This window comes from Xiphophorus maculatus, chromosome 1 (assembly GCF_002775205.1).
Source record: "Xiphophorus maculatus strain JP 163 A chromosome 1, X_maculatus-5.0-male, whole genome shotgun sequence".
Lineage (NCBI taxonomy): Eukaryota > Metazoa > Chordata > Actinopteri > Cyprinodontiformes > Poeciliidae > Xiphophorus > Xiphophorus maculatus.
This window is the reverse complement of record NC_036443.1, coordinates 27795419-27846505: the sequence shown is the minus strand read 5'-3', so window position 1 is coordinate 27846505 and position 51087 is coordinate 27795419. Positions and strand designations below refer to the sequence as shown.

Sequence of the window (51087 nt, the reverse complement as noted above, 5' to 3'; positions counted from 1 at the left end):
TTAAACGTAGTTCTGACACTGGGAGAAAAACAGAGAGGAGGTGCTCGGCTTATTTCACATTCAGGTAGGGCTGATAAAAAAGGGAAGGGGGAGGGACTCTGTATACACGGCCCCTGTGGCAATCGGCTTGGACTGAGGAGGTTTTATCTCCACTGCAGTGGTGGCATATGCTCCTCTTTTCTGTGTCCACCCTGTCCTTTGCAGGGCTGTTACTGAAGGGATGAAGGTGCTGCATTACAATGTGATTACTGTTGTGTATATACCTGTATATATATATACTGTATATACATATATATACAGTACAGACCAAATGTTTGGACACACCTGTCGAATTCAATGGGTTTTCTTTATTTTCATGACCATTTATAAGGCAAGAAATCCCACTTATTAACCTGACAGGGCACACCTATGAAGTGAAAACCATTTCAGGTGACGACCTCTTGAAGCTCATCAAGAAAATGCAGAGTGTGTGCAAAGCAGTAATCACAGCAAAAGGTTGCTACTTTGAAGAAACTAGAATATAAGGGGTATTTTCAGTTGTTTTACACTTTTTTGTTTAGTGCATATTTCCACATGTGTTATTCATAGTTTTGATGCCTTCAGTGTGAATCTACAATGTCAATAGTCATGAAAATAAAGGAAACTCATTGAATTAAAAGGTGTGTCCAAACTTTTGGTCTGTACTGTATATATATATATATATATATATATATAGCATATATATATTTACACATGTAAAAAATAGATTTTCTTTAGATTTGTTTTTAGATTTTCTTATTTTCACATTCTTTAAATCAGTATCTGGTGCTCAGCTCTACAAGGTGATGTTTTATTGTTGTCCTATTTTTTTATTTTTTTATTTAATTTTCTGGTGTTTTTGTTGCATGTTTTTTATGGTTTATAACCTGAGTATAGCAACTTGTGTTACAGCTGACTGTATAAAATGCCTTTTAAATATATGATTGGTTGATTGTTGTTTTGGATAAAGTTGTTCTATTTATAGTTGCTCTTGGTTCTGTGACTCGCTTGAGTAGTTTTTAGATTCAGTACACAGGTGATCTGTTCATCAGACTGGTAAAGTCATCATTCCAATAGTCCTGCATATAATAGCCATTCTGAATCCTGACTGTATTCACTCATAAATAACCTACACAGACCACAGGTATTGAAAACAGAAGACCTCATCTATCAGGCCTATATGTTCGGCGCTCTCCCAGCATGAAAATAATCAAAAAATGCTAAATGGTCCAACAGTCGCTTGTGCTGTGTGTGAGCCTTTTGATTTCCCCCAACCCAAGTCTCCTGATGGCTTCTCTGCAACATGAAACATGACACATCATCCATTATTCTGTACATGCGCCTTGCTATCTCAGCCCCGCTCCATATGGCCTCTGTTGTCTCCAGACACCCAAATCCCTCTCCTTAGGCCACGGGCTGTTTTTGTGGGAACCGTTACATCGCTCCCTCTTCCTCAGAGGGAATGGGGTGACGATGATGAGCGATCGCAGACACAGCAGACTTTTAGCCTCAAAGTCTGACAGGATGTTCAACAATTGACCATATAACTGCTGTGCTGGCCCAATTGCTAATTCAAGCAATTTGACGTTCTGGAGGCAACAATTATGAGTGATAAAAGGATTGAGAAGACTAAAGGGGAAGAAGAAAAACATACAGCCACATATGCATGTAAAAATATTCAATATCAAATGCTTCTATCTACAAGCCTTAATACAAGTCTTAAACATAACCTTCTATAAAATCAAACATAAAAAATCCAGCATAAAACATTTCCAACATAAGGAATCTCTTAAATAAAATGTAAGTATTTGATGCAAATGCCTAGAATTTTAAGAGAAAGTAGTTCAACATGGCCTAATTTTTGTCTTAGTTTATTGCACATAACACTCACCCCTACGGTATTATGGGGCTTCAAGCAAAATTTTATTGGAATGGTTGATGACACAATTTTTCTTTTTTTTTTAACTTTTATAATACTATTTTCATTTAGGAATCATTTAAAACAAGTACAACAAGCTTCCTTTTAACTTGCTTCTTCTGTGTAATTTAATGTCAGCACATTGACCTTCTGTAGCCTCACCTCATCCCCAGAGTGATATGTGGTGGTGGCAGTATCATGCTGTGGGGATGTTGTTCATCCACAGGGTCAGGAGAGGTGCGCAGAGTTGATAGGAAGATTCTAGACAATTCTACAGGAAATCTATTGGAGACTGAAAAACATAAGAGACAGAAGGAAGAGGTTCACCTTTAAGGGAGGGAGCTCACCTTAACACATAGCCACAGATGCAACGGAATAGCTTAGTAGATATATAACCTGACTAGTATGTAATAGCAAAACTTGAAAATTGCTTTTTACTGACACTCTCTGTCCAAACGGAGGTTAAAATGTCAGTCTCTGTTTTTTATTATTGTTAATAAACCTTTATGTAACCAGATAAAAAACCCATTGAGATCCAGATCTGTTTCCCAGGGTGAAAGAAAGGTAGCAGCATATGTCAAAGCGGACAAGACAAATGGACAACAATAGCAAAAACAAACATTAAGAATATATACAATTCAACCAATTTGAGAAATAAAGCACAGACGTCATCACACTTTATGTGCAAAGCTGGTAGAAACATAAGCCAAAAGACCTGGACTCGCAGCATAAGGTGCTTCTACAAAGAATTCACTCTGAATACCACAGGCCACAGCTTTCATAACAAACCTCTGAGGTCTTCATAGAACAGCTGTATTCATACTTATATTTGACACAATTGAACTTTCGTTACTTGATTTACGTGATTTCTAAAGGCAAGATTACAGGAAAGACTGCTGAATACAAATGTACCCAACACTTTTTAGAAATGAAAAATTTTATTTAAAGTTTTCAGTTATAATGTGACAAAACTTTAAAAAAGTTCCAGTTGTATAAATACTGAAAGGCAATGATTCAAGCTTAGTTATATTATTGATAAATTTGCCACATTAGTGTTCAAGAACACTGACTCAAGCTGACACAAGCAGAACAAGTTAAAAAAATTATAAAATATCAACAATACATTCTAAACTTTAAACAGTAAATTATAGCTATTCATGAATAATGTTGATATGATTTTTTAAATCACATATTGATTGTCTTTTTACTAAGTTCATTAGTAAATTATTTCACTTTCACTGACCGGCAAAGAAAATGTTAAAAGTCAGAATCAAGTTTTTGACAAATGTTTTGAAATTTGTATTCTTATTGAGTGTTCTTGGATGCCCTCTTATGGCTGGAGGTTTTGTAACAGAAGCTAAGATTTTATTTGGTTATAATGTCTCTCTTGGCACAGATGTCCCGTTAGGAATTAAAATATAAATCAAGCATGAAGTTTAATATTTATATTGCTAAATAATTTGTCTAAAGTATGATGTTGACCAGTACAAACAATAATTATTTTGCAGTAAAAATAATGATAGAATTGCACTCAGTCCCTGAAAAATTATATTCAGATCAAAATTGTGGCAGGAATATTGCATTTTCTGGAGATTGTATACTACAGTGAAAAAAAAAAGAGCAAACAAAACTATTCTTCCCTATTTTGGTCTTCAAATGAAGGGCACACATGCCAATTACAATACTTATAGTGCTCTTATTTTTGCTATTCATAACCCTTAAAAGCAAATGAAAAAGTAGGCCTGAGCTTCACAAACATTGCAGATTTTTTATGAAAAGTATTGTTTGAGATGTAGGGTGTTCCTGGGTGCCCCCTACTGGTCTGGATGCCTGTAGCAGCAGCTTCATTTGCTTATGCCTTGGACTTTTTCTGCCTGCACAAACAACCAGATTGAAAACAAAGTTTTTACTCAAACATGTGAAACTGATTTCTTTAATCTATATTTTAAATGTGCATCAAAAACTTGATAAAAGTCTGCTTCCTGCAGAATGACAAAACAAAAGCATAAGGGAAGAGAAGGGCCCGCGATGTCTAAAAATGATTGAAGTCAGACCAAGATTCTGGGAGAAACGTTACCTCTCCTCAAGCTTCTCGTGTTACAAAAAAAGATCCAGAACAGGAAGTAAGCAGAGGATGGAAAACAAAGTGTTCCTTATTTTGGCCTATTAACAAAGCTTTACATGAAAACCGTCACACTCTTTTGACGTGGGGATCGGGTGTAACAGGACGGATGTCATAAGCTGTTGTTGACTCGCGTCCTCAAGAACGCCTTTGCTCTAGGTCTGCCACAGTGTGAGGAAACATGAGGGTGATGCTAAGTGAAATGCTCATTTTGCGTTTGTGATTACCGAGGCCCATGGGCGATATGCACTAATGTGAGCTAATGCAATAGATTACACAGTGCAGGCCCAGGGGAACAGACAGCAAACAGATGTGGTCTCCTCAAAAAGGGAGGAGGGGGTTGATGAAGGGGAGAGAGGGAGAATCGAAGTTTAAAATGTTCAGTGCGCAGAAGATTGTCTCTTGCAGTTTGTTGTTTACAGAATACACAGCAGGGATAAGTTTTGTCAGTCGTCTTCTTTTACAGAGAAAAGTCAACAATGGTGTACTGATGTCTCCGTTGATGAAGAGGCTTTTTCCAAACTTATCAGATTATTTTTCTTCCTTTTGCTTTTACAAATAGCAATTCAATAAATAAATATAATATTCTCCTGCTGTGCTGTAACACATATGAGACATCAGCACTTTGGGCCTAGGCATTACCATAATCTGTTAAGTTTTTTCTTTTTTTTGCAATAAGATTTACTTTTCAGAATGAAGGCAGGTATGTAGATATATATACAGTATGATTCACTTTGCCCCATTGCTCTGTAATTCTACTCGAAGCTTAGTCACTCTGTAGGATTTTACAGCATACAACTGCACTGCAACTCTGCTCAAGAAACATATCACCCAAGGCAACAATCTAGACTGAATAAATACTGCCCTCTGGTGGTTAAAGCAAGAAAGTAAAGGTTAAAGTGAATTGGAGACAAAAAACAAAATCAAAAACATCTTGAATTCGACAAGTGAAGGAATGAAGTCAGAACTTTTCTTTAGGCTCTCTTTGGATGAAGTTAAAGACCAAAACAATAGAGTCAATTCTTATTTCACAGTAAATATTTAAATCAAACAGTACTTCTACATGGATTACTTTACATCCAAGATGCAAACATTCACTTTGTTCCTTTTTGTAAATTAGCAAACATTTTGTAAAAATGTTTACAAAAATCAAGATTGCACTGTTGCTTGTGGAAAGGGTTTGTGTTCAAATCAGGAAGTCTTTGTGCATGTACGAGTTCTCTCTGGGTACACCAGTTTCCACATGACTGTTATTTGGTCTCTCCATATTGTCCTTAGATGTGAGCATGTGTGTGCATGGTTTTTTTGTCCTTGTGATGGACTGATGACCTGTCCAAGATGTCCCCTGTCTCTCGCCCAATGACCACTGAGGATAGACACAAGCCCGCCCTCGACCCTGCAAGATGCATTCATCAAATTATTTTCAACTTTGGAAGTCAGGTTCTGTAAAGAAATCAAGACATCTATGTACCAGCTCCTTTCAGGGGAGTCAGAGAAACATCCAGAACAAAAAATATATATTTACAGCTCAAACTCATTGTCACTTTCTACATTGTTAAAAAAAAAGAATGCATAATTGTGGGCCTATGGAAAAGCAAGTTCAGGTACTGGTCAGTAACTATTTTACATGATTTACAGTTAAAGTGATCAAACAGCGGCTTTGCCGAGTTGTTAAGGAAGGCCAGGTTGCTGACGTTCACTTTGTTGGCTCTGGTTTCTCATCTTCTTAATACTACTCCATAGAATTTCTGCTAGTGCAGGCGATTTGGCTGGCCAACAGAGAAACCATGGTGGTTAAACCAGATGCTGGTATTTTTGGCAGCATGAGCAGGAGCCCAATCCAAGTGGAAAATTAAATCAGGATCTTCATAAAGCTAATGAGCAGAGGGAAGTATGAAATACTCTGGGTTTGAAAAAACAAATACACAGATGACAGGGTTCACTGACTGAAAACCTCACACAGGAGCTCAAGCAACATGGGTTCACATGAACCATTTTTAATAGTTAATGTGAGATTTGCTCATCTGGAAATCCTATGGTGGCAAATTACCCTTGTTGCTTAATTTCGCTTTTCTACCACTTTTTCTTTCCACCATATTTTCCATTAATACGCAGTAGTAAGATTTATATAACAGCTAGCTTCTTTAGCAATGACATTTTGGACACTTACATTAAAAGGTAAACCACATTTCCTTATTAAACATCCTTTTTATTGGCCTCGTATAATGTTTTATTTATAGACTGTTTCATAAGATGGAAGATAAGGAAAAGGGATTAGGGTCATTGTAGATAGGAATAGAAAAAGGAGCACATTTACACTAGAAAACTCAAAACTCTCAAAGAAAAATTGTCAATGTTCAACTTATGAAACTCAGAGCTTTCCAAGTTTTTTCTAGTCAATTCATGAGATGAATCTCAAAATTTCTGATAATTTTCTAGCAAACTTTTGGCAGAAATTTACTCCTACAATGGCCTTAACATGCCGTTGTAAGAACTTCTCTTTGTAGGTGGGATTACTGAAATAAATTAATAGTTTGAATATATTCAAATTTCCTGAGATGCACCAGTTTAGGAGAATGCATAAAACTGGTGACTGCCTGAACTTTATCGGATAAACTTGCCTTGCTTTGCTGCAAGTTTATCCTATGAATGAATGTAAAGCTCTTTGCTACTCAAAGTATCTCAAGAGAAAATGAAAGGCCAGACAGAGGAGGAAAACCTTGACAAGTTCTTTGCCTCTCATTTTTATTACTGAAATGTCATACAAATCTCAAAACAATAGTATCAATTTTACATTAAGTTTACATACAAGCCAAATACAAAAACCCACATTTATCTCAGGCATTTCAATGCAACAGAAACACAAAATTACACAAGCGACGCCTGAGCATCAAGTAAAGCAGTTAACCTGAGACTCTTTTCTTCACAGTTCACATTTAATTGAATCATTAATCAAAACAGCTGCTTTTAGGTTGTTGTTTTTCCCAGGCACACACATAAAAGGTCATTTGAAACTACACACTTTCAAGACTGAATCTGCACCAATCAAATGACAAGGTTTGATCATTTCGTTACAAACCGTACCATGGTATGCAGCTGATGGATCTGAGGCACTAGAGGTTAATGATTAAATGTACTCTTTTAAAAGAATCTTGTAACTAAAGTATTTTCTGCTTGAAGCATATGAAGTTAATCCACAACCAAAAATGTAGATGTAGTTGTGCGTCAGTGTGTTACGTGTGGTTTTGACGATTTCTGAAATACTCCATTTATCAAGGTACACAAGCTCAGTTGACGTTATAGCAACAGCAGCCTTAAAAATAATTAAGTGTACAGAGAGCAACATGAGGTAGAGCATCCAGAGGAAACAGTTTCTGTGGCCTGCTTGTAATCTAATGGACCAAGGCCATCAAACTTCTCACTCTGTGATGCTTCGGAAGAGACAAAAACAAAATAGTTTAATCACTGCCTGAAGGCGAATGGAGCCGCTATTTTCACACAAACCCTGTCTCACATACAGGCAGATTTTATCTAATTTTAAGCACTGCTTTTGTTGTTACATAACCTGATATTTAAAGATTAGTGTGGGTAGAATATGACTTTAGATAAATGTTTAAATTGATAGCAATATCCCAGTGTACACCAAGTGGAGAGATATCTGTGCGCTTATCCCGTTTGGATAATAAAATAACTGTATAATGAAATTCTCAGCCCCTGAAATATCCATACAACACAAATTTTCTTCTATTGAATCTACATTAAATTAAAGGCAACAAAGGCACAGTCTGAGCACAGTCTCTTTTTATAAATGCAGAAATTAAATACTTTTTCGATAAAGTTTTCCAAAATAAGGTAGCAGCTCTGTTTACATCTAGAAAAAGGGAAACAAAATTATATTGCGGATAACAAGTTTCAATCCAGTGAAGGACAACAGCAAAAGCAAGAAAAAAAGGTTTGAAGTTCAAAACAAATTCGTTGCACATATTTTCCAGTGGTTTACCTTTTTGCTTTTTACTTTAGGAGTTCTTGTCAGTGCTCCCATAGCGCTGGTGTGGGAAAGGGGTTGAGGGGTCTCTCCTTGGAAGGCTGGGAAGGCTTGGTAAGGGTTGGTACAGTAGAGTTCTGGCCCCTGAGCAAGAATAGTTAATATTAGTTCTTCAAAATATGGATTATGCATATATACACACACACTGATGTTTAATTTCAGTTAAAATGTACAAAGTTTCCCTCTTAGTGTACAAATTAAAGACATACCAACTCTGGGGTTAGCCAGTCCTCCGTGACTGGGGTTTGTTGGTGTGCTGTGGTAGAGGGATGCCAGGTCATTTGGTGTGTAGTGCAGAAAGTTCATCATGTTCCACTCCGACTCCAAACTTCCCCCCAGAGATGCAGACCCAGTTTTTATTGGATACAGGGCCTCGGACGACGAGGATGGGCCTGGCCCCTGCGATGTGTTTCTTCCTGGAAGTAGCAGCCTACTGGGTCCGTCTAGTGGCGGTGGTCTAAAAGACGCTTTCTCGCCAGTCTCAATCGCTCTGTTTGTTGGTACAGAAAGCTTCAATCTCTTGCCAGACGGGTCACCAAAATCCATTTGAGGGATGCTCCCAAATCTGCTCGACAGACACAGGCGAGCAGCATCTGAGTGCCAAAGGGCGCCGCTCCTTGATGGGTAGCTTCTCTCGCTTACTCCCACTCTGTCCAGAGAAGCTGTCCTGTCCGCTACATACTTACTGCCTGTGTTGGTTTTCCTCGTAACCTCTGTGTACCTGGAGGATTCCTGGTTGGCATGGGACTCAGCATTTTGTCTGTAAGGTTGAAACCCTGGCGTGACGTCTCTGCCTGCTGTAGGGACCGGTGAGCACTTTGGGCCATGAGGCTGTTTTACTGGGAGACCTTCTGGAGGTTTGGAGGGTTGTGGAAGCGGGGATTTGGTCCGGCGAGGATGGCGTCTGTCAGTGATCTGGAGAGGAGTAACGTCTTTCCCCTCCAGAGCAGGGGGGCAACCTGTATAACGTCTTAGTTTCACATTGCCTCCATATTCGTTCTTTTTGGCGTTATCTGATTTGTCTTTATGTATCAACCTTTTGTGCATTGTCAGAACCTCAGGATAAAGGGTTTTATATGTGCAAAATGAGCATAAATTTGGCGTCAATGCACATCTGGCTTCGGCAGCTATAGAAACAGACACTTTCAACGACAGATTTAAAGGGGCCTCAGAGTTCTCGTTCTTTTCCTCCTTTTCCTTCTTCAGGTTAACCGCTAGTGGTTGCTCTACTTGTACATCATTGCATTCTGTGTTTTGTTGCACAATATTCTTGTCTGGTTTGATGTCCAAGCTATCAAATCTAACCTCAGGTCTTCCATTTGCTTTTGAATCCCAGAGTTTAGGTCTGCTTGGGGCTGGACTACCATCAGGAGAAGGTAGTAAAGGTACAGATCTGCTGGAGGCTTCCACATATCGTTTGTCTTTGTGGCGACGATCATAGTGGTATTTTAGTGAAGTCTTCTGAGCGGCTGCGTAGTTGCAATAAACACATTTATAGGGTTTCTCACCTGGAAAATATGCAAATTAAATCGCTTTAGCTTGATTGCAGGAACCTCAGATTAATTTTAAAATTATGCCTTTTTGCATGCAACATAAAGGGATGATTTGTCACAAATTTAAATACATTTTATTGGGATTTTAGACAAGAGACCCATACAAATAGATCATAATTTCCAAGCAGTAGAAAAATGTTTAAACTTTGTTTTTTTATAAATAAAATGTTCAAAGGTCAGGCATGCATTTATATTCAGCTCCCTTTAACAGTAAATGGCTTGCATTTGTACAGCACTTATCAAGTTTAAAGGTTTGATAAAGTCTGTGTTTATTTGTTGAAGGCCTCAGGCACTTGTTTGAGAAAAAACAGCTTTGTGAAAAAACAGACCGTATAGGATAAACCATTAGAGAAGTTTAAAGTAGGATTTGGTTATAAACAATATCCCAAACTGTGAATATTTGATAAAGCTCTGTTCAATCCAACTACGAAGGAGAAAGTATTGCCAAGCTGCAAACTTATAAAGATATGGCCATTCATCTAAACTGACCAACTGGGAAAGGAGAGCATTTATCAGACAAGAGATATCAAGAGACCCTGACAACTCTGAAGGTGCTTCAGAGACTCTTAGCTCAAGTGATAGAAGCTGGCAATACGAAGGTTAGTTATGGAATCTCCAAATCTGGCTACTATGAAAAAGCAGCAAGAACAAAATCATTGTTTGCAGGTTTCCACAGGGACTACAGGAGACACAGCAAATGTGTGGAAGTGCTCTTGACAAACAAGACCAATGTAAAAATTCAAAATGCCATGTGGTGGAGATATTGTTCTTCAGCAAAGACAGAAAAGCTGCTCAAAGTTAATGGTAAATTAACAGGTAAATCCTGGCAGAAAGACAGTTACAGGCTGTGAAAGACTTCAGACTGGGGCAAAGGTTCACTTTCTAGCAGGATAAAGGCCATAAACAAACTGGTGTTCATCACGTCTGACTGAGCTATTGTGCAAAGCAGAATGGGCAAAATATTTTTGTATCAAGATGTGCAAAGCTGATAGAGATGTGCACCAAAAAGTGCCAGGTATAGCTGCACCAAAAGTATTGTCTCAGGGATGCTAAAAAAGCATGCCATAGAATCTTCTTTCTTAAAAAAAACAATGTATCATTTTCATCAATCTTTTCTTTTACACTCTCATAAACTCTCATTAAAAACCTTTAAACTTTTACAAGTTTGTGGTTATGACATTACAAAATGTGGAAAATTTTAAGATGTACCAATAATATTTTAAGATTACAAATTAAAGCAAAAGTGATATATAAATACCTGTGTGAGTTCTCATGTGAACTGTGAGGTAATGACTCGAACGGAATGATTTGCCACAGTAGCTGCATTCTTTGGACCTGTATTTTGATCGCTCAAGACCATCCTCACCTGAAAAAACAACAACAAAAACGGTAAAGGAATATATGACCAAAAAAAGTTAGGTGCAATTAACCATCTTGTCAGCAGATGGAGCACTTTGTAGCAGCCTAAACAGAGCTCCGGTTTTACCTGAAATCAAGTTTTCCTCCAAAGTCTCCTCGTGTGTTTCCTCTGCCAGGTCCTGTGAGACTGTTCTTGGCATTTTCACATCAGCAGAAGAAGTTGGACTATCTTCGCCACCTCTCTCACGCTTGTGGACCCTGGAGTGGAGAACCAACTGGTGATAGGTCCTGAATGTTTTGTGACACTCCTCACAAGTGGTTGGCCTCTCTTTGTCCTTATGTTTTTGCATGAGTGACCTCCGCGGTGGGTTGGAGGTTTCAGTAACAGACTGTGGCTGAGACCGCAGTTCTTTCACAGTTTTGTCTCCTTGACCTTCTGACCATATAACACTCATGTCTTCTTTATCAGAGCCACAGTCTTCGTTGTCTGTGCTGAGTTCTTGACCGATATCTTTAGTATTATTAGGACCAACTGCTATCTTGCCCTTTGTCGCAAGCTGCCAGGCCTGATATGTAGTAAAGGGATCCAGCTGGGGAATCCACTTAGACGATCTTGCATTGTTTAAACTTTTATTTTCAGAGGCAGGCTGCAGGTTGAGACCACATAAAAAAGTTTTCTGTTTGTGGGACTCAGTAGCACCATCAATCTTCTCCTTGCCTTCATCTTTACCTAGCTCCGCCTCTCGGTTGTGAACCTTACTATGTTCCGCCAAACTATCATGATCAGGGAAGAAAAACCCACAAACCATGCACATTTTGTAAACAGACAGGACCGGCTCCAAACATGGCTCCTGGGTGATGCCATTAATTGTGAATGGGGCCTCCTGGTCCAGAACAGCCCTGCTCTTTGGTCCCGGTTTCACATGCATCTTCATGTGATTTTTCAAAAACCATGACTCTCTGAACCGCCGTCCACAAATGTTGCAACAGTACGTAAAGTAGTCCTTGTGCTTCCTCATGTGGGTCTCCAGTTCGCTGGCATCGTGTGCCACCTGACCGCAAACGATGCAGCTAGGAGCTGCCGCCTCCTCCTGCACAGGTGTCCTACTGGGTTTGGGCCGGGATCTCTCCTCGGGGACCCTGAACTCAGCATCAACCAGCAGCACCGTGGGTTCGTAGAACGTAGTGGGGTGATGTGTGAGCACGTGCGGGCCGAGGTCATCCTGATGCGTGAAAACCTGGTCGCAAAACATGCAGGATAGCTGGACATTGTCCTCAGACTGTAACACGGCCTTCGCAGTGCAAGCACTCTGCGGTGTCATGCTGCAACCAGGCCCTGGGATTCCTGCATTGTTACTAATCAGGATATCTTGGAGAAGGCCATCTGGGCTGTCCACAAACGGCAGTAAAGAGTGAGTTGGCATTTTCCTCTGAGGCTCAGCACACAGTCCAGAGGAGGAACCTAAAAAAAAATTAAGATTGTATTCATTTCGAAACAAGATTGGCCCATTCATTGCCCTATAATCAACTTTAAATATATAGGAACAACCTTCTAATACTGAAAACAGGAAATGCATCTGTTTTAAGCAATCAACTACACAGACAACTCATTTCCTCTCTGTACAGACCACTGATAAAAACTAAATGTTTCTTTATGTCACAGCAGACATACCCCTAACCAGAAAAACTAATGTTAGTGTCTGAAAACTACATCAAGCACCACACTAAGCTGAAAGACTCAGTGTTAACATAAAATGTAGCCTTAATCTCAGGAAACTGTTTGGTTTACCAATTAGCTTACAGCTGTTAATACTAAAAATATGAATATTTATCACCAGTTTATCTTCTTTCTTTATCATTTCTCATGCTCATGCAATTTGTTTCCTGTTTTAATCACCTATTACATGGATTTCCTTATTTTAAATTCCTAAATGATGAAAACAAGCAACACAAAGAGGCTTTTCCTGACTCATCTGGGATGGTCCGCTAATGTATAACATTAAAATCCTCTGTTTCTTTTACAGCATGTATATGGAGGTCCAGTGTATGAAGAAGTTCCTATTATTGCTCTGAGTGGTTGATATGTGGAGTAACTGGATCAACCATGTAAACCATTTCATACATATTAAACACAGACATGACCAAATTTCTTATGGGCTTTCCAATAATATGACATTTTTTGAATGACTAGAATATTTCAATACCAGTAGGTGCTGGTATTTTCTTCTTTCTCTGTCTTGTCAGTTACAGATTCCTCAGATAACAGTGGTCAACAGAATTCAGAAAAAGCATGTGAATCTTAAACTATTTCAATCTTTCTTCTAAATGCTGCAAATTAGCTAAAATAGTTCTTCTGAAGAGCAGCAAACCAAGAAAACTGAATACTAAATGCAACTACTGCACAAGATAATCTCTCCCTGCTTTGTTTTTTATGCAAAGAAGTAGGAGATGAGAGATAGAGAGAAGACATAAAAAAGAAAAGTCATCCAAGCAATCATAGTGACTAATTATAAATCTGAAATTTAAAGTGAGGATTTCTACTGGAACTGATCAGTGGGGGGAAAAAGACCCAACTATTTTATAAAATATGTGAAATTTAAAACTTTTTTAGCGGAATGTTTCCACTTCCTATTTTTAACAGGTTACGATAAATGCTATTTTAGGAGTTTACCTATTTTTCAGCTTATATCTTTTTTATTCAATATTTTTGAAAAGTTATTTTAATTTAAAAAAATGTTTTAAGATTACATTTAGTGGCAGAGCAATCTTAAAGACACTTTAAAATCTAACTTTTACTATGATAAATGCTTAGTTTAAGTGCTAGATAGCTTAGCATTTTCTTAGCTTATCAATTAATTTTGTTCAGTTTGTATACAATGCACTGAAAAAAGCAAATCCAAATATTTTTTCCCAATTAAAAACATGCTTTGTAAGGCAGAACTTGAATCTAAAATTATGACTAAAATTTAGTAAATTAAAAAGTTTGTTGTTAAAACATAAAAGTTTAGTGGGCTACAACTTGACTACAAATTATTAAATTAGGACTAAAGCTAAATTACATTTTCATCAAAAGACTGACAAACTAAATGTGTCATTATAATAAAACAATTTTAATTTAAGTGCTTTATTGTTCCTGCTAGCAAAACCTAATGTAGGAACTTGCATGAAAATGAATCATTATTTAAGAGGAAATGAGGTTAACAGGAAAATCCCAACTCTGCTTAAGATCAAATCCAAACTAAATCAAATCTAGACAATATTTAATAATTTTTGACATGAAGTTTATAACTTAATGTTATGCCACTTTATCCAGTTGACCTCAGGGTATACTTTCGATAACAAGCAGGACCTTGAGCGTTTTTGTTAGTTTCTTCTGCTTTTTTAAGTACACGCAGGCTTTGTGTTCCTGTTAGTCACCTTGTTATTCAAGAAAGCACAGATGTGGTCTAAGAGAGACCCTCAACGTTTATCGAGTCGCGAGGGGGGGATGCTACAAGTAGCAGTTAACTTTTATACAAGTCAAACAAAAATAAATGTTTTATTTTAACAGTCTGGCTATTACGCTTCTATGTGTGCATTATAAGTCAAACACGAGGAGTTCATTTGGTTTTTTTTAAAAAGCCACACAGTTTTGTGTCACAATTTAACTTCAATAAAAACAACAACAACAAAGAATTCAGTTCAAAAGAGACGACAACGCGTATGCCATGGCAACATTAAACCGTTTGTTCTAAAACTTGAACCACAACAACACGCTAAGGTCACCGACATAATTTATGAACCCGTCGTGTTAAGTAATTTTGAGCATACCAGAAACAGTTAGGAAACATTTATCCCACCCGCCTCCCCACTTTCTTGTCTGCTGTTTACGACTTGCGAGCAAACTGTGGAAACTCACCAAACAATACCTACCAAGTCCGAATTTCCGGATTAGTATTAACTATAGTGATATACTACGAGCGAAAAGGAAGGAGTGAGCCGCCACGCTGCTTTTTTTGCTGCTGCTGTTTGTGTCGGGTAGCTTCTTCATTTCACTCAGAGCTCTCTCTCTCTCTCTCTCTCTCTCCCTCTCGCTCGCCCTCTCTCTCTCTGTATGTGTGTGTGTGCTGGTGGACGGCTCACCTAATCAATTGTTTGAATGTGAATCATATTTGTTCTACTTGGCGAGTCCTCCTCCTCACTGCGTGCAGCTGTTGAGTTCTGAGGCGCGTGCGCTGTGCCACTCAGCTTCTGTCTCGAGGTAGCGGGGTGGGGGGGAGGTAGAGCGCGTGCACGGCGTCACCCCCTTCCCCATAAAAGAAGAAGAAAAAAAAAATCCCACACGACAGTCACGTGGCCATGAATGACAGAAAAATGACACATTGTAAAAAACACACTTAAAAATATGGGAGTAGTTATCTCTTTGTTATAATATTAATCCCTATAAAACATTTTTCTAATAATGGCGCAGGTAAGATTTCATATTTTTTTTTTACACTTATATCGGATTGTTTTCCAAAACTCACTATAACAGTTACACCTCTATACAGTGGCGTCCATGAGCTCTGCATTGTTTACTTTGCATTGTTTGACTTTGCATGCTGCTAAAGCGTCCCGTTTTTAAGAAGAAAAAAGGGGTAAATTGTCACAATAAAGTGAATTAGTGTGCTGACACGAGGCTACGTGACACTTTGAGGTGTAACTCACCTAAACTGTAGTCCTTTCCTCCATTTTCATGTCATGCATCAGCTACCATGTGGAGGTGGGGGAGGGGTTCCTTAAACCTTTCACTGTTACATGAGGTTTCTTTTTCTTTCTTTCTTTTTTTTTTATAATGCAGATGCAGAAGCAGGTTGGCTGAGTTGTGGGAAATTTCATGTTCTTCCTATTTCATCAGCCGAACCCACCCAAAGCAGATCAGTTACAAGTCCACTTTAATGTGATTCTACACAGAGAAATATACTTCCTTACACGATGGGCATGATAAAGGATGATTTTATTATGAAAAAGCATTAACATATGTCACACATATTAAAAACACAGAGAAATCACTATTGCAACACAGATGTTTTGAGATAAAGAAGATCACATGCAGCCTTAAAGCCCGCCCCTCCTCCACCTCTAAAGAAAAACTTTCCAAAGAAGACATTGATGCTAGCTCAACATCTTTCAGTCAATGGAGATATTCAGTAGACTTGTAGTGTAAACTCATCACAGAGACACCCTCTCCCTCCCCCGAAAGGAGAAAAAAAAAAGAGGAAAACTTTTATCTGTAACCACTCCCCAGTGGAACATGGAACAAAGACTCCATTTGGCAAAACTATCTGAGGATTGTTAGCCCTTAAACTGCCTCCTGTTTTGCCAAGATATATTTAAAGATGTTTGGAGTTTCTTTGCTGCTACCTTACAGGTTGGGACAATGCTGTGTCAACTAGGTAGTGAAAACACGGGTAGGTGTACAGGTCTGGGTAAACGGTGTCATCAAAATGTGTAACCGAAAAATAAGCATGTGAAAAGATTAAGAAAAAATAAAATAAATAAAATACAAAACAAAACAAATCCACCCATTTACAGATTTCTTTAGTTTAAGCTGTTTTGTTACACTTAAATGTTTAGGATTGTCAAACAAATCATAATACCAGACAACAATGAGCAAATATACACATATATAAAAACTTTTTAAATTATTTTATCAAATAATTTATCATTAAAAGCGGAAAAAGCTCTTCAACGCAGTAAAAGTACAACTGTGCCTCCTTGTTAAATCATTAATTAACTTTGATTAACCACAGTTTTTGAAAAGCTGAATTCAATTTCACTTGCCCCGCCCAGGTCTGGTTACTGTCTGGCTTGTAGGATCTAGAGCTCCCTTGATTAAAACCTGTCTGACAACATGAAGTTGACTGAAAGCTCTCAAAAAGCCACTTAATCAAAATCAATCAAATCTTATTTGTATAGCACATTTCAGCAGCAAGGCATTTCAAAGTGCTTTATATCATGTCAAACACAGAAACAATGCAACATAGAATCAACAATCAAAACAAGACATTAAGTCAAGTTATCGTATTCTGATCGGAAGAAATTAAAGAAAAGATGAGAAACAAAGCCACTGACATCCATCAGTTTAGGATGGGCAACAAAAGTCATCTCTGAACTTTTGTGGCTCCAGCAAATTACAGTCAGATTTAATGTAAACAAATTGACACAACATTTAGCTAAACCTTTCTAGGAACAGGATTCATCCATCCAAAATTACTCCAGGACCACCATAATGGATGATCCAAGAAGTCAAGAATCCAGCGCCACCAATCGATTTGCCTCAGTTCAGGTCAGGACTTGCATAACTTGAAATATTTGATGAAACTGTGAATTTTGCTGCAGAATGGAGAATGGCCAGTGAGTTTGTGAATTTAAGCCCGAACGCAGTAACAATAAATCCCCTCTGAATGGTTAAATTTGGAAGATTTATTAATAAAGAAAATGTAAGTGAGCAAACATTTTTCACTGTACATTCCAAAGCATCAATGACTTTTCGGAGGTTTGTTTTTTAAGTGTTTTCTCCTCAATCTCGACCTCAAATCAGTCTAAAGCAGAACCTCTAAAATAATAGTTCGGCACACTGACTCACTCTCTGTCTCTGAGTCAAATTAAAATATCTTCCTACCCCCTCCAATGCTGTGATTCAGTTTTTAGTATTTTTTTTCTACCTCACCCCAAGATCCTGTTACACAAACAAGTCTAGTATGTTAATCAAAGGCACCGCATGTGACACGTCGAGGCCTCCCGCTCATTTCCTATTGTTCTGTGACCACAAAGGCTCTGAGAAAAGCTATCAATCTAAAGCAGCAGTGTGATCCCTCAGGACTGCAAAAATGCCAAAAGATTTGCTTTGCAAGACACTTTAGTTACAATTGGGCATAGTTTGTTTTTAACTGTGAAGGAATAGGAATTTATTGATTTACTGCAGCTGTTTAGTTAAAATTCATCACCGTGTGTTGGTAATGAAATCAACAAGTGTGAAACAGCGTTTATTTTTTAACTGATTGGATTACCTTTTGTTGGTGGGGGACATTTCACCAGAGCTGTGCAGCTCTCCTGTGTTTTTTAAACGTACACATGTGCATTGAGTATCATGTTGCATTTAGCAACATTTTAGCTTGATATAAACAGACTGCTCAGATGAATGATTATGCATTCAGTGGACACCCACCCTGATTGGGATTGGATCCACGAATGGGGAATGGCTTGTTTTTGTCTCGGCTTGTCAGGAGCAGCTGACTGCATTGTTCTTCTCCAGATTCGCAGCCTGGCTTCTTTCATAATCCTGGTGCCGCTTCTGAAGGACTCTGATAATATGTAATCTCCTTTCTCACCCCTGGCCCAGTGATGTTGATTCAAAGCTACCGGGCTGTGGAGTTACTGGTCAGAAAAAGAAGAGAAATTTAAGCAGACACAAAAAGTGCTCCTTCTTTTAGAAGTTCACAGTTTAAACATTTCCTCTCTTTCATGTGGCGAAATTGTCTAAAAGAGGTTAGGAAGGAAGGTACCTCTGTTGTGCTGCAAGAACCCTGCTGTCTTTTGCTCTTTTGGCATTTAGACTTTTTTTTTTTTTTTTTACTATTTCTGTGCCACCGTGACTTCTTAGAAAGTTGATGTGGAACTTACACAGAAAACAAACGACAGGGAAAGCAAAGAGCAACTTTGATGGAAAAGCTTTAAGTTGCTAACAGTGCTTTATACAAAAATAAAAAAGCTTATTTTAATCAAATAGTTGACTTGTTTTCTTAAAAAACACAATTTAAAAGGCAAAGTAATACTTATAAATAAAACACAGTGGTCGTGTTATTTGAATATTTCTTTGAATATGTCAAAGTACAAGAACCACACCTGAATTCAGACATGCCAAACAGCCCCAGCTAAACAAGTTAAACCTGTAATCCTCAGGCAGAGTCCTAGAGCTCCATATAATTATATGAACAACAGACCATCTCAGAATGTGAAGTATCAGCAAAGCACCATACAGCATTGGCAGACATCACTTTGTAAAAGTCCTAATCCAGCCCATAATTATCAAAAAAATTGCATCTAAGCACTTGACTTTACTGTGAAGGGATTTTGAGTTATTATTACAATACGGAACATTTGGAAAGTATTCAGAGTGCTTCACTTTTCCGACATTTTTGTCTGTTACAGCCTCATTCCAAATTATATTAAATTAATCTCAAGGCAAAATTCTGCCTTGAGATTCTGTCCACATTAGGATAATGTGGAAAAAGGTTTTTGAGTGTTTGCAGATTTATTAAAAATACAACACCAAGAAATCACTCGAAAAAAAAAAAAATCCACATTGTCATAATGCAGTATTTGTGTGAAGAATTGTGATTAATTTAATACAATTTGCAGTAAGGTTGTAACATAAAACATAGAAAAGTTTGAATACTTTCCAGAAGCACTGTTTACATATGTACCTGTGTGCCTCAAAAACGGCAGCATTTCAGAGGTTCAAAATAGCTATCATTCAAAGATTCTAACCACAGACAGTTCCTGTTCCTCCAGCAGCTTGAAGCTACAACTGAAAGATATGATCAGAGTAAAAATATGAGTGAGAATATTAGTATGTCTCCCTAACACACTGAATGGAACTGCGACTTCTCTCTCAGTTAGCGGACAGAGTTGTGTTTGAAAACACTTGCAGGATCTTTAAATAGTATTCACCCTCTGAACGTTTTCACATTTTGTCAGTTAAGATGCAAATATATACAATGTACATTATTTTCTTGGGATTTGACGTATTTGGATAGCAAGGGGGATGCATGATAATGAAGTGGAAATAAAAATCTGGAATATGAGTGTAATTTTATTCCACTCCTTAATGTAACTCTTTGTAGAAACACCTCTCACTGCAGTTACAGCTGCAGGTCTGTGGAGGATATCTCTGTCAGCTTTGCAAATCTAGATACTGGAAATGTTGTTTATTTTTCTCATCAAAGCGAAGTGGATAGGGTGTTTTTTGATGATCAGTTTTAATGTTTTACCAAGATTAAACTCTTGGTATCACAAGGATGTGTAGCTCTGACTGTATTTTTGGGGAAGTGGTTTGCAGTCTCTAACAGTTTTTCCAGGAATTTGATGTGTTTTATCATTTGTCTAATCACCAACTCTGATTAGCTTCCATTTCTTGCTGAAGAAAAGCTTCACAACAGCATAATTCTGCCACCACCATGTTTCAACATGGGTTTGATGTCTTCAGTGTTTGTGTTGTACCTCATAAACGCTGAGGTAGAAAACCTCAGTGTTTGTGAGGTAGTGTTTGTTTTCTACCTCACGTAACATTTTGTAAACCAAAACATCTCATCTGACCTGAACATCCTTTTCCACATGTCAGCTATCGCCTTTTACTTTGCATGTGACAAACTTCTTGTGCTTTTCTTCTAAAAATCCAGAAATCTTGCCATGGTCCTCATGGTTGTCTGGATGAGTAATGGTCTTCTGTTTATTTAGAAAGACAATGGCTTTGTAGGTCTGTCTCTGTGATGCTGTGTTTTGTTAAATCCTGACTTTAACTTTGACATCTTGACCTGTTTGGACTGTGTTCCTGTTTCCATGATGGTAATTGTTCATCAATGTTCTCCAACATACCTCTGGGGCTTCAAAGCTCAATTGAGGCTAACTTACCCACAGGTGTTTACTAATTAGATGACTACTGAAGGGAATGGATGGTGTGGGTCAGTGGAAGAAAAGTATCTTAAATTTGGAAAGTTATTGATTTGACTTCAACTTCCCCAATATAAATCTGCCCTTGGACAAGGCACTTAACCCCAACTTAACCCCAAGTTCAGCCCACACTGCAAAAACAAATAATTTTACCAAGTATTTTTGATTTAGTTTCTAGTGTAAATATCTTATTTAAAGTGTATAGCTTTTCAGAAGATGTAGGAGCTTGTTTAAGTCAATAATTTCTTAATTATTGACTTAATAATAATTAAGTCAATAATTTATTATTATTGATAACTAATTATTATCAACGATGACTGATAATTATTACCAATTAATAATTAATTATTGAAATTAATAATAAATTATAATAAAGTCAATAATTATTATTGAGTTAATAATAATTAAGTCAATAATTATTCTTAATTATTGATTTAGAGTAGTTAATCTGCCAGTTTAACATCTACTATAAAAAAGTAGTAGTTAAGATAGCAGATTATTTCACTTATAACAAGACATTTTTCCCATGCTATAAGTGAAATAATTTGTCAGTGGAACTAATACCTTTTCATCAATATTAAGGAATTATTGACTTAAAAGAAGTTCTCTGAAAAGTTACTTTCAAGTTATTTTTGTCTAAATTTGTGTGTCTAAAAGATATTTGCACTAGAAACCAGACCAAAAATACTTAGTAACATTTTGTGTTTTTTGCAGTGCATTTACCATTTTAGGGCATAAAAAGTCACACATGCTTTTTTCACAATTATACAAAGCAGTAAACCACAAAAAATCCCAATAAAATACATAACTATTTGTGGCGGTAATATGAAAAACTATGGAGGAGTACAGATGGTATGCATGTTTTCTGCCATTAGTTTGCTAATCAGATTAGAATTATTGCTCAGTCCTCAGATTGTTTAGCAGCCAACACAGCCATCGTTACAAGCTGATGCTTTTGCTCCTGTCAGACCTCCCAGCTCTGTGCCTCCACAACACACAGTCATCAACAAACCTTTTATAATTCAGTAGCTTGTAGAAGTGATCATCTGTATGCTTTTTCACATTGCGGTGGAGGCATTGTTGCACTCTTTACAATGTATCATTGAGGTTTCTGTTCACCACACATGCCTGAAGTTCCTACCACATTTCAGTCCTTTTCTCGTCTATTGTGTTTTAGATTTGCTGCTTTGTTTATTATAATTGTCAGGTCACATTACCATACCATTGCTTTCTTTCTCCACTTGAAAGTCTGGCTTTCAACTCAGTCTGCCTTAGAGTTAAAATCAAACATATCTGTCACAAATATAAAACACTGTTAAAGTTACAGGTTTAAACTAAACTATTTATAAGAAATGATGGTAGTTAGTGTTTCATTAAATATTTTCACAAATTTGTTTGTCAATGTTTTTGTGTTTAAACAGATTAAACTTTTATTTCATAGAGCACAGCTGAAGTGTTAATACTGTGAGTTTTGGTAAGCTCCCATGCCTCTGGTAGAGGACATGAAAACCTGGATTTTGCTTGTTTTGGGGGGGGTTAGGATGGGCAGGGGGGATTCTTTCTTCTTTGGATCATAGCCTCTTTAAAACAAATTGCTTAATCAGTCACTTACTGGACTTTGTACTAAATGTAAATATGCTTGGTGTTAACTTTCTTCAGAATTTGTCATATTTCTAAAAGCAGAAGGCAAAGCAGATCTTCTTTAGTTAATAAGTATAGTTATGAGGGTTCTCCTGAGTCATCACTATAGTTATGCTACTGTAGGCTTACGCAGTCTGAGGACAAACTTCCCTCACTCTGCTATTTCCTACTGCAACACTCCAACTATGAATTGTCTGCAGTTTCTGCTGTCATAAACTTTATGATCTCTCTGTATTTTCTCTTCATAGAAGCTACATCTGGCCCAGTGTTCTGTTTAGCTGTCATACTTTCTTAGTGTGGGGCATCAGCTGAGCTGTTGCTGCAATTAACTCCATGTTTTCTTAGATGATACACTTGATTGTCTTCTGTATTTAACTCCTTTCTTCTTTTGGATGAAGCAACTGATGGAGCTGCTGTGACTAACTGTTATGTACTTTGTATCGCATGGATTTTATTACAGGCTCAGAGCTCATTTGGCTAGCGTTCTTTGACTCCTTGATGAAGCCACTAAATGAGCTCCTGCTGCTATTAAAGCTTTACTTTTTGAAGTATTCCTGGATCAGTTCTTCTGTGTTTATGTGTGTCTGCTCTGTCTTCTCAAATCCCCTGTTAAAGGGAAGTTTTCCTTTCCACTGCAACTACACACATGCTTATTATGAGTGACTCCTGCACAGTTAATGACTCAATGCAGTATACCAGGAGTGTCAAACTCATTTTCATTTTGGGCCATATCAAGATACTGAATGTTCTCAAAAGGCAATTTGAGTCAGAATGTATTGAAAGACAAACAAACAATTAATTAAGGAATTGTTTAATTTAAAAAAATTAAACAATTGTTAAAACAATAAAAAATAACTGTTAACAGCCGTCTTAGTATTTGATGATTACAGATACAGATAAAGATATAAACTATTTTGATTTGATTTATAAAATAAACTAATATATCACAACTGTTATTGTGTCATTCTAGAGTCTGGAAGGCAACATAGAAAACAATGGTGAGCCAGATTTGAGTTTGACATGTGACCATCCACTCTTTCAACATGGTGATCAAAAAAGATGGAATTAGCAGATTTTTCTTTGGATTGGAATAACAAGTCAAACTTGACTGCTATATTTTACAACTAGCACCGGTAACTGACATTAAATCTGTATTTGATTGAATTAACTGTATAAATCTCTGTATGAATTGATTTGTATTAAGTGCCTTGAGATTTTGTTATCAATCTGCCCAATATAAATAAACTAAATTGACTTAGTTTAGTGATTTTGCTGATTTTTGAATCCTTGTTTCTTGTTTAAACTTCTGTACAAAGATTTAGTTAGAACCTCAACTGCATAAAAACAGTTGAGAGTTTTAACTGCAGCTAAAACTCTCAAATTGACTCTGATCCAATTCAAAGACCCAATTGTCAGCTTCAAAAATAAATCAAGCAAAGCATAATTTCATTCTAATGGATGTTTTATCTATTTAGAGGACAAAATTGCAAAGTTCAGCTTTGAATATTTTAAATCTAATATGTGCTGTGACATGTTCTTTTTGGAGAGAAGAGGATTGCAACAAGAATTTCAGGTTCTTTTTCTGATTCACCTGTAACATTTAACACACTTATGTCTTTGATTTGTCTCTGGGTCATCTCTTCTTGTCAAAAATGATGTGAATCAAATGGTTCTACCAAAGTGGACAGTGGTAGCTACTTGTTTACTTAGAGCAATAAAATAGTGAAACTTCTACTTTTATGGAGGTTACACTGACTGGTAACCACAGAATATAAAGATATTGTGTATTTGGTTTTGTTTTGTTTAGCTGCATTCATCTGATTATGAGATGTGCAGAAACATTTCCTCATATGTAGAGTATTTGAACAAAGGAGTCAGTATCTTAGTTTAATTAGGATTAGACAGCTAGTGATATTTGTTTCCCTAATTGTCTTGAAAATCTTTCCTCTATCTCAAACTCTGCATGCAGGAACACGCTTTAGTCATCCTCTCCGCCAACACTCCAAACGCAGAAAAAAGAGACTTCTCGGCAACTGCACGAGGAAGTGGAGAGATCAGGAACTGATGGCCCCACATATCATTGAGGCATGTATCAGCTTTTTCACGTCAAGCTAAGGCAGCACTCTTTCTGCTTATACTATTGATTTCAGTATTCTTTGAAACCTCGCAGAAGTTTCACCCTTTCTTCTCCTTCTGTCTAATTAAAATTTCTGTCTGATGCTTTGCCAATGAAAATGAGTTCTTCACACATGAGACAAACTGCTGGGAAGAAAAAGGCCATACTGGGTGTTAATTAAAACAATTCTCAGAGGGGGGAAATACAACAGAGCTTGTGTCTAAAACACAAAGTACTTCACTTTTCTTTTTCCTTCACTACCATACGAGTTAGTTTGGGTCTCTGTTTAAAATGATCTCCTGTTACAAACAGCAGTTGAAGAAGAGAGTGCCTCCTTTATAAGAAAGGAGCAGTGTGAGTTATGCCTTCAGGCTCTGTGACTCATCAGTTAATGGTGGGTGAATGGGTCATTTTTATCCAGTGCACACATGGCTGGACACTTCAAAATCAATTAAAAATGGCAAAGAGGAGGACTACAGGTTTTCCTTAAACTGTAACACCCAGCAGCTCTGACACTTTTTATTTGTTTTTAATCTGTATGAGTCACTCCAAGTTATGCTTGCAATAGTATTAATTTTCTAATGTTATCATGCTACAACTAGATACTTCAGCATATTTCAGGATTTGATAGAATAGCAGCAAATGTAGCATAATTGTGAAGTGGACAATGATACATGGTTTATGAAAACATTCACACGTAAGTTCTGAAAAGTTTAGCATGCATTTGTCTGCAGTGGCAAAATCCAACAAACCCATCTACTTTAGGAGTCCACCGGTGTGTATGATAATATCATATGTCATTGTGATAATGAAATGTCTCATTATCACAATGAAATACTTCAGTGGCAGCATCATGCTGAGGGAATTATTTTCTTCAGCTGAGACAGGAAACCCTCAACATGCCACATAGCTCTGCAGAGGCCTGTGTATGAAAACAAGATTATAACATTTATAACAAAAAAATATAAAAATAAATATTTCGTTTTTACAATTATGCTTCTATTTTATCAGTTTCTAGTTTTAACGTGACAGACTGTGAAAAAGTTCAAAAAGCATGAATACTTTTTCAAAGCGCTGCAAGTATTGAGTGGCCTATGTATCAGTTATACTGATACATTGCTATGCTTCCATATTACTCATATACTGCATTATTTTCATATTACCCATGATTGCCAAGCATTTCAGAATGACTTGAATCCTTCAAGCCTAAACAAGATTTGGCCATTGCTGTACACATAATACAGTTTAGCAACAATAGCATTTTGCAATTATAAGGTTAAACAGACAGATGGCGGCAACAAATAGATGTAACTGGTTACTCAATGTTTATTTGAGTCTGTCTTTGTCAGAAAAAAAACCTGCATTAAGAGTTTCAAATGTGTTTTAGTTACCTGCTGTAGGCTGATATAACACAGATGTAACCCTTCTTTTGCCTTTTTATGCTTGAATGAAATATATTACAGTGAAATTATTCTCAATAATTTCAGCACAACTATATTATGTCAGTTTCTTATTGCAGAGTCACATTTAAAAATGGAGAATAATCCGACCTTGAAAATTAGATTATTTAGTCAGTGGAAAAAATTCCACCCTACCCAATAATTATTAAACAAAATTTCAGAAACTTCCTGTTTCTCCTTTGTGACACAGTGGTCCATTTGTTTTGGCACTTTAAAGAAGGAAATGGAAGAGAACATTAAATTCAATCAGAGTGTTGATCTTAACACTCTTAATAAGTCAGGAAATGCCGCACATAGGATTAAAGCAATAACTACAAAGTTTAAAACAACCGGATGAGTAATAAGACAAGTATTGACAGGAGCTCAAGTTTTTTCTGTATCTCCACATAAAGTGAAGAGGATGGTGAGGGAGGTATGAGAAAATATTCAAAGCTTACTTTTATAGAATTACAGCAGAAATGACATGCTCTAGTAATTTTTTGCTGGAGTTATGGAGTCACTTGTCTCTATGACAGTTCTTACATACCTACCAGCTGTAATGTCCTACCAACTGTAAGCATGTGGAGTTTACTAAATTTTGATTTTGACTAAAACTGTAAGATTTTTACTGAGATTAGTTAAAAAAAATGGCATTATTTTAAATAACAATCTGATGTCTCTTGCCAGAAAATCAAAATAAGACCACTTTGCTAGTTTGACCAAGATACTGATGAAAGTCATATGATAAAATCAACACAGAAATGATTCACCAGACACAAAATCTTTCTGTCATATGAGCTGTCACATTTTTCATACATATTTTTGTTTTGTGTGTGAGATTATGTTTCTGTTTCAACACTGATTTATTTCTAAGCATTTTGCACATCTTTACCAAACTGTGGAATGCTGTTTGCACAGGTCAGCTTTAAGCAGTTTAAGAAAGAAAAGAAAAAACAATGAACATGTAAAATGAAAAGAAACTGGGCTCATAACATCCAAAGAAAAACTTTGAAAGACCTGTAGAACTAGTGATCATGATTCAGATTTAAGACCGTACATTCAGTATTACTCTACTGAAGACATAAAGAAATTGGGGATTACGCAGGACCTTTGCACGGTATTGCAATACTTTCAGTTTTTCCTCTGTATTCTCTGACACTTGTGCTACACCTTGTTTGTCTGGGTTTTTGCCAAACCTGCTGACTCACAACTGTTGACTTTCCAGCAACACCCTGGAATTCCTTTTAAAGTTTCTTAATAGTAAAAGCGGCCGGAGAACAGTGAAGAGTGAATATGTTTATTGTCTCTGAGATGACAGAAGTTACACATACATGTAAGCAATCAAAAGCGACTTAATTGTACATGTGACAAACACAAATGACGAACACCATAATAAGGCTTAGACTAAATGACAGGATGCAAAAGGACAGATGTGGATGAGACTTTGCCATCCCCAGTGTATTTGTTAACGTTGGTATTTACAATCAGATGCCAAGGGAAACACGAAGATTTTCCCTTGGCATCATTTCTTGTATGACCCAGTATTTCAGTGCTAGGATATATTTATTTGCGCTTGTACATGCTGTTTAATTAAGGTGTTGATTTTTTTTTCTCCATATTTCTAAATATCTTTCATTTCAATTTTGTTGGAACTACTCCAGTACCAGAAGTGCCTGGAGGACAACATAACCCACACGGCATCGCCACTTTGATTTTAGCACAGGAATTAGATACTAAAAGCAAAACACATGACTATATATTGCAAAAGCCCAGTATGTTAGAACATAAACAGGGAAAAGTCAGACTTGTCCTAAAAGTTTGTAGAAAAGATTTCACACTCACACTGCTACACTACTCAATGTATTTTTATGATCAAAAATATAAATTTCAGTGAAGTTGCCATAATATCTCAATTTCACTTTGCAGTAAGGTGAATGTAAAAAGCCTCCAAACCATATCAAAATGCCAGGTTTGGGCGATGTAAAAAAAAAAACTCAAATAATTAATGTCAGATATGTTTCCATCTTTAGTGAAACCACAACTCAGATGAAATATAAACAGGCATATTTTTAGAGGGATAAATACAAATAAGGAATCTAAAATATTGCATAAATGATTAATTCGGAAAAGCACCTCCTTTTTTTGTCACCAGAACCCTGAAGGTTTTGATCCATCGTTAACTAATTTGTCATAACTCCCTAGTTCAAGTTGAAGAAAAACAATACCAAAGTATGATGCTGTCACCACCATGCTTCACTGTGGATGGTGTTCTGTTTGGTGATAGTTTCCTACACACTTTCAGTGTGAAATGAAGGCGTGTTTTTTGAAATGTTTTTTGGAACTTTTAGCCAGATTTGGATGTTTTTCTTAATAATAAAAGCCTTCCATCTTGCCACATATGAGACACATTGTGTGAGGTATAGATACATGACAGAAATTCCTGCAGCTCATTTAATGTTGCTATAAACCTGGTCAGTTTTGTCTTTTTATTAATCTTGGAGTAATATCCAATTTGTAGTACTATCTGTGTTACACAACATTTTCTCAAATTGATGATGATGGATTGACTGTCTTCAAATATACCACAATAACTTCATTCCATGGAACATCTAGTACCTCAGAAATTATCTTAAGAATCAGATTGTTCTGATGAATTCGAACCTCCCAGCAGAGCGTGACTGTTACTGGAAGCTGTGACTAAAGAAATGTCAGGAACAGAACAGCTGAATTACATTTGTGTTAATCAGAGGTGTGTTAAAGGTGGGAAAAGATCTTAAGTGTTTTGTACTGGTTTGATTTTTTTTTTTTTTTTTTTTTTTACATCACTATAAACATGCCATTTTAGCGGGTTGGGTAGAATATTTTATAGGCACAGTTTCTTCTTTTTTTCATCTACCCACATGCGATTCTTTCCTGAATCCTTTTAAAAGCACTCCTTTTCATATTGCAACATCTAAAAAAGTAGTTAATATGATGACGAAATATGACAGACACAAAGACAAAGTAAGAGCTAGAAAGAGGGGGAGGGGTAGGCGGAGGGATGGGGGGGGGGTTCTGTACAGGGAAACTTAAAGGGTTCATTTGGTTTTCTCAGATGCTGTAGCAGCAGTCGCTGGTTCTGTCTGGACCCCAGCATCTGTAGAGTGGCGTTTCTGACCCTATAAATAAGAAGGGAGAAAACTGTAAATTCTTGTTCACTGTAAAACTGTCTGCACAACTATATTTAACCACAGGAAATGACCTCTTTTACCACTATTTCCTTAAACTGCCTTGCCAGGAGCTTGTCTATAAGAGAAAAAAAATGTAGCTGACAACAAAGTGAAATGTGTTGACTTTAAGTCAGCATAGCTGTACTAAACCACTGCTGGGTGTAAAACTGAAAGTTGAGAAACATGAAGTGGCATGCTAATCTGCTTTGTTCTCAGCAGAGCATGGCCTGTACTTCCAATAATACAACAAATGGCTGCTGCCATCTAGTGGGGAGTAAAGAAAATTAAACTGAAGAGTGTTAATCACATGAGGCAAATACAGACATGGCAAAAAATAAATTATGCCTTCTGTTAACTCTAAGATTTTATGTCTAGAAACCAATAATATGCATGATTTTAATAATTTACCACATAACAGGTTTTACAAGTGTATTGTTTAGTTTTCTGTTTTGAAAAAGAGGAAGCAAAAATAGAAAATCTGCATGTAAAACCCCCCAAAATATCTGATTCAACTTAACTTGCACAACTAACTTTAGCAGAAATAACAATAGTTGGTTTCTAACTGACTTATTTTCTCTTATATTATTGCAGAGAAATGTTGGCCTCTTATTAATTATGTTGTTCAATTCTTTGAGATTTGCAGATATTTGCTCTCTGAGGGTCTCACAACATCATTTCTGTCAGGTTGGGATATGGTTTGAACAAGACTATTGCAGCACCTTGGCTCACGTCTTTTTCAGCCATCTGTTTGAAATCAATGTCCTGTTGATGACCCAGTTTGGGTCAAGCCACATAGCATGTATTTTGACTGTTTATTGCTTTATATTAGCACTCCCTGTCCTAATTAATCTTTTCTAATTAGTCTTTTAATATTGCCTGATCATGAACTCTGTCAAAGATGTAATTCTTGTTTTTTGTATCTTACTGAACTAATCAAATTAATGGGGAGCAACAATTATATTTCTGAGCTGCTGTTGTCTTCCCTTTCTGGGATTGTGACTGAACACATCTGTATGTTCCAGACCTGCAAAAGGCTTTCTTTTTTCAAGACTGTTGGCACATGAAACAAAGATCAGTTGATTGAACACATGGCTACTGTTTTACTTTTAAATCCAATCTTAGCAGCAAATTAGTTTTGTTCCAGTAACGCTATGAAATCTGTTACATGATTCTCAGTACTTTAGATTAGATCTCAATAATTTTCTAAAAAAGTAAAGATGATCATTTCAGTTAGGATTATGTCCTGATTGAAATAGGGCATACTTTCTTTTATCTATAACTACAAACATGCATCTTAAAGGGAAGTGAATGCTGCAAGTCAATGACTTCATAAAATCTGCTATAAGCTTCTGTAGATCAGGGTGTCCAAAGTGTGGCCTGGGAACCTTTTGTGTCCCTTGGAATGTTTTTGTGTAGCCTCTGATGACAAATTAAGCAAAATAAAAATTTGGCAAACAAAATGAAAAACAATTGATGACCTGACCATTTTTGAAATGATCTTTTTTTTCTTTTTATAATCATACAAAGTCTTTTTTATGTCTTTAATGATATGCAGATTTAACAAAAGCGTGTTTATTGTTGAGCAGGTAAAACTAAATTAAAAAAATTCACAATAATTTTGTATTCTTAATTTAATGAATTTTGTGGCTCACCAGTAGTTTAAATTTGCAAGGTTTTGGATCCCAATGCAAAAAGTTTGGATATCAAGGCATTAAGTAGAAAAGTTTTTGTTTTTTTTACTACAAGATTATGTGTCTATCAATGTATGAATAACTGGATAATTTAATTGACATTTCTTCCTGTTACGTGCCTTAAAATGACACGTGTTGTGAATTGACACTATATAAATAAACTGAACTGAATTAAATAGAAGTAAGTTGCACATAATTTAAACATGTCACTGGACCTCAACTGCTGCTTTAACAAGATCTGGGAGAAAAGTGAAGCTCCTCTCACCAGATTTTTGAAGAACAGCTGGATGGAGTTCCTCTTCTCCAGTCTTTTGGGCTGACTCGCTGCATCGTCTCCAGCCGGAGAGGAGGCCGCCGCCGGCTTGCTATCTACAACTGCCTCTGACTTGGCCACAGCTTTAGGTTCCTCCTTAGCTTTTGCAGGTTGAGGCGACTCTGCGGGAGCGGGCGGGGTTGGAGTCGTCATTTTGGGGTCAGCAGCCTAAAAGAGAAGCATAAAGTTTAGCTGTTCTGCTCCAGTATCAGTTTAGGGTAAAGTGGCTGTTATTGCTGCTCGGAGTTTGAACTCCGAGGGGAGATTTGAACCGACATTAAGATGCACACCTGCTGTTAGGACACAGCTTGCATTTTGACAGACGAGCACACACGGTCTGAGAAATTGTTATGATTTTTGAATATGACAGCAAACAAACGGAGAGACGCTTCGAGCAAATAAGCTGTTTAGAGCACGTTTGAATCTCAGATGGCATTATTCTGGTTAATAATGCATCTATTCACACAAGAAATGATGCTATTTACCAGGCCAGTTGATTTCTTGAGGAACCGAACTCCACTTGTGGAGGCTGCTTGGACTTTTGTGGTCATGGTATCTAACAGTACCTCAAGTTCACATCAATCTGTTACTCGCTGACAGGTGATTTTTATCACAATGCATGCTTATAGATATTCAACAATTTTAAGGGGAACAGGGGAAATCTGAAGTGAGTCAGTTCTTACTTTGGGCTTGAAGAGAGACATGAAAGATGATTTGGAGGTTAGCTTCTTTTCCTCCTGAACAGGAGGAGGCGGTTCCGGCTTCGCTGCTGCCTCCAGAGTGCCAGCTTTGGAAGGATCCACCTTCTTTTGTCAAAACAACACAGAGGAAAAAACACAAATCATGAGACGTACACAAACCCAAGGGCGCGGCCGTCAATGTAGCTGACAGAGTGAAAGCCGGAGCTGCCACCTGTGACAGGAGAGAGGAGGAATTCCAATCAGAAAATATGGGAGAGGGAAGGAAAAAGTTCCTGAAGGAAGAAAGAAACCCAAACAATCTGATATGACAACAACAAGAATTGGTGCTTTTAACAGCCAATGTAGGAAGGAATCCCAGAAAATAGAAAATGTCAGTCTCAGAGGACAGAGATTCTCCACCTCCAAGGAATTATCAAGAAAGTTGAAGATTTTTGAGAAACAAATGTGTTTTTCCAAAAAGTAAGACATCTGTACTTTTTAATAAAATACAAGATGAATTCAGCACATCACCCAATTTGGCTCTAATAAATAATAATAATAATAATAATAATAATAATAATAATAATAATAATAATAATAATAATAATAATAATAATAATAATAATAATAATAATAATAATAATAATAAATGAAATATGTTTTTGCATGAAAAATACAAAAGCTGCTGAGTTTTGGACTTGGTGCAACAGATAAAGATGGCTAAAGAGCAGATGTGCAGCCAGGTTCCAGCTGTGGCTTAAGTTATAATCAATCAATATAACACTAGAAACAAACTACATTTTTTAATGTAAATTATTTTTTGGGGAACAAAAACTAATCAACTTATTTTCCATAATCTTCAACTCTCCAATGGTTCCATTTAGCTTCTTCCCTTAGCTGTGGTACGTCTTCCACCAATTTTGCAATTTTGATAATTGTCATGGTGGAACAAGTTCAGTGTGAAGGAGTGATTCTGTGTTATCCCAAACCAAGGAAATAAGACCCCATGCAACCCTTTTTCTGGAAAAAGTCTAGAAGATTTAATTGAAAATACTGCAGAGCTTTGTCTTTAAACAGTCCAAAAAAATACATTAAAAATCAGAATTTGTTTTAGCCTGAACTAAGATGTTGAAAGTCAGGCTTGGTTACCTAATCTGATCAATTTTCAGCATCTTTCAACCAGATGTAGTCATCTACAGACATCTTCTAGCAGTGGTCTCTTCAGCTTTTCCATTTTTTGACTGGAGGGAACGTTGTGAGTTCAGTTCAATCAAGTAAATATTTTAAAAAGATTAATTCACGCCGAGTTGTATTTTGTTTTGTTTAATAACACCTTTTAGTAGGTGGGAGCAAAGGATGGAGATTTATTGCATTGTTATTGTGAAATATTTCTTATACTCATAAGAACTTAGATTTATTGTAATGGTAAATTTCAGTTAACGATGTCTGAAACTCCCAAAAACTGATGGTATTGCTGGAATTATTTTTTGCCATTTTCTCCCCTGATGGTTCCATGAGTGCATCAATAAACAACAAATTCAAAAACATAATGAAATATAGATTCTGTGTGCAGTGTGTGTGTTTAAAAGATTGCATTTGGTCTCTGGACTGGTTCACTGCCTAAAATGGATGAGAGACAATATGCAAAATCTAGTCTTTCTGGAATAAACATGACCCTTACTGAAAATGGGATCATCTGAGGTTAACTCATTACTACCTTTATATCTAAGAACTGGTGAGAAGTTCCTGAGGTGTCTCAAAAACTACCTAAATGTTATGAAGATTCTGTGGCTAACTTTGTTTAAAGAATTTCTGTGTTTGTGGGGTGCTTTTCAACATGGTATTATGTTCAGAAGTACAAAATGTTAAAGATATTTAAGTTTTTCAACCTTTCACAGAGAGTTTTCAAATTTTTCTTCATGTGTTTTTTCCGTTATTTTCTCACACTCTTCCCCAATGCGGTAGAAAACAAGTGTGGGTGTTTTTGTTTCATTTTTACTCCAATCAGATTTTCTAATCACTACATTCAGTTTCATTTACATTTCTTTAAACCACCGCAGTTTTCTGGAAACAGGGTTGCCAGTGAGAAAACATTGATTTGAATAACTTCAAAGATGCATGCAGAATGGAAATAAAGAGTGAAAAGAACTACTATCCTGGCGACCATCTTGCATATTTACCTCCTCTTCTCCAACTTGCTTGTCCACTTCCACAGCAGCTTGCTGAGATTCAATGTTATTTTCAGTTTTATAAGCAAATGCAAATTTAATATAACTTTTGTACCAGAATGGAGATTTAAAGAAAAATTTATCCAACTATTAAAAAGAGAATGAAAAGCCAAAATTGAGAACTTTTTTTTGTTTACCTGCATTTCTACAACAGGCTCTGGTGCCTCCACTGCTGTCTCCTGCAGAGTAAAACTGCTTTTATATTCTGAACCCATTTATATTGAGATACAAATTAAATACCCTTAATTAAAGGATGATTTCACCCAGAGTGAGGTATTCACTCTAATATATAGATTTTTATGAATAGATACCAGAGTCTCTTTAGTTACCTGTACTTCTACAACTGGCTGTACCTCTACTTCAATAGCTTGTGCTTCTTCCTTGATAGTCTGCAGGACAGTGAAGGAATTATTACGTTTAGTGAAATCTTAAAGAGATAAGAAAGCTTTATCTCCCAATAAAATGACACTTTTGCCAATGGCATTTCAATTTAAGTGCATGTGGATATACAGTATGTATACCTTAATTTGCATCCAATCCTGCATTAGAGCTCACTTTCCGGTATTCGTCAACATTTTTCACTTCTGGCCCCGATGCCAATTCATAGGAATGCAACACCTGGTGCAAATGCTAATTTTCAATCAAGCTGTAACCACTGGGACCACAAGATTTGCACAGTGCCTCATCACTTCATAGAAAAACACATTTATAATTAGAGCTTAATATATTTTGTTGGTCTAAGTTAATGCTCCCTTTTCTCATTCTAAGAAATCCTGCATTTCTCAAAGAGTGGGAGGTAAAGAAGTTTTGTTATTGGAGATAAAAAATAATGTAGCTGCTTTTTAATTTCATGTAAATCTAGATTGGCATAAATATACATAAAACGGTTTAACCAATATTTTTAGGGATCTCCTTGATGCCTTTTGCAAAACACGAATAACTGGGACTTGGGCACCTTCTGGCTGTCTCTGTGAGTTTTAAAACTACCAAAGTGACATGAAGTGTCTTGTAAACGTGTTGCTTTTGGCACTACTTGTGAAACGAGGTAGTGACAGAGCCATAACACTTGATTTATGAAAGGGCGAGCGAGTGCTGTGGCTGGAGGATGTGATGAAGAAAATACGGTATCTGTTGGTCGTAGGATTTACTGCAAAAATCTGTTTTTATTCTAGTCATTCACATTTTAGAAGGACCAGATAAATTTCACTGTGGGACGGTCAGTTGGGTTGATGTTTAAATTTAAAACAAAACCAAGAAGGATGCCTTGGTGTTACATTGGGGAGCAGCAGTAAGAGGACAGACTGTCACTGAGTGGGTTGTAATCCAATTGTATTTTTGACAAGTTTTACAAACCTTCAATCTGTTGTGGCCTTTAGACTTTGAGATGCACGACACAAATTTAATGCACAGCAAAATTTCACTGCTGTGTCTCCTGTGTCTGGAATGCCGGCCTTCATTTTTCAAAGCTGACATCTGTGTGGGACTTTATGATTGGTGATTTATTTACAGCCAGAGGCATTGTGAAGAGCTGAATTTTAACATTTTGACATTAAAGTTGAACTAAAATCCATTTTTTAGTCTTTAGAATAAATATTTATTTGTGACTTTAATGGTCCTTCAAGGAACTCAAACACATCAAACAAAATGTCTGAAAATCAAACATCAAAAACCCTTCAAAATGGTAAAGGCCCGATGTAAAGACATTTATGTTATGAATAAAGGAGGCTCTGTACTAAATTAATCATCACCAGAAATTGTATGTTTCACAATATGTTAAGAAAATTTGAACAGTATTTGTTTTTTGTTTTTTTGCATCACTTAAATTTTACAGTTTTGTTAAATTTTATAGGCTGTCCTGCTTCTTTCACATAAGCGATTTTAATACTAGGTAAGCTACTGCAGGGAGTAAAAAGACTGCACAACAGGTGAGACATGCAATATTTGCATTGCCCTAACACAGAGGTGCAAAATCATTGGTTGACTCTGAAGTTGCTGAAGTTTAAATCTTGCAGATCAGGTCAGCACAATTAAGTTGTGAGTCATTTGTGTTCTATGCCAGATCAACCCAAAACGTCTTCAAAAGGTTTGTCGCTACCAGAAACTAAAATAATACAGAGTTCATGGCTACGCTAACCGTTTCTACTTTATCTGCTCAACTAGATGGAAATCTGAACACGAGAGTTTATGGTTATTCACCATAATACTTAATAGCCAGTAGTTTATATCGATACAGTTTATATTGATACATCTTATGCAATAAAACTGATTAAAGGAGATGCTGGATGGATTTCTTTTAGCCAGATAAGCATTTTCATGCTTACTATTTGCAATTCCTCTGAAAACATTTGATTACATGAAAGAGGCAACTTTACTCAACTGCTGCGTCAGCTAAGATACAACACTTGGCATCTTTCTGCCACTCCCAGACAAACCAGCTTCTGTCCAATTGGGAGCCAGATGAGTCATGGTCAGTGTGAGGATATAATAATCTACTGTACCACCTCTGTACGATTGGCTCTGCTAGCTGAAACACTTCTCCTTGACCCTTCTCGCCTTATGTCAGTTCCTTAAGACGACATCTTTTACACTATATGCAGTGTAAAATGAATATAGTGCAGCTGAACTCATTGCGTTTCTTTACCTTTGGTCGGAAGAATTTACTCAGAGCATCTTTTGTCGATTTTCCTTTTGCGGACTCGGGTTCTTTTGCAGAAGCTTTTGGTTCTTCTTTTTGTGTTGGCTTTGCAGCTTTGGCAGCTGGTTCTCCTTTGGTCTCCAGTCTCGGAGGCTCTGGGGGTGGCGGGGGTGGAGCAGGCATTCCTTTGGGTGCTGCAGACTGTTCTGATGTCTGTGCAACCTATTCAAACAGAAAAATGATATATTGATGCAAAGATAACATACAATGATGTTTACTAACAAGCATATTTTCTAGCAGCAAGCTCAGGTTAGATTTTTATCTACTTTAAATGATTAAATAGTCTTATTTTTGTAAAATCGGCACATAGGGTAAATTCTGAAGGTGGTTTCTTTTGAACTTTAAGATGCTGCATTGGGTTATATGCTCACAGTGGTGGGTTCTGCAGGTGCGGTCTCCTTCTGGGACTATTTTGCAACAAAAAAAGGAAGCAGTTAGGAATACACGGTTAAAAGAAGCAAATAAAAATCAGCAAAAAAGCTCATTATGCACCACTATAAGTAACAAATATGCTCCATTTTTAGGAAACAAGACATCATTATTTCAAAAGGAGGGCCAAAAGTAGAAATATACTGTATCTAACTACAATTTGCAGCTGAAATTCCCAGACTGGTAGAAAACTTGCTAATTAGCCCTCTGCATTTTGCAATCACTTCTAACAGCTTTGGGAATAGAAATGCGGTGTGATAATCAGCACTTGTAGGAAAAGGAAAGAGGGTCGATAATAAATTCAGCACTGAACATCTGTTCACCTGATCTTTTGCGGCATCGGGAGCAGCTGTTTCCTTTTTAGGTGTTTTTGTGGGAAAAACCTGTGATACAACAGAATGGGAAAATAAATTAACCAGAAAAAATATTTCAAGTCTAAATGCAATCTGATATCAACACATCAGAACACAGTTATATTGTTTATTTGTGGTGTAAGGCACTTTGAATTGCACTCCTTCCAATTTATGAAGAATTTAAGCATCTTAAAAGAAAAACCTTCCAGTCAGAGGATGTGATTGATGCTGTACCAGCTAGCAAAGCTAACTATTATTTCTATAAAACCAAAGCCTTTTTAATGAATTCAGCCTTTATGAGAAGCTAACCGAGGCAGACAGAGTGCACACTGAGGTCTCTGACAGAGCGCGTACAGTACATGTGCTGTCATTGTGACGGCCATTGTGCTCCGGAGATGGCGTAGGCCTGCCCGCGCACTATCTGCACAAATCTCAACTTCCAGTGGCACAGGCCTCTCTGGTGAGCTCACCCTATGGGACGAACAAAAGGCCACCACATTCCCGCATGTTCAAAGACTTGATTAGCATGGGGCTGGGGCAGTGGTAACTCTTTAAAACACCATGCATCCAAAAGACAGCATGATGAAGAGGAAATACAATGGCTGCTTGTTGTAGGATTTCCAATCCTACAATCAGGCAGTCATCATAATTTCATTTACAGTGAAATGCTGATGTTAGAGCTTTTACAGACATTCAGATTGTAATTATTTGAAAAAAATTAACTACTTTTAATAATAATTACCTTTTTTTTTATCAATCTCCAATTTACATAATTTTTCCTTTCACAGTTTCACAAAATTAGATTCTTGATTTTAATTTAATGCACCATTTCTTCACAATACAAACAACTAGACATTTCAACAGTGTTTAAACATGACCTAAATTCTCACACAGTGTCACTTACTAGTGTTTTAAAGAAGCTCATAACTGGATTCTCCTCAAGCTCGCTCTCCTCTCGGCTTTCCTCAGGCTGATCGTTTCCGTTCTCGCTTTCAGGAACTGTCTGTTCCTCTGGACTCGACTCTGTAATCGCTCCGACCTCTGGCTCAGTCACAGGTTCTGACTCTTGCTTTACGTTTGCCGTCTCCTATATGCCGCCAGAGAGAATGGGCCTTTGAGGAGGATGTTGGAGCAGCAGAGCTGATATGCAAGCAGTGAGTGTCTTAATCGCAGCATTGAGATGGGAGCACAATTCCAACCATGCCTCTGCCTACTCGGGGCATTGTCAACAATCAGACCTTTTATTAATGTGTGTGTCCCACCCCTCACTCATTGATATTCAACAATGTGTGAGAGTTATGCCTTGTGAGATGTTAGGAAAGCCAACTGTCTTGCAATGTCCATATGGTTGGTTGATATGATTTAAAATGACTTCTATTTTGAAGTTGTTTGAATTTCACAACTTAGATTTTTGTAATGCAACCACAATTATGCAATGTTTAAGTAATTTATTTATTTTTTTTACTTTTTAACTTGATTATTCTTTGTATATTTTATTGAAAAAATAATTACAATTTGTGAAAAAAGTATTATTTGTGAGTACACTGTCTAGGAATGACGCCAGGTATTTAAAATTAGCCACAGTTTCAACAGGCTGGCCATCAAGTTGAAACTGTGTGTATGTTAAAGTTAACTGAAAAGCTAATGTTAGCTAAAGTTCTGTATCATGTAGGATATCAGCAGCAAGTTGATCTCCAATAACACTGATTATCTTTGTGTGGAACAGTGGCAGACAGGGTCACTGATGCACACAGGAAGCAAAACCTAGCTGTGTCTTTTCTGATCCAGTATACAAGTTAATGGAGCTCAAATTTCTTAAGAACTTTCATGCTGGTGCCAGAAACCTGCAGCATGGTTTAATAAATATGGGGCTTCATAAGAGGTATCTTTATGAGGTTCTTTAGTTTTTGCAAGTTCAGTTAAATCATCCAGAAACCTTAACTTCTGCCTTTGAGTTCTTCATAGGCTCATTTGTTGTTACTGGGTTGAACGTTTTGCTGTTTTATTTTTATTTTTTTGTATGTCCATTTTGGCTGTGGGAATATCCTCACACCCATATAACCAAATATCTGCCAGCATTCAACTCTTATGCTCTTCTAATCTAGAACAAACTTCCAGAAAACGGCAAAACATCCAAAACAGTTCCTTAAAATCAGGGCTAAAAATCCACATGCTTAGAGATGCCTTTCATTCATAATAACTGGAACATTGATCAATGTATTTGATGTATATTTGCTTGATGATTTTGATAATGTCATTTGACAAAATGCATTATCAAAATGGCATTTTGATAATTGTGTTTTTATGGTGTAAGGCACTTTGAATTGGACTAAATCCAATTTATCAAGAATTTCTGAGCCTAATGCTATATAATTTTAGCATTCTTGAATTGGTTTGCAGTATTACGCTCATCATGTATAAACTCTAGCTTCTCCATACTGACCACTTCCTCACTTAAAAGCACAGATTTTATTAAGAACTGATCACCTTGATTCCAACTTGAATAATTTGTTATGAAAGTCAGGATTAGTATTTATCACAGAGTGAGCACTGAGGCAATAAAACACACCTCTGGGCGATTTAGAAATATATTTTTTTCTGTTCATTAACCGTTCTAGTTGATGAAATGTAATCTGAAATCACAATATGCAGACATTTAATTTGCTTCATAGATCATTCCATAGTCAAACAGTTTTTTTACTCATTTATCTGTAACTCTTGCAGTATGCAAATTATCTGTTGGCATTTTATATCTGTAAATTTTTTTTGTTTTATTTCTATTATATCATAGCACATAAAATTTTGGTTTGCATTCAAACGATGCTTTCTTGACCAGATATTGAATCATACATTATTGGTATTTAAAATAATAAATAAATACATGTTTTGCAGCTTTCATATCAAATTTAAATTCTGTGTAATGTTGTTGCTGTTGCATATTTTGACATTGTAATATAAATGGTACTGTGTATGTGAAATTATATGCAATCATGACAGTAAATGTCTTAATGATTACAGGCATAAAAAATGTTTTCCATTTGATAATAAATTTATCAAAACTATGAAAAGTACCAATGTAATAAAATATTTTTCTCTTGTATACAGTATATAAGAGAAAAATATAAGACCTTTTATTTTGTTTGTTTTGTTTTTTAGATTTTTAAATTGTTTTGCTAAAGTGTATTTTTGTACTGAAATTAAAAAAGTAGTTTTGCAGACCTTTAGCACAAAATGCTTGTACCTGTTTATATTATTGTGCAACATGCATAGGATGTGTTGATGATGGTTAAAATACATTGTTGTGAATACAAAATAGAGGACTCTTGCACTCACCTGCTGAGGCTCAATGTGAAGCTGACTTGCATCCACTTGCTCTTCACTAGAGATCTTTTCCTTTTCCTGAACCTCAGTTTTCTCTTCCGCTTTACGGTCTTTCTTTTTGAAGAGTTTGCCAAAACCATGACTTTTTTCTTTACGTTTCTTGACTGGTTCCGTGTCGGTTGGTGTGGAGTCAGTGGTTTCAGACACACTTTCAGCTGGAGCTGGTTCTGGCTCTGGTTCAACTGTCACATTATCGGGTTCAGCTTTCGTCTCAAGTTTTGGAGACTGCAGCTTGCCATTCTGATGAACTGTGATGTCACTCTTAACTGTAAAAAACAGAATACCGGACACAATGATTATTTATTGTTGAAAATATCACTAAAACAGACTCTACGAAAGTCCTGTTTAGTGTTAATATGGAGTCTGAGATGATTTTTTAAATAATTACACAGCTGTTTCTGCTAGGCATCAATGCACATTAGGATTTTAAGCCACTTGCATGCAACATTTAATTGATATACTAATGTCTAATTCTTCATGAAGTAAACATGAGCTACTCAGTGCAAGAAAGTGGCATCTTTATCTCCAGGGTCAACATTCCAGCTCTTAGACAAACTAAAGAGCCGGTGGGAATTGCTCAGCACTGCTGTCACTGCAGCGACACAAACCTCACTGTGACAGATCAAATAATCGCTCCTTGTCAGCGTTCCTGAGACTACGCCCAGAGTTTACATTAGGGGATCCGACACAGGACCAGGCTGGGAGGCTCTGTATTTGCAGAGACTTATGAGTCTGAATGGTAAGTCAAATAGGGACATTTAAAAGGTCAGCCGATATAGACTGTGATATTTTCCCAGAAAGTGGAATTTGGTGAAAGGTGACAACCAGAAGGATAAATATTTTCAGTGTATAGCTTTGCTCATTCTGCCAGTAAACCAAGGTCTATTTTGAGTAAGAAATTAAAAGGAGGGAGAAAAGTCACCATCAGCCTCCAATCCATTGAGTGTGATGCTTGCAGAGATGCCATTCACTGATCCATTTTCATATTTTTCTGGAATTGTCCCATTCTATGGATAAATAAGGAAAACAAAGCATCTCTGTTCAAAAATAACATGTAGCTACATCACATTCACCAGTTTTAAGGCATGCTGTTCTCTCATGTGCATTCTGTTACTGATGGACAGTCATTTGTAAAGTTCAAGATTTGTTTAGTGTTTACTATATAGGATTTTTACCTCAGTTATGTCTTCAGGAGTTGACTGTTCATTTCCCATGATGGTCCTAGTCTGGGTTTGCCACCCTTTCTTCTAAAACACATCCATCACAATAAGAAAACTTTTGGATATGAAATGTTATATAGAGACATAAAACAAAGTAGAGAAATCAAATATTTGAATCATTAAAAGTACAATTAATGAGTGTTGTGAGTATGTTTAGTCAAATATTTTACCTTGTGACACTCCTGTAGGTCAAGTGACTCCAAGAAAAAAAGAATATATGCCTGTCAGAGAGATGGATGCACTCCTCCTGTCTTTCTGCCTGCATATAAAGGCTGTTATTGACAGACTGTTTTATGTATGCTTTAAAATGGGTGTGACTGTTTTGAAGCAGTCAGCTGGATTTCCTACAGTAAAAACATCATCTTAAAGTTTGGTGATCTCTAAGTTAGAAAACATACTGCAGATTTTGTAGTGAGTTTACAAGGGGGAAAATAACACAAACATATTTTCATTGAGTTTTAAAGTCTACTGCATAAAAATGAGACAGTGCAGAACAGGTTGTTGAAGACTGTCACCCAGAATAACAGGATACGAATGAAGGATGTTGTTTTGGCATGCATCCATTAGTAACTTATTACATATATATATATATATATATAGATGTTTACACTAATATTGCTTCATTTTTTTATTTTTAAAGGAGAATCTTGAATGTTTATGTCATTATGAGCATTTTCTGTTTCTTATTTGCGTAGCATGAATCAACCTTTGAACTTTGACTTTTTTATCTGCAAAGAGATTCTGCTCTCCTGCCCACTTTAACTAGCCTGCTAGGTTTTTATCAGACAAAAGTATCCCTTAATTTAGACCAAAAGTTTACCACTTTTATGATTCAAAGACCAGTTTTGCCCTTGGTCTTGTTAAATAAACCTCATTTAGAGCAGCTAAAGTTCCAATGTTACATGACCCTTTTAAAAAAAGACGGCACTCTGCTAGATGTCTACCCTAAAAATCTTGTTTTTATTTTGAAGGACCATGTTTTTTCTATTTTTCTATTCTATTTCTATTTTTAGGTTAAAGAAAAACTTTTAACTTTTGTAAAAAAAAAAAAAAAAAAACAAAGAAAGAAAGAAAAAAGGAAAAAAAAAGATTAATAAATTTTCTCTTAAAGTATATTGATAGTGGTGCAAAAAATTTCGGTGGTTCCAAGAAGCATGTTTTTACTCATTCTTTTCTTTATCATTTTAAGCCAAAGTTATTAAGAGTTGCTGACTGTCAGTTTCTGAACATAAAGATGTTTTCCAGACATTACAATCTGTAATTGCATGATTCTGCATTGCAGCTGCATTAAATGTTTATCTGTTTTTAACAGGATTTTTACAGATTAATCCACAAATTAAACAGTTTGCTTCAATGTTGCATGAGCAATGTCAAATTAATAATAATGAAACTTTTATTCTGTGAAAAATCTGGAGGTGTTTAAATACCTTCAATAAACAAAACACCTTTTAGAAGCTGTTGTAAATAATAATAATAATAATAATAAAACATATTATTTTGGATAAAGTCACATCTGTAAGGCTTTCTGGTGTCACAGAGGAAGAACTCTTGTGACTGGCTAATTTCAGGGTGCCTTTAACTCATTGGCCAGTTGCATGTCTGATGCAACACATGACACACAAGAATCCACTTTTGATCTGGTGAGACACTACATCCATTGAGTCGACCACAAACAAATGCTCTGGAAGAAAGTGTGAGGCCATCTGTCCAACAGCTGAAGCTTGGCTGAAACTGGGTCATACAAGCAATGAAGGATAGTTCTGAACGTAAACTGAGCCAAAATTCTCTCAGAGCTGAATACAGTTAGACTAGTTTGACTTCATATTTGCTCAATAAATAATGACAGTATTGAAGTTGTAGAGTGCTTTTGTTATCAATTTGACAATATGGGTATATGTAAGTGATCTTAAAACCTGATGAAGACCAGAACATGTATTTTTCTAGATACATGAAAGTCTTGAACTGAGAGCATGTGTTTTCTTTTCACAACAACTCTACCATTAAATCATACATCATACTCCTCAATTTGTTTTGTTAAGTATAATATCAATAATTCACTCTATGTTTCAGTGAGTCTGATTATGCTTAGCTTTACACCAGCTAAGAAAGTGTTTGCATTATTTTAAAGATGCATTATTTATTGAATTGAAATTCTTATGATAACCCTTGTCATCCACAAAAACAATGCCTCAATTGTAGCCTTTAGTCTGCACACTAAGGTGGGAGTTGGATTCCCCTGTTTGGCCAGTGCACTTCATGCAAACGCTTCATGGCATACCAACGCATAGCAGCCTACTAGTTTTATTGGAGGCAAAGACCTTCACAAACAGGCCATTGATTTTCAGACAGAAAACTGGGATATTTGCAAAGGTTCTCATGACTGTCCCAAATCGTTATGTGTAATAGCTTATTGTGGTGTTGCACACAATTAGATTAATGGTGCTCTTACCTCGCAGATGTGTTCAGCAAATATTTGACCGTGGGTGCAGTACTGTTTGCTATCCAAATACGAGTAAAGCAGCAGTTCCGGTTAATGTTGGATCTACTTTGGAAGGTTTGCAGATTCTTGTGTTGTGATAATTGTTATATGTTAATATGTTGTTTAAAATGTTTGAGCAAAGCATGTAAGTGCAATGTGTATTTAATGTAAGGATGTAATTTTGGTTGTAGACAGTGCTGCGAAGAAAAAATGCATAATGGCCACTAAATGTTTTCTTAGGAGTTGTCTGTTTATTTTAGTTCTTGGACTTTCTCAAGGGAATCTTTTTTGTTGTTGTTTGAGACAGTTAATCATTCCTAAATATTTGGTCGCTTGAACTGAAAATGCATAAGAATTATTTGCTTGAACAAAGTGAAAAAGGTTGAAAACTGTTCCCAACTCTTCATATGTCTAGATTTGTGTGCAATGAAGCTGGACAAGTGAAGGGGAAAAAAGACCTGGCTTGCAGAATATCAACAGTACCTCAAGAGTGTGTCACCAAAAGATAGAAAAAACAATAGCATTGTGCAATGCTAGCTGTTACAAATAATAATAATTAAAAAAAATTATTATTTTGGATAAAGTCACATCTGTGAGGCTTTCTGGTGTCACAGAGGAAGAACTCTGGCTAATTACGTATATATAATTTTTCTGTATAGACAGAAAAAATGTGTATTGATTACTACAGTTACAAAGTAGAAGCCTTTGCTCACCTGCAGCTGAAGGATGAAGAGAGGCTCGTCAAATAAAGATTTCAGTCAGTGTATAAAAAACAAATTATTTTCTATTGCTTTTTATTAGAATAGAAATGGTTTGTTTTGGAGTAGGGTTTTCAGGAGTTCAGATATGTAATTTGTATTTAAAGCATTTAATTAAAAAGAATAGCACACAATGCTTTCATTTATTTTATTTATAATCATATTGGCTTGACAATACTTATGGTGAACAATTCCTCTGGACTTAATATGTTAAAAAAAATCACACAACCTGCAGAAAAATCTAATTGCAACATTACAAATGAATAAAAATAATTTATGAGCAAGAACAGGATAACATAGCAAATGTTTGGACAGGTGTTTATTTTATTTGTTCTGTCCTTCTGAATCTGATAGCTTGGATGGCATGCAGTCTTTAACAGTCCCAAATTTGGTTGCAAGAGTCCTTACAAAGACTTAAGGAAAAAGGGTGGTGTAATAAAACTACTCCTAAAGGTAATTTTTTTTCAAAAAGGTTTCTTAAAAGATTTAACTGAGGAAATAGAACTAGTTACTACTCACCCCTGCCATGCATATGTATTTGGGTATAAATGTGTTTGAGTGCAGTATGTTTGTGAAAATGTGTATTCGAGTGCAATGTATTTGTCTCCCGGTAGAAGGCGGTGCAGATGTCAGGTTCTGCTGAGCACCGCTGTTCAAAAATAGAAGAAGTCAAGATGGCAGCCGCCACCATGAAGGGACCTGTAGTAAGTGATGTATTAAAGAAATACTTTTGTTTCTTGGACATTTATATACAATATGTATTTGCGGAACAAGTGAAAGAGTTGAGGTGCTGGAGAGATAGAAGTCAGATATATTGATATCAGGAGCATTTTTAAATTCATGTCACATCCTCGTGCAGTGAGCTAGCTAGGGAGCTAGCTCCAGTCCCTCAGCTACTAACCGTTGTTCTTGTAGTTCAGGTCTTCAGATATGACGAATGTTATCACAAACCAAACAAGAGCAGTGGAAGCCAACAGGACACAGATTTGTGGTTCTATCTGCCGTATTTGACGTATATTTTTGGTGAACCTGCTAACGGGAGCTTGGTTACAGGCGGTTGAAGACGTCGTCGTGACTTTTGAAGACCAACAGAAGATCAATAAATTTGCCAGAAACACGAGTCGGATGGGGGAACTCAAAAACGAAATAGAGTCGAAGAAAGTAAGTAGCACAACGGTTTTAAAACTACAGTATTGTGAACATAAAGACTGAACTATACTGAGTTGACCAGAGACGCGTATCTGAAATTACTGTAACGTAACGTAATATTCCTGCTGTCATGATGCATATCAGAACCTTCTGGTGTTTAGTTTGAATTAGAAGAATATACATATTCTTTACTGTCCCACAGTGGGTATACACAAAGGACATGTATATATGTAAACTAGTTTAAACGACTTTGCAGAAGAGAGACATTTAAAACATAGCAAAATATGACTTCTCAGTCATTTTAAAATTGCATAGGATAATTTAAGATTCACAAAATGTGTATATGTATAAAAAAGAGGTGAAGACATGCAAATGACAGATAGAATGTTATTTGAAATGATAAAACTGCTAACAATAGCAGATATGTAAACACTTTCTGAGTTTGAGTCATTTGGGAGCAGTGATGTTTATAAAGTATTTATGTTGCTGCAAGAAAGGATTTGCGGTAGCTTTACAGAATTGTTATATTTTTACATTAATGTTTGAAATATAACCTCAGTTATTTGTTTGCAATATTAACAGATACGAGCTGGTACACTTCATAACATTTGTTGACAACATTTTGATCATATCAAACTCATCTAATGTAAATATTACCTCATTATATATAGTAATATTTTTTGTATAAATATCATTAATAGTGGTAGGTTTTTTTTATTAAGGAGTTTTACATCATCCTGAAAGGCTGGTGAGCTGCTAAATTAATGCTAACAGTTAAATAGTCCTCAGTGTAATTGTCTGCTAATATTGCTGTGCAGAAAACGCTGCAGAACCTGCAGGACGCCAGCGATGAGCTCATGATGTTGGATGACGACTCCTTATTGGTGCCTTACCAGATTGGTGGTGTTTTTATTGGCCACTCTCAGGAAGAAACACAAGAAATGCTAGAAGCTGCCAAGGTAGGTGTTTGTCAATTAGCACCTGTTCTTATTCTGTCTTTTCTAAAAGGTTAATATAATATGCTGTTTATTCAAGAAGTTATATTCAAGAAGCTTAACATTATAATTTTTAGCAGATGATGATCCTTCTGTGCGTTAAATATTTGAGAGGCAGAGAGCGGACGTAGTACATAAAAGAAACTAAGGTTCATTTTTAGGAGATGCTTATGAACTTGTTATGGGTTGTTTTTGAATAGAACTGGTGTCTAGAAATCCTAGAATAGATTCTTAAACTTGGTAATCCGTTATGTAGTTTTGAATAATCCAGTCCATATTTTAGAGGTCCTAGCTGATGTACTGCTGGTTGGACTAACATCAGAAATAACACTTTAATAGGCTGGAAATTGGAAGAGATTTTGTTTTCCAGTATATAACAATAACAGTATAATGGGGTAAATGTTTTATACTCAAAATTAGCAGAAATCCTGCTGTTTACGGTAGGATTTTTGACATAAGAGGTTTTAAGGGCCAACTGGCTGCAAGACTTGAATGAATTTACTCAGGAAAATCCGGATCACAAAGAGGATGTTAACAGGGGCTTTCTATAATGGATGTTTGTTTTTATGTTGACCTCTTTACATCCAAGACTTTGAGCTACAGGAAGGAATAATAAAGTTTTTAGAAAAGAAAATGAAGCACCAGCAAAAGTTTGAAAAGCTTCTCTCACTTACAGCCCCTTCTTAGTATTAGAAACCTGCAGGTCAGGAGAGAAAAGTAATGTTTCCTAATGGTTGATTTTTCAGTAACTTCAAGCTAGTTTCATTCACTGAAAAAGATACATTCATAAAACACATTCAAGAGTTTCACAGTGGATTCTGCCTGCCTTATAACTGGACTGTCCACATCTGTTGACAGGAAGCCCTGGAGCAGGAGGTCAAAGGCCTGGAGGAACGCGTGTCAGAGATCCAGCAGGTGCTGGGCGACCTGAAGGTCCAGCTTTATGCCAAGTTTGGTAACAACATCAACCTGGAGGCAGATGAAAGCTAAGCTGCCAAATGGAAACTAGAGGACTTTTACTTTTCCTTCCAGCTCATGCTTCAGATCCTTGATGATGCCAACAAAAACATGAACGTGGATGTTGATTGTTTGTAGGTTCTGGCCTGCGTTTACACTGATGCAGAAGTCCGTGCTTTGATATTGGAAAGCATATTAAAAAGGACAATAACTGTTAAGATTTGGTTATTAAATGAAACGATGCAGATAATCTCACATGTATGTACTCCCTAATACTTCTTTTTGTGTTTTGTTACTGTTGATAAAACAGAAGTAAAAAGGTGGAACTTAATTTAAATTTGTTGCAAGTCTTACTGTCTCTAACAAAACCCACATTAATCTAACAATTAATGCGGGTTAATTTGCAATATTACAGATAGAATGTTATTTGAAATGATAAAACTGCTAGCAGTTTTATCATTTCAACTGTAAAAACTCAGATTTTCTGCCATAAATATTGGATAAAATCAATACACTTCCCTGATGCATTTGGTTTAAATATGACTATACAACAGTTAATTGAAAAAGAGTTGAAGAAACAGCTAATTTGTCAAGTGTCTTGACTGGGTCTTCGTCAGTGTTTTAGTTAGACAGCTTAAAAGTTGGTCACGATAAAATACTCTGCACTCATTCATTACTAAAATGTAGCAGTTTCGAATGAGTGTTTTTTTGTGATTCTACTAATATTTCAGATGGATATTTTACATATTGGTCAATGTCTTCATTAAGCTGAAATACAGAAGCAGTGAATAAAAAAACACCATTTAAAAATCACTGCCAGCTGCAATCACTATTTTATCTGTTTAAGGTAAAAAGCACTCAGTCAGGTTTATTAGAAATCAGAAATTAAAATCAGAGTAACCAGTGTCAACTCTGACTTGCAGAATTTATCTGTGCAAAAGTATTCATTAAACCTCTTCCAACAACTTAGAAATGGTGTGATTAACCAATAATGAGTAAAGAAATCCTAGGCATCAAAAAATAACTTTAGTATCTTAAGTAAAGGGGATTTAAAATATTTGCATACACAGTAGGCAAATGTACATAAACCTACCATTAACCTCCTTCCACATTTGCCTTTCAATCATGCAATATTATAGGATGAACTAAAATACAACTCAATTATGTCATGAATGCGAAGGCTAGTTAGCATGACCACCAATAGCTGCACACCTCTATAATGATGATCCTGACAGTTGTTTCTTCACTATTGGCACCTTGAGCTGTGTGTGTACAACAAAGGTTTAATAAACTTTTATTCATGTTTAAAGTTACATACTGCTGCTTTAAATATGGCATAATCCGATCTCAGAGTGAACGTTCTGGGGGGATCAGCAGCTGCCTTGAACATGCAAGTTATCTGTTGATTGATGGACTCCTAAAGCCTTAGGAAAAACTTCTCAGCAGAATTGATTTTTGGCAGCAACAGTCATCTACAGCATTATTGCTGAAGTCTTCACTTCTGGGACTCTGTAAATGCCTCCTTATTGTCCCTTTTTTGCTGTATTTATTTAGCACTTCCTGACTGCTGCTTAACCTTTTCATTCCTATGGATGCTGTCTGGAGGGAGAAGTTTACTCCTACGTGTATTTGTATTTTGACTGTAATACAGTGTAATATGTGTTGTGGCTCAGCTCAGGTCGTATTGAACCTACGTTAACTGCTGGATTTGTAAAGCCTAAAAACTGAAAAATTGCCAACTTATCTAGAGTCGGTTGGTTTTTGTAAAGAAAATGGCAAAGCGGTAATCAAGGGTCATTTGGTAAAATTACTCTGAAACCATGTGCATGTGGAGCAAATTAATAACAAAGCAACAATGTGGATTTATCAAAACTATATCAAAACTCTAGCATAGATTCAGTTTAATTTAAAGGCATAGATCGATTTTCTATGCTTGTCCAATACTATGTAGAGTCAGAGGAGACAGGGGCCCACTCCAGGAATCAACCGGTGAGAGTTTGTGTACACTGCAGACAGCAGAATGCTCTCACATTCAAGCTGCGCAAATTCAAATTGAAATTAGTTCTCACAGTTTGTTACCTAATTTATTGCAATAATAATGATTAATTCTTCAGCCCTCCCCTTCATCGTGAGTAAACAAACCAAAAATAAAATGTTCTGTATCAGTGTCCCTGCTGACAGTGGCTCCCTGATGTTTGGACCCTTTGAGTATCCATAAAGATTATTTTTATTCTGCTGCAGAAGGATGGGGGTATGCACTCAGTTGTTGTGAAAATACTCCACCCTTTGTGTGTCCCCCCCTCCCCCTCTCCACGCCCTTTTCAGTCAAATATTGAGAATTAAACCTATGAGAAGCTTACAAATGCAAGACAACTGGACAGGCATTTTCCCAAATTACTTAAAGATGTAGTTATCTGAGTGTTAACATCTGAATTTGTTACATTACATATTTAAAAATTCTTATTTCTGGCTTTTAACAAATTCTAAAAAAATTTGGTAACCCTAACTGACCTTTAACAGAAAAGGTTTGATGGCAGATAGCAAAGGAACAATTTTTACATGCATTTTTATGCAATGTATAAAATGATCTGTTTTCATGTTATATATATTTTTTGTTTTAAATTAACTCACATATTTGGTTTAAAA

The 51087-nt window shown here is 36.4% G+C and overlaps 3 protein-coding genes across 11 annotated transcripts; 1 reads left to right on the top strand and 2 right to left on the bottom strand.

Annotated features, from left to right (window-relative positions):
• Positions 1-738: 738 nt before the first annotated feature.
• On the bottom strand, positions 739-15265 carry znf217 (zinc finger protein 217). 5 transcript variants are annotated; one of them, XM_023341740.1, is made up of 6 exons: positions 14928-15089; positions 11143-12477; positions 10915-11022; positions 8313-9611; positions 8059-8187; positions 739-2228 (listed from the first exon to the last, which is right to left on the bottom strand). In XM_023341740.1, exons 2-5 carry the CDS (start codon positions 12437-12439, stop codon positions 8075-8077), a joined length of 2817 nt encoding a protein of 938 aa, XP_023197508.1. In that variant the 5' UTR covers positions 12440-12477; positions 14928-15089; the 3' UTR covers positions 739-2228; positions 8059-8074. The 5 variants fall into 5 exon arrangements, with proteins under 5 accessions (XP_023197508.1, XP_023197522.1, XP_023197501.1 ...); XM_023341754.1 differs by lacking the exon at positions 739-2228 and adding an exon at positions 3755-3810; XM_023341733.1 differs by lacking the exons at positions 739-2228; positions 14928-15089 and adding an exon at positions 15138-15265 and having other exon boundaries at positions 6795-8187.
• Positions 15266-27185: 11920 nt separating this feature from the next.
• LOC102228706 (proteoglycan 4-like) lies at positions 27186-42361 on the bottom strand. Of its 5 annotated transcripts, none has more exons than XM_023334459.1 (15): positions 42274-42361; positions 42059-42130; positions 41806-41890; positions 40836-41149; positions 38407-38589; positions 37473-37532; positions 37092-37127; positions 36667-36882; positions 34355-34414; positions 34163-34204; positions 33978-34019; positions 31801-31923; positions 31603-31683; positions 31070-31285; positions 27186-29062 (listed from the first exon to the last, which is right to left on the bottom strand). In XM_023334459.1, exons 2-15 carry the CDS (start codon positions 42095-42097, stop codon positions 28982-28984), a joined length of 1578 nt encoding a protein of 525 aa, XP_023190227.1. In that variant the 5' UTR covers positions 42098-42130; positions 42274-42361; the 3' UTR covers positions 27186-28981. The 5 variants fall into 5 exon arrangements, with proteins under 5 accessions (XP_023190227.1, XP_023190231.1, XP_023190242.1 ...); XM_023334463.1 differs by having other exon boundaries at positions 42059-42127; positions 42274-42359; XM_023334474.1 differs by lacking the exon at positions 31603-31683.
• Positions 42362-45954: 3593 nt separating this feature from the next.
• pfdn4 (prefoldin subunit 4) lies at positions 45955-48778 on the top strand. The gene is made up of 4 exons (XM_014468726.2): positions 45955-46044; positions 46394-46501; positions 47308-47448; positions 48343-48778. The coding sequence occupies exons 1-4, from the start codon at positions 45967-45969 to the stop codon at positions 48472-48474; spliced, it is 459 nt and encodes a 152-aa protein (XP_014324212.1). The 5' UTR covers positions 45955-45966; the 3' UTR covers positions 48475-48778.
• Positions 48779-51087: the final 2309 nt, after the last annotated feature.

Excerpts from the sequence above, each read along its gene's own strand:
- LOC102228706 (XM_023334459.1), bottom strand. The coding sequence starts at position 42,097 with ATGGGAAATGAACAGTCAACTCCTGAAGACATAACTGAG. Across the intron at positions 34,205-34,354 it reads AGCCAGTTGTAGAAGTACAG|GAGACAGCAGTGGAGGCACC; the intron begins GTAACTAAAGAG and ends TTTACTCTGCAG. Across the intron at positions 34,020-34,162 it reads AGCCTGTTGTAGAAATGCAG|CAAGCTGCTGTGGAAGTGGA; the intron begins GTAAACAAAAAA and ends ATTGAATCTCAG.
- pfdn4 (XM_014468726.2), top strand. The coding sequence starts at position 45,967 with ATGTCAGGTTCTGCTGAGCACCGCTGTTCAAAAATAGAAGAAGTCAAG. Across the intron at positions 46,045-46,393 it reads CCACCATGAAGGGACCTGTA|GCGGTTGAAGACGTCGTCGT; the intron begins GTAAGTGATGTA and ends GCTTGGTTACAG. Across the intron at positions 46,502-47,307 it reads ACGAAATAGAGTCGAAGAAA|AAAACGCTGCAGAACCTGCA; the intron begins GTAAGTAGCACA and ends ATTGCTGTGCAG.
- znf217 (XM_023341733.1), bottom strand. The coding sequence starts at position 12,439 with ATGCCAACTCACTCTTTACTGCCGTTTGTGGACAGCCCAGATGGCCTT. Across the intron at positions 9,612-10,914 it reads TCACATGAGAACTCACACAG|GTGAGAAACCCTATAAATGT; the intron begins GTATTTATATAT and ends CATATTTTCCAG. Across the intron at positions 8,188-8,312 it reads ACTGGCTAACCCCAGAGTTG|GGGCCAGAACTCTACTGTAC; the intron begins GTATGTCTTTAA and ends ATTCTTGCTCAG.